This window comes from Anguilla rostrata, chromosome 3 (assembly GCF_018555375.3).
Source record: "Anguilla rostrata isolate EN2019 chromosome 3, ASM1855537v3, whole genome shotgun sequence".
NCBI classification, from domain to species: Eukaryota; Metazoa; Chordata; class Actinopteri; order Anguilliformes; family Anguillidae; genus Anguilla; species Anguilla rostrata.
In genome coordinates, this window is record NC_057935.1 from 53,625,758 (window position 1) to 53,679,756 (window position 53,999).

At 45.5% G+C, this 53,999-nt stretch overlaps 2 protein-coding genes across 5 annotated transcripts; both read left to right on the forward strand.

Annotated features, from left to right (window-relative positions):
• The first annotated feature begins 11,243 nt into the window (after nt 1–11,243).
• Nucleotides 11,244–28,033, forward strand: fhdc2 (FH2 domain containing 2). Of its 4 annotated transcripts, none has more exons than XM_064328271.1 (12): nt 11,244–11,450; nt 14,060–14,608; nt 15,540–15,604; nt 18,703–18,805; nt 19,153–19,238; nt 22,316–22,416; nt 22,791–22,861; nt 23,095–23,202; nt 23,610–23,680; nt 23,910–24,027; nt 24,316–24,480; nt 24,956–28,033. In XM_064328271.1, exons 2-12 carry the CDS (start codon nt 14,186–14,188, stop codon nt 26,663–26,665), a joined length of 3,021 nt encoding a protein of 1,006 aa, XP_064184341.1. In that variant the 5' UTR covers nt 11,244–11,450; nt 14,060–14,185; the 3' UTR covers nt 26,666–28,033. The 4 variants fall into 4 exon arrangements, with proteins under 4 accessions (XP_064184341.1, XP_064184344.1, XP_064184342.1 ...); XM_064328274.1 differs by having other exon boundaries at nt 11,245–11,450; nt 15,543–15,604; XM_064328272.1 differs by lacking the exon at nt 11,244–11,450 and adding an exon at nt 13,220–13,499.
• Nucleotides 28,034–30,033: 2,000 nt separating this feature from the next.
• rhogd (ras homolog gene family, member Gd) lies at nt 30,034–37,389 on the forward strand. Its single transcript, XM_064328275.1, has 2 exons — nt 30,034–30,161; nt 32,209–37,389. Exon 2 carries the CDS (start codon nt 32,238–32,240, stop codon nt 32,811–32,813), a length of 576 nt encoding a protein of 191 aa, XP_064184345.1. The 5' UTR covers nt 30,034–30,161; nt 32,209–32,237; the 3' UTR covers nt 32,814–37,389.
• The last annotated feature ends 16,610 nt before the right edge of the window (nt 37,390–53,999 follow it).

The following is a 53,999-nucleotide window of genomic DNA, read 5'->3' on the forward strand; positions in this document are numbered from 1 at the left end:
ACCGGGACAGCCCGGAGGGGTTTATTCCACTTATATACAACGGGTTACCAACAATGACTATATATGGTTACTTTTGTATTTATTGATTTTCATATATCCTCTCAAACACATTCATTAACAGCAGAAAACATGCACACGTTGTAAACAATTAGCTGTTTTATTACTTTCTCGTCGTCAATTCCATATAGGCTAATCGCAAAATGACAAGAATAGAACGAAAACTCGGACTTGCGTGAAAATGTAAATTAGTAGTGGTACAGCCACCGTTTGCTTTCCTTCGAAGTTACTGCTAGCCGAGCAGCGACGTGTGCCCTCCAGATGCGAACCATGCACCATAAATGAGTCCATAGTCTTCCTGGTCTTTTCGTGGAATTGAAAAATGGCAGTAAAATTGAGTAAAATTACGGCAGTCTGAAAAAGCTAAAGCGAAGATTACTAGAATTAACCTGTTATTTTACCCGGATAAAAAGTGCGGCATGTGATTTCCAGTTTGCTTGTACTGTATCACCAATGTTAATCGTGCAGAACTACCGCATACTTCACATAACTGTATCAAACGTTTTGAGTCAATTACAACGGGCTAACAAAGAAAATCCGGAAGAAAATATTCAGCAACCGAATTAATCCGTTTGAATGTTTTGGTAGCCTACGTAATATGCTGTCCCAGCACGAATGCTTAGCATTTTATAAAACGAATACTAAAGCAAGAAAAGAACAGAAGAGCACACGTTATAATTCCAAGACGTTGACAGGTTATAACCAAAAGTAGGCTACTGCGCCGCATAACATACAAGTTTGATTTGAAGTTATTATGAAAATAAATTGGTTTGCGCTGCATATTTTCAAACATGGCGGGTAATGGCGGAAAATAAATACAACACAAACGCTACGAGTACTCGACCAATCAGAAATGTTCAGCGCTGCAAGCTCCACCCAAAAGGTTCCTGTACTTTCGGAAAGTACTACCCCCCGAGCAGGAACGTTTTGGGGGGTAAAACAAAGCCCCCAGAACTAAATTTAGACCCTAGTTCCTGCGGTGGAAACGCACTGAGTTCCTCAAAAGGTTCCTAGTTCCGGGGTATAGTTCCTGCGGTGGAAACGCGGCTTCAGTTGCCCCTACCCAGGCTGATACACCTACACAGGCTGAACTAATTAGATTACTTTTCAATGCTGGATATTTACTGAAGCAATCTTTGTGAAGTTTCTCATCCAAGTGTGCAACAGCAGCTTTGCACTAGGATTTGCCCAAGAAACCATTTGATTCCAAGGACAGCTCCATTTGTTATAACACCAATCCATTGCATTGTTTCATTTTCCTGTTTATATTCAAAACTATGCTATTACATCACTGGCCCTTTTAAATGTGATGTAGATACTTTGCTCATTACTTTCTCCATGGCCCTTGTTGTGTGACAGTGGCCCAGGCTGTGTGTATAATAGCCCTAATTGGTGGTGACTGCGATCTGCGCTGAATGCAGGTTTTTCAGTGGGCAAACAGGGCCTCTCCTCTTCACTGCCTCTCCGTTGCGCTCTTTGTCCCTTATGGGGCAGCCTAGCAACACCCCCCCCCCCCCACCCTTCCACACCAGTTTACTTACCATTGACAAAATAACTCCACCGTTCATCATGTTCCCGAATCGGTTGCCCTTCCCACGTGCTTTATCCTCTGCTATCTGTGCCAAAAACGCCTGTATATTTCTGAGTGACAGAATGGAAGCAAGGGAGCGTAGGCGTTTCCCAATAACAGACTCACAAAGACACACCTGCACACAAGTATGGCGGACTCAACCTACTAGTCTTGCCAGTCCAATGTCAGTTAAATCTTACATCCCTTCAAAATAACAGAACAGGAACAAAAGGTGCTGATTGCAATAATGGCACCCAAGAAGAGCTTTTGGTCAGTTGCCCGTGGGGACATCACATAGCCTTGTATTACTGACAGTGTGTGGCCCAAGCATTCTCTGACACCCCACCAGGGCCCCCAGACACTACCAGCTGTCCATTGGTGCCTTCCTCACCACACGGCCACACCAGTGACGCAAGCTGCTTGTGTTCAGTGTGTCACGTAGCGGCCTGGTACTCAAAAGGGGAGCAGGGAGGAACTGGACCACAGTGCCAAGGCAGGGGCAAGGGGGCGGAGATTGTTTAACCACCGTTTATGAAAGCCTGGGTGAAAGACAGGCCACACTTGTTATGTAATGGCTCCGGGGCCACTGGCAATGTGAAGGAGCCACAAAATGGGCTGTAAATGTGGGCCAAGGATAGGTTGGGGAGATGGAGTTTGGGGTTAATCCCAGGAGTGGGGGGTTAGTCCCCAACATCACCGCTGTGATTTCCTCTCCCTCTGAATGGGCTGCGATGGGGCAGCGTCTGAATCGGACGCAGAGTGAATAAACAGGGAGTCTTTTCAGCCTGGCGGACCCTGGGAGCCATACGCTCGCTAACAGGAGCGCTAATCCCCATGGCCCCAAACACAAGGGCCAGCCAGGACCAGGCCTGCCCCCCCCCCCCCCAGAATTTCCCCCAGAACCCCCAACGCCCCACCCCCCAACACACGGCCCCTTGCCAACCTCTCCATGGTCTCTGGGATGACATCATCACCTAGCACAAAAAAGCAGGGGGAGGGGGGAAATGAGCTGGAAATGGTCAGAGAAGAGGAATGTGTGAGTGTGTGTTTGTTTGGGTTCATCTTTTTATGTCACACACTAGAGGCATTTGAGTACTGTTTCGGGGTTTGAGAAGGGTCAGGGTTTATCTATAATGGATAATGCACTGTCTTGTTGGGTAATGTATACTTTCCTGTTAGGGCTGCACATAATAGCATGATCCCAAATGAAAGTGGTGACACATAGTAATATTACAATAATTCCAGCATGTGTGCTTCTGAATAATTCAATGCAGTTGACAATAATAAATATGAAAAAAAAGTTCTTAATTGTGTGCCATTTACTGCAACAATACCTGTTAATACAGTCGTCAGCATGTGTTTAAATGCAATGTAATATTGTGTGTGTATGTGTGCGTGTGTGTGAGTGTGTGTGTGTGAGAGTATGTGTCTGTGTGTGTTTGTGCGTCTGTTTTTCAGGAAACAGCAGAGCCATAAAATGTATACAGTGAGTGATTTGGGACAAAGTCTTTTTTTCTTGATTTATACCCCACAATTTTAGATTTATAATCCACAATTCACATGCGGTTAAAGTGCAGATTGTCCACTTTTATTTAAGGGTATTTTTATACACTTTGGCTTCACCAGGTAGAAATTATAGCACTTTTTATTCATTTATATACTATCTGCACTTTAACCACACGTGAACGGTTTGATTACAAATCTAAAATTGTAGCGAAAAGAGCAAAATCAAGAAAGAAAATATGTCTTTGTCCCAAACATTACGGAGCTCACTGTATAAGTGAGTTATTTGAGGATGAATCATTTTCCAATTTGTAATTTGCCTATGATTTTCAGTTTGTAGTTTTGTATATCACAGTGTAATGTGATCTTGAACTTTTACAGGTGTGAAAGTAAAACTATGAGATTGTGAAAGCTCTTCTTGGAACTGAAATAATGATGCTTTGGCTATTGATTTCATTTTTTGGTTATAAGCATAGCAGCATCTGTAATATACCCCCGAAGACATGGAGAAAATAAGCTGCTTGGAAAGTGAAAGAGCATCGGCAGACTAAACAGAAGGAAAAGAATATGACAGAGGAGAAAAAAAGTAAAGAATAAGTAGGAGGGATGAAAGCAGAGTGAGGGGTGTAGAAAATGAACATTAAGGGAAAAAAAAAGGAAAAATAGCGACAGAAAGACTGTGATCCACATTAGGACAAGGAGGGGTAAGGGCTTCCTTTGACAGCAAATGGAGGGGGTGGTGGTGATTTAGGCTGATGGCTCGCTGTGGACGTCGCTGCCCTCTCAAAGCCCGGCCTTCCTCCCTCTCAGCTCTGCTTGCGCGATGGCCCATTGTGGGCCGGACGTGCTTTGTCAACTCTCTTTCACGCGGACCCTTTACAAGGTGCGGGCCTGTGAATATTAACTGAGCAATCACTCCCACCGCACAAGAAGCCTCCTTTAGGCCCCGTTCCAGAAAGCCTCCGCCAAAAAAAAAAAAAAAAAAGAGAGAAAGCTCTGCCCCGGCTGAGCTCTCAGCTCTGCCCATTGTCTGCAGAGTGGAGGGTGGAGGTGAGATGTTTGGGTGCAGCGTTGGCGGATGGTGAACTGCAGCGAGGGGGGAAATAGGGCACAGGAAGCCGAGGTGAGCTTGCTGCAGGTCGGATTTTTTCGAGCAGGAGTTGAGGATGAACAGGAAATGGAAAGGACTGAGAGTTTGTTTTTTATTTGATAACCATCCAGGGTACTGAGAAGGACCCCAGTTCTTCTTGTTTTTGCTATCAATTTGTCATAATTAAAGCAAGAGAAAAGATCACAAAGGAATTGTGATGCCCTAATATTAAGTTCTCTGCTTCTCCCTGTTTCTTGCTCACAGGCTGAAACAGGTATGTAGCATGAAACCCCTCACCAGCCAACATCATATCCCATTCAGGCACCATCTGCAATAAGTATGCTTAAACTGCAGCCCTGTGCTGTACAGACCTGCTTTGAAAAAAGACTGTAAATTGGAAATGGAGCCATGTGGTGTTTCCACGTGACTGCAAAGGGTCGAGGAGTGTGAGACCACAGCACTGCTTGGCTGATGAGATCGCTGTGGCAGCGGGAGCAGGAAGGAGAGTCTGGGTGGGGGGAGTCTGGGACAATGTTTGCACAGGCTGATAATCCCTTTTATTAAGTCTCAGGATATCCTAATTGGAGTCGGAAGCCTTGTACAACCAGATGTGTCACAGCAAAGCTGAAGCTGCCAATAACACGGAAAAACAAATGCACCACCCACCGCACTCTCAAAGGTGTCGATAGTACACACAGAAACACACGAACGCGTACGTGACAGCATGAACACACACACAGACAACTGTTCACTCACACACTCACTCCACAAACATATGTTGGTATATGTGAATATATACTCAAATGTACACACATATGCTTCTAGAAAATTATGAATTCCTTTTACTCATTTGAAGTTTTCTCAAAATCATTTATCACTGATTGGGTCCTGATCACAGAAGCAGATGTTTTCACTGCTTGACTGAATGGTCCACATACTTTAAAATGGAATACCACCGCAGTTTAAAATACCAAAGCATTATAATGCCTTATCATGCGTACTTCAATTCAAATACGGAAGCTTTTATTTTGCTTGTTGCAAGAGTACTGGTAATGACTTCTAGCACTGTCAGATTTTCTCTTAAATTACCTTTATTACTTCTGCCATGGCACAGCAGCATTTGAGGTGACAGGTATTAGCTTGCTTCAGTTATGTCCCGAGGGCGGACCACCAAACACGGAAACGCAGACGAGTGAATCAGGAGTCGTCTATGAAAGCTCACAGTCTTCAGACAACAGAAATCGGATAAACTGAGGAATCTTTTCGCCCTCCCACAGACGTCGCCACTGCAGGGCTTGCAGCCAAGACCGGGCCACTAAAATAACAACGAGCGTAAAAGGCTAACAGACACGTCTCATGCTTCAGAGGACCTACAGAGACGGGGAGGCCTGGTTTCGTTTGTGCCGCTGAGCTCCTGTCTTTGCTCTACTGCTGGTTTGTTTGACTTTCCATCTCGCTGCCTGTGTTCCTCTGCTTCTCCTGGTCCCTCTGTCTGTTTGGATCTGTCTGTGACATCCTCTTGGAGATTCTCTATCAGTGTGCTTATATCAGTGTGCAACAGCCTGTCTCACGACCTTTCTGTTTGATTCTCCGTGTGCTAGCAGAGTTTGTGTCCATACGTCTGTTTGTAACAGTCTTCCTACCTGGCTGTCTGCCTGCCAACTCCTTTGCCTTTTTAAGTGTTATTTCTCTTTGCGGTGTCTTGTCTTGTTTTTATATGTGAGGTGACAGAAAATGTTAAGCTGTTCAACAGCTCACCTGTATCTGCTCCCTGGTTGATTCAGCTGTGCTAAGAAACCCACTACTGGCTGACTGGACAATTTACACAATTCACATTTATTCTGGGGGGTACTGTTCGCTGACACAATTAATCTAATTATGTTAATTCCCGAGAAAGGAAAGTCCCATCTTTGTTTCAATATGGAAAAGCAAGGTACATGATGTTTATATAGGGTATCTTGAAACTACCTCAATTAAATTGGGTTTTTGTGTGTTTCCAAGTATTTTTATTTGTTCTGAAATTAAAAAATTAATTTTATATATTTATATTTTTTATTTTCAGTTATTAGGCACATATTAGTCAAGTGTTAGGCACAACTAATCTTAGTTATTCACTAATATGTCCCCTTATTTCACCGGACAAACAGGTTCAGTAAGCTCACAGTAAGATCAGGAATACAAGGTTTTTCCAGCTGTGGCTTTTAGGTGCTTTTTGGATAAAAATTCCCCTAACGTATTTTAAAAAGAGAAACAGATTGTTTGAGGCGGTGGGAAACCGCGAGACTGGTGCTCCTGCACAGCGGGAATGGGGTCGTCTGTGTCTACTGTACCGTGATAACACGCCGTGCTGGCGAGGAACAACAGGTCGTACGGGAAGGATGAGCAGACCCCTCTCTCTCTCTCTTTACGTAACCCCCGCGGGCTCATCAAAGGCTGGAGATTAAGATTTCAAAAGAGTGTCCTAATCCACTGGCAAGGCCCCCGTCAAGGAGCCACTCAACGCACAGACCCTGACGGGCTGATCCCCAAGAAAGGGCAGGGACTCCTCTCACAAGAACATTCTCACAGCAGTACAGGTTCCCACTGTCACACCCAGTCTCTATCTCACACATGTATTCTCTCACTCAATTACTCACACAATCACACATTCACTTACTCAGCCACTAACCAACTCACTTATTCACCAGCCAACCAGCCCCTTCACTAACTCAGTCACTCCCAATCTCACACACTCAGTTGTCCACTAACTCACTCATTCACACACTACATTCACATCATTTTGGTGAGCAACTAAAGTGAGGAAATTATTTTTGTAAGTGCAAATGTCTAACACTTGTTTTTATTCAGAGAAACTTACAAAAGTGCTTTAACTTTAGTATGATAGGACTATCTTGCATCTATATATTTAACAAGTAAAAACTCTCAAGACAAAGTTTTTTTTGCCCAACCGCTTACTCACTTTTCCACTAACCAACTCCCTCACTGACTCATTTGCTTACACAAGATCATACTCACTACACAACTCAGTCACTCACTCATTCATTTACTCATACATGTCCACATGCCCATACATGTTCACATGCCCCCTTACCAGTTCAGTTTCCCACTGACACAATCCCATTCACAAACTCATGTATTCATAAACTCTCTCACTCCCCAACACATTAACTCACACATTTGCACTCAAAACATTCTTAACCGTTTCTCTGTTTCTTCTCTAATCAATTCACACCCACACAAGAACGCCTGTGATATGATGCAAAACAGTGTCCTAAATCTGCACAACAGAACAGATAGTCCGGGCAAACAACCACAGCAGCCGTGTCCAAACACAACAGATATCCAGACTGGCAGGCTGGGAGTATTTAGATAATATCCCTGTATAAAGCATGGATTACTGTGCTCCTCTCAAAATAAACAGAAAAAATATTTCATTTCAGTACATCAGCCTGTAATGTAATTACACCATAGAGCTTTTGTATTACATGTAGTGAATATAATCAAGTACTGTATATTGACATACATTATCATATGAATTATCCTTCATATCGAATAATGATTAAAGGTCCAGGAAGCTGGATTCAAATAGTGGTTATATTCCCCAATGAAGTGACAATCCATTGCCTTCTTAATATTTCTTTCAAGTTTTAAACCCAATTATTACCATTAGATTGTTATAAATATGATTAGATTATTATGACCTGTTCTGCAGATATGGACAGGATGAGCTTGTTTCCTCAGCTCATTAATATTCATATCATTAAGACACCTCATATGTAAGACATTCCTCATCCCTAGGTTGGAACAGGTAGTCCAGTAGGTAGGCAGTAACATTAGACTACCCGACAATACGACAGAAAGCAACATAAGCTAGGCATTACCGTTGTACAGTTAAACATGCACAGCATTCAATGCATAATAACATTGTAGCACTGAGTTATTGTACACTAGCATCACTCAATAACAGTCTCAAACTCTGGACATTACAACCAAATAAAGAAAGTTTTTTTTTTTAATTCCACATATCTAAGACCGAAAGTTATTAAATTATTGATAGCTTGTGGTAGGTCAAATTGCCAATCCATCATGTCTGTTCTGTTGCATCATTTACATATTACAAGTAGAAAGGATTTCATCAGTTGTAGCGTTTTAATGACGTACATTGTACCCAGTTAAGCTCATCCACTGAAAACCTGGCGTTCAGCCAAGGGGAAAAACAAGCCTATCTCAGCATAGGCTTTTTTTTTTTTTTTTTTTTTTGCAAGAATCATTTAAAAATATTTTTTGGTCATTTGTCAACAGAAAAATGTATTAAAACAACACATTAACAAAGGACTAACAGATTTCCTTGACATTTATGACAGATAAAGATATTCACAAGATGACAGAGATGTGATGTCCCTAATATTGAAGTTTCATGGTTGAGTTCATGAACTCAGATTGCAAGATTACTCAACCCCTTTTCACATTCTTTCAGGAAAGGTTATGATCAAACCTGGGATGTTACAGATTAATAAGGGTTCCATAAGGTTAGCATCACACAGTAACTGTTTCCTATCATAATGCTGTAATAACACACAAAGATGATTATGAACAATAAGTTTGCATAGTCACATTAAATCACAGCTCCCCTGTAAAATCCATCCTGATGGGGTTTGGGCCTCTAAAATGTACATCTTGCTCTTGATGCTGATTTGCTTTGACCTCACTCTGGCAAAACAACATGTTTCTCTGTACTGTGGCATTTCCTTGAATTCTGAACTGTGCATGGGGAGGGCTCCTTTCCTGAGAAGGTTTACTCTGGTGTGGTGATGCTGTATGACCCAAGCATTCTGCATAAAACCAACACGGCTACACTCTCGGATCCTTATGTTGAGAGTTCAGAAAATGTCTCCTTCAGCTTGACCAGGAAGGTGTGCACAACACTTGTCAGTTTCCTAGTTACACATTTGTAGTAGCATTGTAACACCTATACAATGCACTTACATTTGCATTTATGGCGTTATACGGCTCAGCACCTAAATATTCTGCTGAACTGAAAGCCAGCTATGCCCTACAGGTTTCTCAACATTTGCCAAAAACCTGGTAAAAGGATAATGGTGACACAGCTTATGCCGCACTGGCCCCAAAACTGTGGAATACTAGAAAATATTAGGTTCTGGGCCTAGATTGATGTCACTTTTTTGTTTTTTTATTGTTTTTAATGCTCTGTGATGCAATGTTCAGTATTGTCCTACTTTTGTATAATGTTTTTTTCATTTTCTGTATTGTGTTTTCTCATTTATACTCTATCTGTGTGAGCACAGTTTGAAAAACATAGATAAAGATAACTGTTATTCTGAAAGTTAGAGGAACCAGCAATCCCAACTAGGCAGGTGTATGTACGTGTACTGGTTGTAAACTTTCAGAAGGTAAAGTGACAAAACTCACTATGAATACAGGAAGGTCCCAAATCCAAAGAGCAGTCCTCGATGCAAGAAAGTTTTAGAGGTCTGCCAAAAATGTCAACAAGTTCCCTGTTATTATAGCCCTCTTTTCTTTCAAATATCTCTCCTTCCTCCTGTCATCTCATTGGTCAAAAAAGGTATTTTCCCATCATCCTACATGGTTTCCCAAACCCTGATACCCACCATCTGTCTGTGGCAGCTTGTATCACTACCCCCAGTGTCTGATCAAGGCCATCTGCGCCAGGCAGGGAGATCACAGCCTCACATCCCCAGTGAAGACAGCCCAGTGCTGGGGTAGTCATCACTTCACCAAGGCCCCCTTGTTCCAGTGGCTGTCCTGCATCTTCATGTTAGTCTTCCTTCGGGAACCTTGCCACAGAGGCAAAGAGCTACACCTCACCAGCTTGTCACTGGGTCTATAGCACTAGGCCTCATTATTAGTTTCATTGTTATTAATTTGCTTAGCAGAAGTCCTTACACTTAATTCATTGATGAGACATTGATAACGCTTACCTCCTTACTGCTGCCACTAATGTTCCTCATTATTATCCACTGATATATTATATTATTCTAATTACCAAGCCTTGTATCAGATCGAGGATGAAAGCTATTGAAATACTTTAACTCATTAGATGCCAGTAAAGTCTGAAAACACTTCAGCGGATTCCTGTGAATTTTCAACCAAAAAAACAAACAAACAAAAAAGATTACAAATCAAATGTACAACTGAATGAAAAAAGAATGTTCTTCTTAATATTAGTGAAAATAATCTGTATAAATTTACTGGTGTTGAAAAGGGTATAGTCAGTACAGAAAATTTAAAGTATATCAATTGTCAAGTATTTGAGACCCTCTAATTCAGTCTCCATCTATGGCTCCCTTTTTATTTTCACCTCATCACCACATTTTTGCACAAGTAATTATTATAGGATTGTATAGCATGCTTTGTGGCTTAATATCGGTAATAGCTATATGAATCTGATTGGATTTATGTTTCAAGGCTGGCATAAGTTTACTTACATTGAGTGTTTCATTGATATTGTAGTTTGACTCAATGATTTGGGAATGTTTGTAGCCAACCAGATCTGGCACTGTTGCTCTCATAAGAAACTAGATGTTCCATCTCATTGTATGTCATTCTGCTAAATGCATGTAATGTACTACGTAATATAATTTATCACAGACCTTTGCCATTAACAAAAGTGTAAGAATTCAGTAATCAGAGTCTCTGAATTTACATTGCTTGTTGAGTTCCATGTATGTCAAGGCATACCATTCAATCCATTGCAAAATAAATGATTCTTAGCATAACACGTCTAAATTAATAGACAATTTGTTATAAATTATTATAAGTTAATATTATTTGGATTGATCGATCTCCAATTGAGGAGACGTGTTTTAATTCATACAATTTAGCCATGTGCACAAGCAATGTCAGAAACTTTTTTTTTAATAAAACGAAATCATAGTTTCACCGACTAAAGTGCTGTTTCTTCTATGAGACAAAGCATTGGCAACAACGATATTGTCAAGATCCAGTTTGGCCGCAACAGTGAACACCCCCACTTTCATTGAGGCGTGTATGCGCGCAAGCGCGCTTCTAGGTGGCGTTGCTGAAGTTCGAAACTAACTACACTGAGCGGCAGAATGCGTCTGGAAGTGTGAGAGAAGCAACCTGGAGCAAGGACTGCATGAACGTAAAGGGATGGTAAATAATGGTATGTTGCCAGCAAGATAGTGGAATAACATTGCGGGAATCGTGTACATCGCTCAGGAACGCATTGTAAGTATGGATTTGTTTTAATTAAAACATGATTGTTGAAAATAAGGTCTGACCAAGGTCTGTACAAGCATTTACCAAACTTTTAACTGGAGTAGGTAAACGTTGAACTGAGATGCGCTGTTAACATATTTGAGCACTTACAGCTGACATGGACCACAATGAAGAGTTAGTGAGTGGCCAGCTGTGAGTTCTCGTTTGTTTTGTTCACTTTTTTGTTTTGTTATATAGATAGCCAAGGCTTCGTTCTTTATTTGACTACTATGAAGCATATTGTGATTAATAACCTGAATGCATTTTGATTTGTACTGCATTATACTGGAGCGATATTGACTACGGACGCTTGCACTAACACAACAGATTTACTCACGTTCGGCTATAGCCTACCAAGGTGAAGGGTTTGATTTGAATCAGAATTACAGCAATATGAGTACCCATCTCGTCCTTGACCAGTAAATGACCTGAAAAATACGTCAGCGAAACCGTCTAAGTTAAATATAGCAGTGAGTGCACATTGTATTTTACAGCTGAGATAAAACTTAAATTCAATTACCGTTCTGTTTTTAACTTTAATCTTAATTTATGTGCCGCTCGGTTTAGCAAACTGTGAGTGTTTGTAGCGCCCCTGTGTGGTGCCCGAGGGAATCGTTTATCTGAGACTGATAAAACAGCCCAGATACGGATTGAAGTAGCCTACCTCGCAGGTACATCGCTGCCAAGAGTAGCTATAGCCTAAATATTTGAAGTCAGTGGCCCCTGGTCAGGCTGCCTTTTGAGTTTATTAGATTCTTATTATATTTTCACTATCGTATAAGTTTTCCTATGTTCTGCGTTTAACACATGATTGTTCTGCAATGTAGGACCACACAAAAGATGAACTGTAGAAAGATCTGTCGGTAAAAAAGACAGCATTGTTTCTTGACACTCAGTCTTTAATGGGCAACGGTCTAATGGGAATTGTGAAAATCTCCGTGATTGCCCTGACTTGCAAAGTTAATCGACGTTTTGAAATAAGTTCGGGATGTTCATGAGTCACGGCTTCTAATGAAATAATAGTAGCCTAATAATAATAATAATAAAGTACAGTCCGCCCACTGCACGTCCACAGAATTGGCTTTATGTGCAGGCATTACTCATTGCCTCTTGTCCCGAGCGTTTTCCGTCGTGTTACTGTAGGATTACGTTTCTATCATTTGTCGGGAAATAGTTCCATTGTACGGTCTTGACCAGATTCAGGTGTTATTGACCTGTCAATGAAGTCCCCACCATCCATCGGTTCGCACATAAACACCACAGGGTATAACCGTCTTACTATGACTGTCCTGTGGGGAATTTTGCATGTGTACTTATTTTGATATGCTATCTTATCGTTTTATGAATTGGGTTTATGCGCCATCCTTACACGTAAAGAGCAATAAAACAAACTGAATGAGTCAGGTGAATTCTGGCGAACGTTAAAAAGAGAAACATTATCCGTAAATTGCAGAATTTCGGCGTGTTTGGGCCGAGAACACGCGTAGAACCCATAGCACAGATAAGTAAACTACATCTCTGCTGTTTCTGTCCCAACGTGCCCGAAACGCCCTATTTAACGCGGTGTGGGTACTGGAGAGTTCAGCAGGAGAGGCGATTGATCTACGTTTTTATTCCTTGGAATCAGAGTGGAAAGTTTCACTCCAGAGGCGTGAGGCGGTGGTGACTGATTGCTTTAAAGGCCAGATAAACTTAAATACGGGGCAGTTTATGCATTCCCGAACTCTCATGCAGCTATATTCCCAGCTGTTTTAAAGCAGTGCCCGACAATTTAAGATAGTAAAACCATGGGAAGTTTGCTCGAAACGTATTTTCCCTGCTGTTTTCTCTCATTGCGAAGTTCATTGTATATAATTAAAAGGCAAGCAAGAAAGAGGGGAGTGGACGTTCGGTTGTGCCGTGGAGCTGGAGTGAAACGTAGAGTGTAATGTAATGTAAACGGGGTGGGACCAAACAAGCCGTTCATAAAGGAGGGCAGGAGAGGACCGCGCCGAAGTGCGCGCTTGCTGTCGTATATGCGTAAATCCACCGCCTCTCTCGGCATCATGAGCAGCTTCTGAGAGTTAAATCAAGGGTTTAACTTTGAGAATTTGAACTTTAAACGGTTTTTGAATTAGCTGCGAGGGATACACACACGGGACAGGCATTCTAACGTGAGGGACTAATTACAGGCCAAGAGCTGCCAGCTGTTGGAGCGTGTGTGCCTTCTGTGGCGCTGTCTGCTTGTTAATTAACGTGTGTGTGCTAGAGGTATTGGTAAACCACAAAAGGGTTCACTGACCTTTACTTTAAAGGACACAGAGGATTTGAATTTAACGTTGACTTTGATAATAAAAAAATCATGTTTGTTTGAAATCTTCATACAATGATTTTGCATCAGGGGTCTGGAAGAATGCAAATAATTTTAGTACTTTACTGGTATCACTGAGACTGTCACAACAGGAGACATGTACAGGATCATTTCTGAATCACACGCATTGATATTTATGTATTAACAATGAAATGTGATTACCCAAAAATATTTTCTCATAAAAATACCATTTGCTAGGTGTTGAAATCCCTGTTGCCTTCCTGTGCAGAGTTCATAGTGGCTGTCAGAGGGCTGTGCCTGTGTGAGGACTGTGCTGAACACGGAGTGGAAGAGGCTGTGCAGGAAGCTGTGCAGTAAGCAGGAGGGCGGGGAGTAGCCACGCCCGTCGGCCTCCATGCTGATTACTCTCAGTGTGGCCACCAAGGAGCCTCAGGCCTTTCATGGAGCACCGCCGGGCAACTCCTTCAGCTCCACGGCGGAAGTGACCTCCATGGACACCCTCCCCGTCCCACCGCCTCCGCTCCCCCCTCCCCCACCGCCCCCGCCGCCTCCACCGGCTTTCACCCCCCTGAACCGCCGGGATTCCGCCCGCCGCTCCCGGCTGCGCAACCTCAACTGGGAGCGGATCCCCAAAGAGCGCGTGGAGGGGCGGAGGAGCGTGTGGAGCGGGGTGGCCATCGCCGAAGACTTCGCCATCGACCTGCGCTCGCTGGACGAGCTCTTCAGCCAGAAGGAGACGCAGCCTGCGGACAAAGTGCCCAGCTTCAGACGCAGCCTCATACGCTGCGGGTCGCCCCAGGACCCCAGTGCCGACAAGGTGAGCAGGCTGGCCAATGTCACATTTCAGAGGATGTGGCTTTAAGCAGGTGTGCCTTTGTGGTACTCCTGGAGTCTGAAATTTTAAGTTAGTTTGTCCTTTGACTGCTTGGAGAGCATAAATAAGGTGCTTCTTTAGGGGTTTCTTCAGGACTTGAGGAGAAGGAACATGGTTTGGGGAGGGATGGGAGTTGGCCAAATGTTTGGCACAGTAGTCTGAAGCTTTTCTGCTTGGAAATTAAGGGCCTTGGGACCCTCCATGTACAACAGGGAAAAGGGAGTCCACTGGAGTACAGAAATCCATACACCAAGCGCAGCATAGATGGGATAGAAATGGTACTCCTAGTGTACACTGCTTCAGCCATTCCAAGATTTACAAGAAGCAAGTTAGGATCCCATCAACAGGCAGGTTCCCCTCAGGGCACTGACCTGCTTCTAGAAAGGTCTGGAAGGTCTCAAACTGCCATGTTTTGGCAGTGTTATTTCCTCCTCGGGAAAAGACTGAGATCATTGCATGATGATATATATGCATACTGGTGCATGTATAGCAAGTAGACTCCATTAAGAGTTTATTGGCCTAAAACCACCCCTTAACAGGGAGTTATGCAGAAACAACTCTGTCTGCCTGATAATAAAACTTTTGGCATATTTTGGCCGTTTAGAGAAAGGTTTGGTTATGCGCTTTATTTTATTAGCTTACATGGGGCATTTTTGTGATGAGAACTCATGTTAATGAATGAAGTGTTATTATACTACCCTAGAATATGGTTGTGTGATTGCCACTACATTTCTTTCCTTTGTGGAATATCATTAGCTTTTTGTGTGTTTCTCTCTGTTTCTGATCAATATCTGAATGTTATCCTTACTGGTGCCTTGCCTGTAAAACTAGTCTTGGCTTTTGACTAGTCTGACACATCTCGTCTGTCTGTCAGCAGGTGTCCCTTTTGGATGCCAAACGAAGCATGAATGTGGGGATATTTCTGCGACAGTTCAAGAGGTAAGAGCCAGTTTCTCATGTCCACCATCTTCAGTTCTTTGGCAGAGTTAAAACTTGGAGTAAAGACTTGCATGGACTAAAGCTGGTCCTCCTTTTGGCAGCTAAAATGGCAGTTTATTATTGAATTTATCCCTCATAGTCTCGAAGAGAAAACATTCATGCGTCGGGTCATGGCCCTCTAATAGTGCTTGAGTTGTAAACATTTGAAATGGGGGGTAAGGGCGGGGATTGGGGGAGGGGCGTTGCTGGTGGCAGGGTGGCCCAAGCGGGGGTCGGCGGTAGGTGTGAAGACAGGGAAAGGGGCAGACGGTTTTGAATAGTCCCGACATCCTGTGTGAGCAGCTGGGTCAGAGGGGTTGATGGCCATCGAGGAGGTCGGAGGTGACACCTGCTTTGAACCTTAAACCCTTTTTTAGTACTGAGTGGCCCCCCGTGGAGAAGGCCACAGGAAGCGCCTCTCCTTTTGTCTGGGTCTTAAGTAAGTCGGAGGGCTTCATTAAAATTTTGCGCTTTTTTCAAAGGTGTCTTAGAATCCTGTACAGGGGGTGAAAAGCTTTCTATTATATCTTACAATCTGTGTGTATCGTACAATTTCCTGTGTCATTCTGGCAAAAAACAAATTTTCCTTGCATTTCTGACAAGTAAACATGTGCGTTTTGCCTGTGAATGTTGCTAATTAAGTGTGCAAACATCAGTGTTTGTTTTTGTGTTTTAGAAGGTGTTTGGTAATTAGCTAAACCTCTTTGCAAAGCTGGTTTGCTGTTGTGCCCGCACATGCACCGTGTGTGTGTTTGTGTGCACATGCACTTCAGCTGAAGAGCACTTTCCCCCAAAATTACCATGACTGTCTGTCAGAACTTGTACTGTATTTCCTCTTGTGGTGGAAATTCAGAATTGCTACTGTACACCAAAACAAATCTTGTTGTTGTTCTACTGCATTGCTTCCTTCATTGCTCTGCATGTTAGAGAGAAAACTAAATGTGTGACAGAGTACTTCAAAACATGCCAAGGCTCTGAGAAAAATTTTGTGGTCAGATGCACAGTATACTGCCACTTCAGCATCTTTCATGAATACTTCTCATGTACAGGAGCACTATTAGAGGTGGGGGAGGAGAGTTAGGATGATTCCAAGGGCCCTGACTGGGAGGGGCCCTGAAAAAATATGAATGCATGAGATTTTCTGGAGTGTTGGGGCCCAATGTGAGATCTTTTCATGGAACCTGGTGGAGCTCATGTGGACCAGATTCTACCAGCTACTTTTCTGTACTAAACAGTGCTTATTGTCATACACAAGTGATGGTGGATAAAACTACTAGAAGGTGACCAGTCATCCTGTGTTCCCCAGGACAGCCCATATTTCAGCCCCTTTTCACATAGCCAAACTTATTCTGAAAAATGTCAGTGGTGCCATATTTCAGTGGGTTTTCTGATTGCCATTGTTGTAGTTTCTCACTGCAGTATGTGCACAGTCCTCCAGGGAATCCGGTCACCTTTAATTTAATCCTTCCGTGACCCTTAGTGTGTGGCGTTGTGCGGCTTCATTTATGTGAAGATAAAAATAGGATACTGACATAAAAACCGCGGCACCTGTGTTTGTTCACGCTTGCCCCTTGTTTTCTTTACCTGGAGAGCCAGACTGTCTGTCTAAGGGAGAGAAGTGCATCGTGGGTAGATTGAGGGCAATGGAAGGACAGAAGCTGAATAGAGGAGTGGAGATCAAATGGCTCACAGAATGGAAAGGGGGGGTGTAAACGGAGACTGCGCGTGTAGGAGGAGAGACTGATTGAGTAGGTGTTTGGCATTTGGCGCGGCCGCCGCATTCTCACTTTCTCTCCCAGAAAGCCCTTCTGCGGCTATACGGGTCATACGATACATTATATTCGTGAGCTGCGTACGTCCGGACTTGCAGCCAGCCGGGAGACTGGCGTGTTTGCGCAGTGTCCTTCCGTCCCTCCGCGTCGCCAGCATGGCGCCCCGGGCCTGCCCTGTGGCAGATAAGGGGGCTGGGGTGGGGTGATAAAGGCTGCAGTTTGTCCGTGCTCTGACCGCTGTGACCAGAGAGAGGCACACAGTGTGAGCACACACCCCTGCTCACTACCCTCCACTGGCTGCCTGTTATAGCTCGCATCAAATTTAAAACATTGGTCCTAGCATACCAGGCAGTCAAGGGATCAGCCCCAGCACACCTCCACAAGATATTCAAACCCTACTTGCCCTACCTCCGTTCTGCTACCTCAGGACGCCTGGCACCTCCCCCTCTTCGCACCTGCACTTCCAGAACACGTCTCCTGTCTGTTCTGGGCCCACAATGGTGGAATGACCTCCCCGTGGAGGTCAGAACAGCTGAGACACTGACCCATTTCAGATTGAAGACTCACCTCTTCAAGCTGCACCTCTCCCCATCCCTCCTTACCCCATGTAAATGACTGTAAGCTTAGGGTTGTAACTAGGCAGCTGTTTCGTAGATGACTTAGGTGCATTAACTGTCTTAACTACTACTTGTATTTTTTCCATAGACTGCGTTGTTGCCGTTCTCATTGTGTTAGTGTTAATCAGTTTAACCTTCAGGGTCCAAGTTGAACTATGCGGTTGTTCCCTGCACTTGGACCGGTACTTCTCTCTAGGGTTTTTGTCATACTTGTTCCTGGTTATGGTTATACACTTTGTTGTACGTCGCTCTGGATAAGAGCGTCTGCCAAATGCCTGTAATGTAATATGTAATGTAATGAGAGAGACAGGCCCTCAGATGTGACCAAAATGGAGGAAACTAAGGAGTTACCCATGAGAGGCCATAGTCATGTTGAATAGTTCATATGCTGTGCCTTCTGAAGCTTTGCAGCACTGCTTGCTTTGTTAGTGAGGAACAGAGTGCATTAAACAGACAGCACACAACCATATGAAAAAATCAGAAATTTGTATAGGGGTGTAAATATCCCAATTGCAGAAATCCCAATATTCAGTGGGTCTGTATTGCTGTACTTGTTGGGTTGTGGTTTAAATCCGGGCTGTGAGACGGCACCAGAGACCGCGTGAAGCCTTGGTTGCGCTGAATGAAGGATGATGTCATGCAAGTGTGGGGTGTTGTCTTGTTTCCGCAGCGCGGCCAGCGAGATTGTGCAGGACATCAGGCAGGGGGCCGGGGAGAGGTACGGGGCCGAGAAACTGAGCGAGCTCTGCAAACTTCTGCCCGACAGCGAAGAGGTACTCCCCCCGCTCTTTCTGTCCCATCTGGCCATCTGTAGCCCCGGTCGGTGCAAACCGCAGAGCTGTGATCAGACGTTACCAATCCGTCCCCCCGAGGGGAAAGTCTGTTGCACATTAGTCTGGCCAAAGATAAGTCATCGTGTTTTAAACAGGAAACTCCCATTTATGGTCCATTACGGCATACACATGCAATGCACATTTTACGAATTATGAAGAAAATAACCTTGTGATGGATATTGGGATTATTAACTTCAAATGTGCGGTAAAACCTCTATGTTTGTCTGCATGTTGGATATAGGTTTGACATCTCTGTTTGTTTGTCTGCACGCGTATGTTCTGTGCAGGAGAAGAAGCTGCGGTTGTTCAGTGGGGACCGCAGCCGCCTTGGAGAGCCTGATCTCTTCATGGTTCTGCTGGTGGAAGTACCCAGGTGAGTCCTACACTGAACCCCAGTCCTTCATGCGTCTCGCACCACTGACACACCAGTCAAAACCGCCGCACTACACCATCACCATGTAAATGCACCACTCTACTCAAACACTTATGCAGTTTGCCTTTTCCCTCAAAGTGGGAACACTAGCCTATGGTTCCTGTGAAGAGTGGTTCCTGGCATGTATAGCCGCGTTTCCACCAAAATTACCCGGAACTTTCAGTCCCAGGAACTACTTTACCAGGAACTAAAAGGTTCCTTCAGCCAATGGTTGTCTGCGTTTCCACCGGGGTCTAAAGTACCGCGAAGATTAGGCAAATTAGCCCACTGACGTTGTCGTCGGTCCATCTGTCATATGATTTCTTCTGTAACTCCATACTACCACCGAAGTAGCCTACATTATTTTCTAATAACCGGGACAGCCCGGAGGGGTTTATTCCACTTATATACAACGGGTTACCAACAATAACTATATATGGTTACTTTTGTATTTATTGATTTTCATATATCCTCTCAAACACATTCATTAACAGCAGAAAACATGAACACGTTGTAAACAATTTGCTGTTTTATAACTTTCTCGTCGTCAATTCCATGTAGGCTAATCGCAAAATGACAAAAATAGAACGAAAACTCGGACTTGCGTGAAAATGTAAATTAGTAGTGGTACAGCCACCGTTTGCTTTCCTTCGAAGTTACTGCTAGCCGAGCAGCGAAGTGTGCCCTCCAGATGCGAACCATGCACCATAAATTAGTCCATAGTCTTCCTGGTCTTTTCGTGGAATTGAAAAATGGCAGTAAAATTGAGTAAAATTACGGCAGTCTGAAAAAGATAAAGGGAAGATTACTAGAATTAACCTCTTATTTTACCCGGATAAAAAGTGCGGAAGGTGATTTCCAGTTTGCTTGTACTGTATCACCAATGTTAATTATGCAGAACTACCGCATACCTCACATAACTGTATCAAACGTTTTGAGTCAATTACAACGGGCTAACAAAGAAAATCCGGAAGAAAATATTCAGCAACCGAATTAATCCGTTTGAATGTTTTGGTAGCCTACGTAATATGCTGTCCCAGCACGAATGCTTGGCATTTTATAAAACGAATACTAAAGCAAGAAAAGAACAGAAGAGCACACGTTATAATTCCAAGACGTTGACAGGCTATAACCAAAAGTAGGCTACTGCGCCGCATAACATACAAGTTTGATTTGAAGTTATTATGAAAATAAATTGGTTTGCCGCTGCATATTTTCAAACATGGCGGGTAATGGCGGAAAATAAATACAACACAAATGCTACGAGTACTCGACCAATCAGAAATGTTCAGCGCTGCAAGCTCCACCCAAAAGGTTCCTGTACTTTCGGAAAGTACTACCCCCTGAGCAGGAACGTTTTGGGGGGTAAAACAAAGCCCCCAGAACTAAATTTAGACCCTAGTTCCTGCGGTGGAAACGCACTGAGTTCCTCAAAAGGTTCCTAGTTCCGGGGTATAGTTCCTGCGGTGGAAACGCGGCTTATGTCAGATGTGCTCAGCCTGTACTGATAGGGTGCGATGATTGAATGCATGAGAAAGGATGGTGCTAATGCCTACAGTGAGTCTGTATTCAGCAGCTGTGCTAAAGCATCCCGTATTCTCCAGCTTTACACACACAAGCCTCTCGGGCTTGTGGCTGGAGGTTGTGACACAGGGACAGCAGTGTCCTTTATGTTACGTTGTGTGATGTAGTCAGGGTGGCCAGGAAACAGCAAGGTTTTTGTGTTGAAGTGGCATAGGAGCTGTTTATGCTTCCAGTCAAATTTCAAGCCTGTATCAAACCTGTAGGTGGCAGTGTAGTAAAATGGTTACAGAACTAGGTTTGCAACTCAAACGTTTAGTTCCCAGTTGAAATGTACCCTGGAGCAAGGTGTTTAACCTGGTTTCCTTCAGTAAATATTTGGCTGTTTAATTGGATTGTATGGAACAAAATCTGTAATCTGTTATTCACTCTGGATAAGTGTGTCTGATGGATGCAAAAACGTAAATGCAACCTTTCTTAGCTGACCATAACCTTGTTGGTGACGTGTTTGGGTTTTTTTTTTTTCTTTTATCAGTGACTGAGTTATCAGTAACCCCGCCCTCTGCGGTCTAACCGGGTCTGACTCGCTCTGACCTCATTACCATTTCCCACTCATAAATCCTGTGCTCAGAAGATGCCCCCGGTGACCACTGTACTGAGCAGCACTACTGAGCTGGCCAGGCACAGAGACGGAAGCTCGTCACACCTAGTCTTTTGTTCTCTCATAGAAAACAATGATTTCCTGTTCCCTTTGGCATGTATGAAGTCCCTTATGAGTTTTGGCCACTTTGTTCTCCTCTCTCTTTCCTTCTCTGCTTCGCTGAGTTAATCAGCACCTCCTCCTTGCTGACATCAATGTAACATCTCCTCTTTCAATCACGCGTTTCTCCCCATCTCCCCTCCTTGCTTCCAGCTTTGTCTTATGGGCCTTCCATACCAATGGGCCATTTTTACAGGGTTTAAAAAAGTAGTGGCTTTGCATTGTCGTCATCGGTCTTTTATAAACCGCCCAGCTACGCATGCTTCCTTTCGGTGTCACCCAGCTTGGTGTGGTTTCTGGCTCGTCACTGGGAGACGTCTATGCTACCATGGTAGAATCCATTCACTGGCCGAGCAGGCCAGCCCATAGACTCACCACATAATCGTGTGAGCTGTGCGACTCTGGCTGGAGGGATGAATGCACCCATCCAGAAAGGAGTGGTGTTGCACTTCCCCCTCCCTCTGGAAAAACCCCGTCTTTTGTCTCTCCTCTGCCGTCTTCCTCTTTTTAGGCCTTTGTTTTTCTGGAATTGTTGGCCGCACCAATAAAATCTGTTGCCAAAGCACTGACGACACTCAACAACCCTTTCAGCCGATTGGAGTAATATATTGACCTTAATTTACTTTTAATTGCTTTTCCCCACACTTGGGCACATTCGAACAGCATCATTTAAGCTGAAGTGCCCCACTCAAATGTCTGGCACCCCTTTGCTCTCTTGGGAATATGAACTGTGCTGTTGTCTGCTCCTTTCCTTTAGTTTTCGGCTGCGCCTGGATGCCATGATCTTGCAGCAGGAGTTTGACCCTGCCGTGACCTCTCTGTGTGTGGCGGCCCGATGTCTGGGGGAGGCGGCCAGAGGTGAGTTTCAGTAGGGGGGGTAGGGTGTTTGGTGGGGAGGAGCTACAGCAGGTCGCCAACCTGGCTTCCAGCAAGTCGTTTGGAAGAAGATAAAAGCATATATCCACACTAATTTTACTTCGTTTTGACAGCTCTGTCTGAGATTTATATACATGAAATGTATACGCAGTCATGGGAGGTGTAAGATGTACCGTCAGTGTAATTGGTGCCGGGGGGAAAAGAACCAGTGTTATCTCTATTTTTCCACCTCGCTCTCTTCCTCTCGCTCCCGGCTGTCACCTACAATAGAAATTATTTCAGGTGTAGGAAAACTTTCCATGCAGTCACAAACGCATAATTGATTGGTCTCTCTCCTTCTCCCTCTCCCTCCTCAGAGCTGCTGAACTGTCAAGAGCTGCACTCCATCCTCCACCTGGTTCTGAGGGCCGGGAACTACATGAACGCTGTGAGTGTCCCACAGCGGCGCTAGCTCAGTCTGGGGTTTCACTGCAAGAGGCAGTAGGCCTCTACAGACTGGAGAATGAAGATGGAGAGCCATCATTTCTGTGTGTGTGCACATGCACAAACGTGCATGTATGTGTGTGTATATGTGTGAATATGAATGTGTGCACATGTACTGTACATGCCTGTGTGCGCACCTGTATATACACTATCTGACCTGTACCTGGTGACCCGCAGGGAGGATATGCTGGGAATGCAGCTGGCTTCCGCATTGCCTCACTGCTCAAACTTGCTGACACCAAAGCCAACAAGCCAGGCATGAATCTGCTACACTTTGTGGCCATGGTAAGAGCTGCTACATTTGTACATCTGTAGGAACTGTGGGGGTACAAAATTGTCATGCTAATACATGATGTAATGTGCTTTTTGCTGATTATCAAGAAACATGTATGCAATTTTAGCATAGTGAATATTAAGTTGATTTAAAAAATACATTTTAAATAAATGAAATTTTTTATTTTAGGATTGTTGTTTTTGTCTCTGTAAACGAATAAAGCAGAGACATTGTATCATTTGACAAGAGGAAAAAACTAGTCTTGACAAGCAAAGTGGCCTGGAGCAGAACATAGACTGAAAGAAATTAAGCCAGACATGCACCTTTCCATGTAATTTGATACAAGCGCGATCACAGTAACCCGACAGGATAAATGTTAGTTGCAAAACCAATTCTCCCGGTTTGTGTCTGTCCCTAGGAGGCAGTGAAGAAGAACCCAAGCTTATTATCTTTCTCCAGTCAACTGAGCCACGTGGGTCCAGCCTCCAGGTCAGTACTGCCCTGATACATTAAAACAAGTTCAGTCCTGCTCTGATAGTCAGCGTGAGCGCCACCTTGCTCACGGGCAGTGTAACTGCCATGGGGGGGACAGTGTGTGGTGAAAGGAGTGCAGATATGAAAAAGCAGTTTGATATTATACTGATCCCAGTGTCATACAGTATGGATTCCAGTACAGTGTAAAAACCTCAGTTCTTCGCATCCCCCTACATCTGTGCAGGCAGTCTGAAGAATCTGTGCAGGAGGATCTCTCACGGTTACGGATCAGGGTTGAGGCGCTGCGTGCCAACGTTCAGACAGAAGTTGAGATCCAGCAGCAGATGCGGACTTTCCTGGAGGTTTGTGTCCCTATCTGCACCACCTCATGGGGGCAGCACTGAGTCGGGGAGGAGACGTATCCCTCTCCAGCACCACTGGTGCTGTGTCTGAGGGAGAAACTGATAAATGGGACTCTTTCAAATTGTTCCTTTTAAATGAAAAGCAGTCCTGGTTTTTTATGAATTGATGAATGTATTTGAGGTGTTTGAAATGCTAAAGCCAGACCATTGCAGGATTACCCTTTGAGATTTTAGACAGATTGCAGGTTTCACTGCATCATGGAACCATCTGTTTCCATCTGTCTGCAGTGTGCAGAGGGGAGGTTGGGGGAGGTGGAGGCCGAGGTGGAGGCTTTGCAGAAGGCCAGCCAGGCCCTGGTGGAGTTCTTCTGTGAGGATGAAACTATGTTTAAGCTCGAGGAGGCCTGCCGCATCTTCTACTCTTTCTGTCATCGCTTTCAGAGAGCTGTCCAGGTGGGAATAGTGTGTGTGTGCGTGTGTGTGTGTGCGTACAGTACATGTGCAGTACATATGTGCATTCATATGTCATGCATGTCATGTTTGTCCTTATCTATCACTGACTACATTTATAAAAGTATCTTATACTAAAATAGCATTTTTCTGTCATAACAGCATCAGTGCATTCTGTCTGTATTGAGTGCATTCTATACATTTAATGTGTTTAAGGTTTAAGGTTTTATACATCAGTTCTTTGACTGTTGACTTGCAAGTACTGTTTTCCTTCAAATGAACTTGCATAAAATTGCACAACAAAATCATTGCTGCTGTATCAATCCTAATAGGTTCACAATTAGATTTACCATTCAAGTAATGAGGATTTCTAAATAAACATGTGGTGCTCATTCAGTAATGCAGTAGTTTGTGTGACCTGCTGTGTGGCTCGCCAGTGACCTTTCACCCTTGACCTCTTTCTGTCTCTGCCCCTCAGGAGAACGCAGAACGTGAGCTGCAGGAGCAGCGGCGGGCGGAGCGACAGAGGGAGAGCGCAGAGAGGCGCCGTTCCATCGCGGCCTGCGCAGAGCTGGGGCTCGGGCAGGGCCAGGACGACCTGGAGCGCACCCTGGAGAAGAGCCTCAGCTATACCTGGCAGCGCCGCAGCCTGCGCCACCATGAGGCCCGGAGGACCTCGCACCAGTTCAGCGCCCCCGGGCGGCTCAACTCCGACACCTCCCCCAGCCAGCTGGGACTAGCTGAGACTGCGTGCATTAAGCAGGAGCTGAACAGGGACACTGCACACGGCACGCAAGGACTGGATGCTAATGTTGCACACAGCAGACAAGGCGTTAACACTGATACCGTGGACAGCAAACAAGGACTGAACACTGATTCTCTACACAGCAGACAGGAACTGAGCACTAACGCAATGCAGAGCCAACAGGAGCTGACCACTGTTGCCCTTCCGAGCTTACCGAACCTCAGTACAAACGCCACACCCAGCCGACAAGACCCACCCAGCGACTCTACGCACCGGATGCATGGGCTGAGAAGTGAGGAGCTCCCTGTAAACACCAGGCTTGAGAAAGAGGAGCGTTCTGCTGATACTGCACCGGAGCTGCCATTTGATAGCGCACACAGAGCCTGGGGCCCTGCTCCCAGCCCGTCAGAGAGCATGTCAGTGATGGTCGCCCAGGGCGGCGATCCGACGGCCGACGAGCCGTCCGTGGAGAGCGCCCGGCTGCTGCGCCTGGTGTCTGAGAGGGTGCTGAGGCAGCAGGGGAGCCTGGGAGGGGCCTGCCCAGCCGAGGTGGACATGCAGCCCGAATCGATGGTACCGGAGCCCGTCCCGCTGCTGGCGCAGGACGCAGACCCGCCCAGCCGGGGGGGCGATCAGATGTACCCCCGCGTGGGCGAGACTCTGGAGTGCCACACCCTGGTGCGGGGCCTGCGCTCCTACGAGAGCATGACCACGCCCATCCCCCGGCCCGCGCCCAGCCACTGCTCCAAGTGGAGGAAGGAGAGGGAGGCGGACGAGCGAGACGGAGCGAAGTCCCCCCAGAACAGGGACGACGGCCGCAACGGCAAGGACCCGGCCCGGGGACCGCGAAGGGGCCTGGCGCCACGACTGGGGTCTCCTGGCAACCCTGGCGTGCCCAGGGTTCGCAGCAAGGCGGAGTCCGCGCTCGCTGACGACGGGCCTCCCGCGCGCCTGTCTCGGCTGCCCCCCCCTCGCAGCGCCTCCGTGCGCTCAGCCGCGCCCGTCCGGCCGTCCGCCGTCCAGCCCGAACTCAAACGGGCCGCCAGCGCGCGGGACAAAGTGCGGGTCGCGGCCGATCCGGTGGGAAAGCCTGGCCGGGGCCTTCCGGAGAGGACCAAGCCCGAGAAGGACAAGGCGGGGGGGGCCGTCCCGGGTGGGTTCGTCAGGGGCTCCCCCCTGCGTGTGACCAAGCGTCTTGCCCCTAACTCCGAGTCCCACACCCCCTCCCCGCTCCGCTCAGTTCAGAGCCCCTCCTCCAGCACCGCTAAGACCATTCGCAAAGCCGTTATCACTGCTGCAGCTATGAAAACTGCCAAGAACTGTGAGTCCAGCAAGCCCAAGAGCCCAGGGACAAGACTGCCTGGGCCCAAGGTGTCCCGTCCTGCCTCTCAGCCTGCCTCTCAGCCTGCCTCCCAGTCTGCCTCTCAGCCTATGTGGAGGTGAACCGTGAACACCAATATATATATATGTAAAAGTACATGTATATATATCATGTATATATATTTATGTGCATACATCCACAGGAAACTATATGTATCTGGGTATGCATGCAGTCTTTTAAACTGAGCTTGAAGAGATGGGCAATGCATTTCCTTGAGGTCTGCACTTCTTCTGTGCCTCCCCCAGTGCCATCTCCAGAAACCTTCACCTGATATTGAACTCCTGCATCCGTCATTGTTGGGAACTATGAGCGCCCCCCTCTCTGTATTCCCAAGTGAAAGTGAGGAACACCAGAATCACAGGGGCAGAGGGGGCAACTGACTTTATTGTTAGCCCTATCTACTGCCATCTGCTTAGATTTGTGAATAGAGTCACTGTACTTTCTCATGCCAAGTGCCTCTGTTATGTATATGGGAAAAATGTGACTGTTGGGATACTGCACTATCTTGTCCAGCTACTACTACCTCCAGCCACTAGGGGGCCCTGTGCAGGTAATGGGGCACCTCTGGGGGAATCCCTCAGTATACCTCCAGGCATATACCTGAAATGCATTACCCCCACTGTGTATCGGACCTTATTCATTTGCTTTTGGTGTCTCAAAGAAGTACAACACTTAAAAGCTAGCATGTGTATTGACATCATTCTCCTCTGCCTATACGTGTTTGCTAGTCTTCCAAAGTACTTGATTTTCATCAGATTATGTTCTGAAGTCTAAGGGCAGATAGTACAATGTGACCTCACATGTTCAGGTGGCTGTTGGTTTAGCTCTTGCTGCATGTGTAAGTTATGGGGAGCAGTTCTAATTTTTCCAAGTTCCTGCTTTAGCCCCAGTCTTATCTTTGCCTCTTCCTGTCTTGCCATATACTCTAGGACTGTTCCATTCCATCTACATCTTCAGGTTCATGCCCTAGATTTTCCTGCATGAAGAAAGGCTAAAAAGTCTTTAGCCCTAACCCATTCAACTCATGAGAATTTTGACAGAACAGAAAATTAATTGCATTTATTCAGCACAATTGGTTTGATGTGAATGTCATTTCAAAGGTCAGAACATTAAACTTCATGTATTATTATTATTTTTTGCAAACACACACACACGTTCTTTAATGGTCCAGCCCAGCACTAGGTACAGAACTGACCACACTCAGACTCTCTCAGCGGGACCTTCTCTTCCTGGTGCACTTTAGAAACTGAAGAGGGATTGGTGCTGGGTGTATGTATTGCATTATTATATGTGGGATATGTTTTGTTATTGTTTTTGCTGAAAAAAGAAAAAATAATTTAACAGAATAAATGATTATTACCTGGTGTAATTTTTGTATTACAGACATTTGTACATAAGAGAAAGTAAAATAAAGATGGTCATCGCAATCATTCTGCTAATGTGGCATGTTCCCTTTGTTACACCAAGATATTTCATTTAACACTTGAATCTGACGTTGACAAAAGTGCCTTGTAAAATGATCATAACTGTTGACATTCAACTGTGGTAACAGCATTGCAGAGAATTTGAATTTGATTATATACTTACGGGTTGTAGGCTGTAGTATTAGCATAAATCCAGCTAATATGCAAGTAGTGTAAATATACAGCATTTTAAGGTCAAAGAGCTTTCATATTGCATATGGATTTCTTGTTGGTAAGTAATGCAGTGATAGCATTTACTCAGAGTAAATGGAGGTGGTACGCAGAGAAACTACATTTGTTTCACATGACCCAGGCCCCCTTAATGCTCCTTAAGGGAGTGGGAAACCCAAATTAGCTTTTTCCTTTGGCCCTAGAAGAAAATCTATAATGTGCCATTGGTAGCTTTCATAAGTAAATTGCCCCATTAAATACTGGAGAAAACGTATCCACTAAATGGCACGTGGTACATGTAAGGGTAAAACGCTATGTCACAATGCTCAACTGGCATACTTCTGTCAATGACTGCTGGTGCACTCTACTATTGAACAAGCCCATGACCTACACAATTGCTTCCCAACTGGGCTGGCAGCACACACACACACACATACATCAACTGCAGCATGACAACTTTTCAAAGTGTTTGTTTAGAGAGGGAACTCAGCTGGCTCGTTTTCAAGACCCTGAGACTTCCTCCCTGGGCCATTTCCTCCTCTGACTACCCACAACCCCCTGTTCCTCAACTCCACTCAAAGGTCTCTCTCTTTCTTCTATCTTCTGACAGTGGCACCCCTAGGCCGCAGAGGTTGTCATGGAGACACTAGAAGCATCCCAGAGAATCCCTTCACAGAATAGAGGGAGGGGGAGGGGGTGGTAGGGTCTCAGTGGGAAAGTTTTCTTTATGGGCCGGAGTGACGCCAGAACTCTTGGGAAAAGCAATAAACTGGAGCCTCTTTGTTTTCAAGTGTCTTTGGTTATAGGTCGCTGGGTGCGTATGTACAAGCATCTGCATGTGTGTGGGTGACGCTGGAAAGTTTCTGGCTGTGTGTTAAGTATGCAAATCACTTTTCACGCCTCGATAACAAAAGCCACCATTTCCTTTTATGTGAACACTGATTGAAAGCTTCTGTGTGGGAAGGGGCTATCAGTTTCAGCTCACCTGCAAAAGGAGCGGCAGAGTGGAATGTGAGGAAATCACCACCTTCAGGATGGAACATGCCCATCTGTCTGTGGTCCTGAGAATCAGATGAACTCTCACAGCAGTTAACTGAACCCTGGAGACTGGTATTCTGTATAATCTCAGCAGAAGGGCAGTGGCACAGCATAGCAATTAATGTTCAGAAACTGTTGCGTGGAGGTCATGCATATCTCCATTGTTTAATCACGCAGTATCTTCTTTGCTACACAAAAACCAATCTCAGATACTCCCATTTTGACTGTCTCAACCACCTTTATGTCTTGTACAGTTAGGTTACCTGACCTTTCTTATATGTTATCCTCTGTATCAATCACAATTTAGTTATAAAGCACAGAAAGTGAAAACATTGTAAGTTTTTAAGTATCTCTTTCCAAACGAACTTCTTTTTGCTTCTCAGTTCTCAGTCTCAAAAGTAGTAAAACTGGTCATTTTTGGATTGTTTGACGAACTTCAGTCTTTACTTTATGGTCAACAATGACACCTGGCGGTACCATGCAGAACGCGCGACTGAAATCGGAAATATGGCCATCCTAGCGATAAAGAACTTATAGAAACTTAAAAAATGCAATTTACCTCTACTGGTAGACTATATTTCTGTACACCACTTCCTTATTGCGTTATCATACCTTTTTAAATCGTCGTTATAATCATGTTATCCGCGGTTGTCAGAAGTTAAATCACGCAGAGTGCAACAAATTCCGTCAACAATTCATTTTCTTCTTGCACATAGTTTTTTGACTGTGTCCTTTCCAGTCGCTCTGCTTAAAAAAATACTACATTTTCCAGAGTTCTCTGCGTCACATCAAGTCATGCGTAGTCACTATTTGGGACAGCTCCCCGGATGCGGTTCTGTCTGGTCTGACTGAACGAAGCTAGAGAGCGCGAGTCCCAAGTGAGGCGGTGAGACAGTTAAACTTTACTTTATTTGCTAATATTATATGTTTTATGTAGCAATGTGTTTTTACTTCTGTCGATTTCTGAAGTTTGTATTATGTGCTGTTTTACTTCTCTCTGAGTTATACATTCAAAAAAGAAACTTTTAAAATCACAAATCACTTCACCTAGCTTGCTAGCCAACGTAACGTTAGCTATTTTCCTATGAGATCGCTAGCTAGGCAACGTTACTTAGCGCTTGCCAGCTTCTAAGCTTACTAGCTAGCTATCTTGGCTAACTAGTCTCCAAAATATTAGCTTGCTAGCTATCTAGCGCTAGCTATCAGGTCCGGTTACCCAGCTATTTCGCTTTGGTTACAGTGATACTAGTTAATTGAACAACTTGCTACAGTTAATCGACAATCGGTAACCGTTAGCTAACGTTTGCTAGCTAAGGCGTTTCCAGATTGTTAGATAGCAACTTTCGGTTTATTCAAAGAAGCTGGTGAACCCGCCGAGCCTCTAATGCTGTGATTAGCTCGCTAACGTTAGCCAAATAGGCAGTAACACCGCTACAACTGTTTCATACGAAATATTATCTAGCTAGTCAGCTGATGTTACTTGGCCGAAAATCTCATTAATTTAGCTGTCTTAACACACCGACAGTAAAAACAACTCTGATGGCATTTTCTTGTGTTGTTGAAGTCCATATTTTCTGAAATGTTCTGGCTAGACAGCCAGCTAACGTTAGCTAATATAAATCCTCGGTCTTAACGAACGTTAGCTAACCAGCGTTATTGCTTCAGTAATTTATCACAAATTTTAATCTTAGGGTCGTTTAACTAAAGGTAGCTCTAAACCCTGCAGTGTAGATTGCCGTTATCAAAATCATTTAGAAATCCATTGTTACATTGTTAGACTTTCCCGGGACTTGTAATATTGTAGCGTTAACACAAGGGAACGCTGAGGCGTAAACTTTGTGTGAAAGAGCAAGACTCAACTAGTAAGTAAACTAACAACTTGTCAAAAGCTTACTGACAGTGGCGGCTTGAAAAAATGGTAGTAGCATTGCTTAAGGTGACTGGCTGAAACGACTGAAATTTTGCACGTATAAATATTAAACTTTTCTACGTTGTAGTCCTGTTATGATTAACCTGGTAACAAACACAAGTTGTTATTTGGTTGTTGCAAGGTTTAATTGGTAAACTTTATATCCAAATATAATATTTGTGTATTGGGAATAGCACAACTTGGTTAAGAAAACAATAAGTCAAAGGGGTTTATTGCGGGGTTTAGTGGTTCCCTAATTTATGTGCCCCGTTTAAGATTTCTGTAAATTATAGATGATGTGTCAGACATGACTGCTGTTTTCCATGAATAATTGACTCTGTTTTGGAGAAATTGCATGTGCATTAGAATGGTGATAGTCAACTCTGGCCCCTGGAGATTCTTCTCTGTATACTGCCAGTTGAAGTGATTTCCTTAAAAAAAACCAAGTCCGTCTAGAAAGTTCTCTTAAAAATAGCTTTAGCACCTAGTGGCCCATTGAGGAGAGCTGTGAAGGATTGGAAATCATTCTGCTCATTTGTAGCAGAAGTTTTACTAAGGCTAGTCGAGGTCTCTCCCATGATCCATGTTCCCCTGAGCAACTTGGGCAACTTTTTAAATAGTTTTTATTATTTATTTATTATTATTATTATTTTTTTTTACAAAGTAATTATTTTATACAGCAATGCAGGTTAAGTACCTGCATCAAAGGTTCAACGGCAGTGTCCTACCTGGGAATCGAACATGCAGCCGTTGGGTTACGAGGTCAGGTCCTTAAACATCATATGCCAGGTCATTGCACATGACACTCGTCCCTTCCAATGAAACGGTGCCGGTCCATTGAAGTGCACTGCGCTGGTCTATTAAAGAGCGCTGTGCTGGTTCATTAAAGACTGATGTGCTGGCCTATTGAAGAGCACTGTGCTGGCCTGTTGAAGAGCACTGTGCCGGCCTGTTTGCAGGCATTTTGTTTGCTGTTGGCTTCCACAGGCTGACCCCCCCCCCCCCCCCTCTCTGTCCTCCCCAGGTGCTGCTGTCTGTGTGGATGCAGGAAGGATGCAGACAATAAAGTGTGTGGTGGTGGGGGACGGGGCGGTGGGCAAGACCTGCCTGCTCATCTCCTACACGACCAACGCCTTCCCCGAAGAGTACATCCCCACCGTCTTCGACAACTACAGCGCGCAGATGAGCGTGGACGGGCGCACGGTCAGCCTCAACCTGTGGGACACGGCGGGCCAGGAGGAGTACGACCGGCTGCGCACGCTCTCCTACCCGCAGACCAACGTCTTCATCATCTGCTTCAGCATCGGGAGCCCCTCCTCGCACGCCAACGTGCGGCACAAGTGGCACCCCGAGGTGTCGCACCACTGCCCCAGCGTGCCCGTCCTGCTGGTGGGCACCAAGCGGGACCTGCGGTCCGACGGCGAGACGGTGAAGAAGCTGAAGGAGCAGGGCCTGGCCCCCACCACGCCGCAGCAGGGCAGCTCGCTGGCCAAGCAGATCGGCGCCGTCAAGTACATGGAGTGCTCGGCGCTGCTGCAGGAGAACGTGCGGGAGGTGTTCGCCGAGGCCGTGCGCGCCGTGCTCTACCCCGCCGCCAAGAAGAACCCCAAGAAGTGCGTGCTCTTATAGTGCGGGGACGGGGGGAGGACGGGGAGCGCGCTCACCCGCGGGGACACGGACACCGGGCCGGAGGCGCCGTTCCCGCGGCTACCGGCGCCTCCGCGCTGCCGCCGCCATATACGCTTTCGTTTAGCTCTTCTCTCGCTCGCTTTTTTTCTGCCCCTTCGAACACCCCCCCCCCCCGATTGTCCTTCATTTCTTTTCTTCTGGGGTTTTTTTTTCCAAACTGAAAGCCAAAGTAAAGATGCCACAACGGAGGGGCTTCTCCTTATGCACCACCCTGCTATGTTCAAGTCCTTTATATTGCCCCACCCCCCCCCCCCCCACCATTACAGCCTCCCTGCCCTGTCCTCCTTTCCTTCAGCCTTATCTTTTAGGGTTGTTGCATTGTATCGCTGTGGACTGAACCAGGTGAAAGGGAGGTGGCATTTAAGAAATGCAAGAAAATGGCCCTGCATGCAAAATGAGATGAACAGCTTATGATTTGCCAAAAAAATCTAAATAACCCACCTGACAGAAATCACTTCCTGTATTTCCTGTGGAGCCTACCAGGTGTTAAGTGCCGAATGGGAGTGATGATCTGTCGCTCCTCTCTCTCTCTCACCTTTGACCCCCCCCACCCACCTCCTCCTGCCGTCTTGCTCCACGCCTCTCCTTTGGAGACGGGGAGACGGAAGGGACACAAGGGACCGGGTCTGTGGCCTTAGCTCCGCGACGGGGCTCATCTTAAGACGTCTGCGTCCGAGAGCCCCTTCAGGGAGCGGCCTAAAGTCCCGCGCGCCTCCTGTGCGCTCCGGCCGCAGTAAGGCCCGGGGTCACCGAGGAGCCGCTGGACCCCGAAAAAGTGTCCAAAGTTGTGAATCGGCCCTCTGGTCACGTCGATTTCAAAAAAGCCTGACCGCCTCAATGGGGGAGTCAGCCCATCCCGTGGAGCGAATCCTTTTCTCCTGTCAAAACGACGCCTCGCTGACCAGATCATGGAACAGGACTTCCTGTGTGTCCCTCAGCCAAACGGGACAGTGCCAGGATTACATCAGCCTGACTCCACCCCCCCCCCCCCCTCCCCATCACCACCGAGCCAGCCAATAAGCCACAAGCTCCTCTTCACTTTTTTTTAACTCTCCCAGCAGAAGGCCGGGTTTGCCATAACGTGTCCGGTAGCCGCAGAGCAAACAAGCGTCTGCACCGCCCTGGATAAACGACTGACCCGGCCCTGAGGTGCTGCAGCCACGTGTTCCGCAGTTAAGCAACTTAACTTATGTTAAGTGTCACGTCACATGTCTTGACTTTTAAAATTCCTTCATGTCAAAGCTTCCCCCCCCTTGTATCCAAAGTGACCTATAACAACAAAGAATAGTAATTATGACTGGAATGGGTGTCCCAGTGTGGTTCTGTTGAACTGCATCGAGGGGAATCTTAAGAGCGCCTCGGCCAGAATCTTTCCCTTTAAACCGCCATGATTGTGCTGCAGATTTTTATCTTTCGGGCCGATGAACCACGGGCGAAAATCCATTCTGTTTTCCGTGCTCCTTGAGGTTCCCGGTTGATGACTGTTCTTCGCACATCGGGACTCTCTGTGCCTTCGCGCCCGCTTACCGTATTGATGTTTGTGTCGGAGGGACTCTGCCGTACAGTGAATTTTAAACATTAAGTGGCTCTGTTGATTCCTGTTCACCTTCAGTGCCTGTTTTTAATAGGTTCTTGGTTTACTTTCCTCACACACTATGTAGCTCCATAAAATTTATGGTCCTTTTTAACCCCCATTCCGTTTTTTTTCCCCCCCCCCGAGGATCGGCGAATGTTGAAGTGCGTGAGTCTGCTAAATGGACCCTGACTGGCGATTGGTCGCCAGGCGGTTGCTGCGTGAGGGCAGTTGGCTGGCAGGCATCGCCTGCGTGAAAGTGATTCGCTGTGTCAAAAATGATAGAGCTTTTGAGTCCTGTTGGCTGTGGTATGGCGTTGATACCTTTTGCGTATGTGTGAGTGTGGGTGTGTGAGGTGGGGGAGGGGGTGTTTATGTGGCGGACTTGCATTGGTCTGGTTATTATCCATAACTGCAGGGGGTGAACGGCCGTACAGCCACTCTGACTGCACCGTAAGCAGGATTTGAGAGAGAGAGGTCCAGGAACCTCCTTGGCTGAGAATGGCCCCGGGCTCTGAAACCGCCCAGCTAAAAGACACCCAGCTGCAAAGGGCGGCTGCGCGTCCTCTCAGGTGTTGACAGAAAGTCTTAACGACTACCCTCCCCGCGGCCCGGCCACCTGAGTCAGGACGCCGAGCGCCAGCCGGCCGCCGCCGCCGCCACCGCTAGCGCGACGCCGGCTTTGGGCGGCTCAGACGGATTAGCGGGCGCGCGGAGCGGCGCTCTGTTTACTCCCCGGAGCGCCTCTGCGTGTCACCCCCTCCGCCGCGCGGTCCGACGACGCCACGCCCTCTAGTGGTCAACTTTTACGGCAGACCGAGGCCAGATACTTTCTACTTTTTTTTTTCTTTTTTCTTCTCGTGTTTTATTTGTGTCTTGCCGGTTCGACTGTTTTAATATCGAATGTATGTATCTACAAATTTATAAAGCCAAAAGAAAGGAAAGAAAGAAAAGCTAATAAAAAAAATGAACGGGAGAGTTAATACGTAAAGATATGTCTTCCCTTCGATCCGTAAGCCGTTCACACCTAAGCACCAGCCACGTTTGCATCATACTCGCCAGGACAGATGCGTCGGACGCGTCTGTGAACCACTTCATGTGCAAGTACCGGATCGATGGCCGTCCGGCGCGACAGGCCGCGACTGCCTGATTTGGAACGCGGCGCTCGGATCGCCCCCGGGAAGGTTTCGCTGTCCCGATGCCAGGCTGCACGGAAGCCAGAGCCTCCCTGCCTCTGCTCCTGCCAGCCTGCTGATTGGCCAGTTAGCGTTTGTTTTTTTTTTTATACGGTCCCTAATCGATATGCGTGCTGCACACCTGAATCCCATTAAGACTGTGTTCTTATGACCTGTTATTGCTTTTAGTCCGGTTCTTCTTTAAGCAGGCGCATGTGATCGATGTGATGTTATTTACAGATTCAAATCATGGCAGCGGTTGTAGTATTTTATGTATTTTCCTTTAGTTTAAGTGGCCACCGCGTGAGTGTTTTAAAATGTTCAGGTTGTCAGACGATTGTTACTCCATTGAGGGTGGCTTGTATTAAACAAAATGCAGGTTCCTGCTATCAGGCAGTTCAGGGCAGCCCCTTACAGACAGTTGTAATCAGCAGACCTGCGGCACCATTTTAAGAGGTCTGCTTTCATCAGTGCCTGCCATTTTGGAAGTGCCTTTATATCTTTTCATATTTTTTCTGCTTGTTTTTATTTTCAGACCTTATTTGTCAAGGCACAGCCAAAGAGTAACCTGAGGTGCTCATTTCTCCTTTAACTGCGCCTCACCTGCGCGTTACGTCTGTCGATCTCTCCGAACGCCGCGCTTGCTGATGTTTTCGCGGCGTGGGCTTGAGCCGCGTGCTGACCGCAGCGCGACCGTGACCGTGACCGATCTGCGGCGACCCCTCGGCGCCCGCCACCCGACGACGAGGCGTCTGAGCACGCGAGCCTCGTCGGCGCCCCCTACAGTTTCCTCTGTCGCAACATTCTTTTTTTCTGCCCGCATTCGCCTTAAGACCATAGGAGCTGCTCATATGACTCTCCCGTTATAACTGACAAATATTGACAACACATAAACACGCTTTACTGAGATTTAAAATTGTCGGGTTTTTTTTATTTTTTATTACGTTGCCCGTCACATGGATTGCAGATGACTGACAGCTCGCCTTTACAGACCTGTTTAAGGTCGTGCACTCGCATCTCGAATTTGAAAGGTGGTTTGGTTTGCTTTGCTTTTTTTTCAGTCATGTTACAGAAACCATAGCCACAGGCGGAAGTGCACGAGTGTGCTAAGTCAGCCTGTCGGTTAGGGAAATGTTTCAAAGGCCACGGTTGTTGACTGAATGAAGCCGCGTCCGCTTCCCGAAAACAAGGAAGCAGGAACTGATCGAGTGTAAACTTGCGCCTAATGGTATTTTATCAGCTGTTCCGGATCTGTGCTTTTTAATCTTCACAGGCATTTGAGACGGTGCTGGGGATGTATCGTAAATCACGTAATGCAAAGGGACAGAGTGGGGGGGACATTACATGCATTTCTGCTAGGGAGCCGGTAAGCAGGGCTTCTCTGTGTTTTTGGTACATTTGGATTAAGGGTGCTGAAATATGTGGACGTGCCTGCCCTGCCACAAAATAGCATATTATCTGCATGTGCCGGTGTGCAAAGTCAACTCTGTTCCAATGTTGGTTAACCAAACTGGTGGTTTGTTTCTCTGTTTTTCCCTGATGTCACTGTGGTATGCTGTCAGAACTCAGCAGAGGACTGGGAGCCGCAGCCAGCAGTGCCCGTCTCGCAATGGTGTGTGGTACTAAATTTATACACTGGGAACTTGATTTGTAGGAATTGTTTTGTCTTTTTTTTTTTATTTTTTATATATAACAAACATATTTGTATAAAAGAACTAACAGTGGAAATGATTTTTAAATTATGCTAAATAAAATTGTGACAAATGAAGCGTGGGCTGGCCTCCGGGTTTGTCCTAGGTTCGCGTCGCGGTCGAGAGCGGGTGTTTCTGAGAATGTGAACGTGCGTGCGTCATCCTCCACAGTTTCAGAGCTGAGCGTTCACTGGGCTGTTTGAGCAGCTCAGATCGGACGGAAACTGTGAGAACGCTTAGCCTAGCCGGCGTAGGACGCTGACACCGCTTGACTGGCGTCCTGGCTGGGTCGGGGCTAAGCGTTGATTTAGCCCGCTCATAACACCGCTCTGCGGGCCTGACGAGCACGAGCCCACTCAGCGGGGATTCAAAATGATTCATCCAAAACCGTTTCTTCTCTTTAACAGACGCGGGTTGCATAACCTGCCGGCACGTTGTTGCGGTGGGCGGGGGTAGAGCAAACGCCCTAACCCCCCAGCGAGCAGCTGCGAGAACGTGCTTCCGCTCCGCCCGCGCGCAAGCCACTACAAAGGGCCCGGGAGCCTGCGCGGCCCGACCTGCAGGCCCCGCCGCGCTCGGTGCTCACTGAGCTGACGCACCGCGGAAAGGTTAGCGGTTAGCGCCCGCGCACTGGGCCGGAGCGTTTTGCCCCAAAAGGAGAATGACGTGTGTTACGTTCTACATTCAGGGTGCGGTCTCAGTCTGATGGCTGTGCTCCAGAAGTTTGTTGAACGGTCCTGTTTCATCCTTTCCGAAGCCCTGCGTTTTAACATTGGAGTAACTCTGGTCATCGTAGCACTTTCAATAAGCTTAAGGTGTACTAATAATGATACTTATATTAAATCCAGTCCTCAAGAGAAATCTGACCTGCCATTTTTAGACAGCAAAGACGGCCTGGAGGAGTTACGCTCACAGACGTCCTCATTAATAGCTTAGCGGGTGCTGTGCGGACTTGTCCAGCCCCGCCGGTTAGCATCTGGCACAAGAAGTCACCGTTCCCTTTGGACTGACGTTCACACCTTCGGTGTTTCGTATGACCTTTTGACCTTTGGAGTAAAACAATATTTATTTCTACAGAATCTTGTTATTGTTTCTCTGCTTGTTTAAATGTTTGAATCTCTTCAAAGCAGTTGTTTTAAAGTTCAGGTCTAACTGCCCTCAAAAAAAACATGGGGTATTTAAATTTTAATTGTGTGTGCGCGTTTACAATTGCAATGAATAAGTAACTTGTCCATTTCACACTTCAAATGCTTCTTTATCACTTTGAACCACCAGGTGGCGATAAAAGATCACCTTTTTATATTTTTGTGTACAAAAGAGAGACTGTTGCATGCAATTAGGATGAAGCTGCAGCATGTTTGCCCTTGCTAATCATGATTCTGCGTTAGTCCAAGAGTCATTGCTCACAGTGATGGCTCCAGATGACTTTCATCAATCCAGAAAGTTTAAAAAAAAATCGATGGACACCTAATGCTGAAAAATATGTATGACCTTTGAATGCTGTTTCGATTGCGGATGAGAGATTCTCTGCTTTAATTTTAATATCAGTCTTGTTTTCATTAGAGCTGCGGTAAAAGAAGCCCTGCTTTGATTATATTGAGGGGGTTCTTGAAACAGACACACACAGATGTTAAGTTCGTTTTGACCCCTCATTTATTACAAGGCTCCTGCTCCGATTCAGTGCTGCGTGAGGATGTGCACAAAGTGTCGGCGTGCGGCTACGTGTTCTGATAAACACGAGGGGGGGTGCGCCTTGCACGGGGTCAATCAGGGTAGCACGTAGACCCACAGAAGCCTGCGAAGAAGACCCCCCCCCCCCTCCTGAAATACGGGTCTCTCCTCTGTAAGCCTGCTGCGCTGGAGTCTGATGTGAAAGCAAACATCCGTTGCAGTGCCGACGGTTTACTGAAGGGAAATTGCACGTAACAGCCACTGCAGATGTTATCCAGGCTGACGCGCTTCGCCGAGCCGACGACCCCAGCCTCCCAGCTCAGCGCGAGGGCGAGGGCGCTCTCTGGTTTGCCGCGCCGTCGAGGGTAAACACAGGTTTATCACGCATGGGAGGGTGTCTGTACACAAGTCAGACCGTCCTTTTAGGTGAGTTGTGTGTTTGGATTCAAAAGACCTCCTGCCAGTATTGCCATCAGGCTGTGAATCATTCACAGACACCAAAAAAATCTTTGGATTCATGGTAACAATTCTCCCACTCGCGCTCATTACTGTATCACCGTACTCCACCGAGCAGGAGCGGACGGTAAAGAGTCATATCAGGTCATGGGTTTCATGCAAGCTTCTGCTCTTAAATATTTAAGAAGCCCAATCATTTACGCGATCGAACAATGGAACTGAACGCCCTTACGAGCTGTTGAACGAGAGGTGAGATTCAAAGTGTTCTTGCATGAAAGGCAGTGCGGTGATCTGTCTGTGAGTGAACCGGTGTTGGTGCACTCTGCCAGTGACCTGGCTGAGTGAGGCTGAACGGAAAGCCCGGCTGCACCCTGGCCCTGCAGGGGCAGAGCTTGCTGCTCGCGAAACAGAGTGCGCCCGTCCCCGGAGGCGCGTCTACGCGCACGGCGCGGGACACGCGCGGGTCCCAGCTCCCCTTCCACGTGGGGCTGCTTCTGCCTCTCATCCCCTGGCTCGTTGTCCCTCCTGCATCCAACAGAGAGCGGAGCAGAGCGGAGGGAGGGAGCAAGGGAGAGAGAGAGAGAGAGAGAGAGAGGGCGCTTCTCCACGAAGCTGCCCTGAGCGAGGATCCTCTGAAATAAGGGGACGAGATAAAGAGGGGCCTTGAATTAAAAGTTGGCCCGCAGCTAAAATCAAAAAGAGAATTTTCCTCTCCGCTTTCAAATCTTTCTGTTTTTTTTTTTTTTTTCTCCACTGGATTACAAAGAGGACGCCTCTCGCGCAGCGAAGGGAGAGTGTGCCAATGTCCTGAGGCCAAGTTTGTTCTGTCAACCTGCTTTATTCAGAGAGAGAGAGGGAGAATGGGAAGAGGAGGGAATGAGAGGAGCAATGCAGAGAGAAGAGAAGATGGTGGGTGAAAGAAGGGAGGTGGAAGGAGGAGTGGGAAGGGATTATGACAGTGAGAGGGGGATGCGAGAATGGGGAAAGTGGGGAGAGGGAAGGAAAACGGAAGGAAGGAGGGGAGAAATGGAAGGAGTGTGCGGTGGCAGAAGGAGCGGGGCGAGAGTAGGAGAGGGTGAAGGAGCCGCCTTGCTTATTCAGCAGAGTTGGGGGTATAATCAACAGGTCAGCGGTATAAATTAGCAGCGCATTAATATTCCAGTCAGCCCCGGGCCTGGCCCCCTGAGCCTCAGTCATTAATAGCGCAGGTGGAGAAGCGGAGGTGATGGAGAGAGAGGTGCACTCTGGTTAATCATGAAGAGGCACTGAGTGGCAGGACTGGGTGCTGTCCTCAGCATGCTGATGAAACAAAAGAGAGGGAGAGAGGGTCTGTGCAGGGTGCGCAGTTTCCCAAATTCAGCAAGCTTTTATGGAAAACAGGCTGTTGTGGGTCTCGTTGCTTCATGCTGTGTTGATGGAGTGGTTTCATATTGAAGGGTGATGTCTCTGGATGGAATACACTTATGTTATCAGTCCATAAAGGTGTTATGTGTCTGGTTTTTAACAAAGAAAAATGTGTTGCGAGTGTGTGCCCAGGGAAGTGTTCTGTAAATATGTATAGTGTGCTCTGGATGAGTGTATGGTCATGTGATGTGAGTGCGTATAGAAGAAACGTGTTGTGGCTGTGTAAAAAAAATGTGTTGAGAGTGAATAGAAAAGTGTGCTGTGAGTGTGTGTGTGTGTATACAGTAGTGTGTTGAGAGTATGTAGAAGAATGTGCTGCAAGTGTGCTCAGTGTGTGTAGTAAAGTGTTCTATGAGTGTGTGTGTAAAATGTTGAGAGTGTATATAATAAAATGTACGGTGAGTATGTGTAATAAGGTGTGTTGTATATCTAGTTACGACAGAGGAGAGTGTTTTCTGCTTAATTCTCCTTCCAAGAACAGCAACTATGGATAGAGCACCACACACAGTCTGATGAACTCTGCTGCCTGACGAATGTGACGATGACGGCGCAGTTGACCAATGACAGGTTAACAAGAGCGGCGAGCGGGCTGTGGGAACGCCGCAGCGGAGCTGGCAGAGACGCGGGCAGCCCCGGGCTCCCGGGCTCCCGGCTCCTCCCCCGACCCGCCCTGCGGGGTCCACGGCGCGACTCCTGCCTGGGATCCGACAAGCCCGGGCAGCTCGGACCCCGCCCCGCTCCCTCTTCCGCCTCGGCCCAATTAGCGGCTCCGCTCGACGCCTCGGAGCTCGCTCTCTCCCCAGCCGTCAGATCGCGGGCGGGGCGCTCGAAAAGCCGAACGCCATCTCCCTCTCCCTCTCCCTCTCTGTTTGGCTTCTCCGCCTGCGTCAATCAAAAGTTTGCAGCGGCTGACAGCGAATGGCGGGGCGCTCTTTTGTGAGCTGTCAGCTTGCCGGAGCAGGAAAGGTTACGAGGCAATTTGGCGCTACTTGTAGCTCACTGACCCGTCAATCTTTCCAGAGATGTTGTGTCCTTTATGTCCGGTCCTCGTAGCAAAGCAAGAGTCGTCTGCTCGCATAACTGTTGGCTTTTTGAATGAACCTGTTCTAGAACCAGGGGCCTCATTTATAAAAATATGCTTGGATTTAAACTCAAGACCGATTCCTAAGTTGTACTTACACTTGATTTATTAAAATATCCGAGACTGAAAAAGTTGCTTATGTTGGTTTAAATCTGCATCTCACTCACCTGTGATATGCAAATCTCAAATGAACTTTCATTTGAACTCCAATAATGTGAGCACAGCCATTGATTGTACAATGGAAGTCTTGCACTTTTCATGCATAAAATTGACTATCAATTAAATGTTGTTCTTGAAGCAGACACAGCCCTCAAACATGCAGTACCTCCTGATAACCAGCAGGTGAAAAACTTAGGTCTTGTGTAGACTTTACACAGAGGTGCAATCTTATCCAAGTCACACCGGGATTTTATAAATAACTACTTAATCATGTTTTTCTGTGTAAGCCACTATTCAAGATTTAATTTCATCGTAAGACCAATTTTTAATGAGGCCCCAGCAGCATATCAATTTTTTTTTTTTTCTAGTCTCAGAATCTGGCAATGCCAGTCCCAGCACCCAGCATTGTTTAGAAGGCTCTAGGTTTAATCCAGAGTGTAAAGTGAATGAGTATTTGGCATCCTCATAAGCATAAGCATAAACACAAATCCCTCTGTCCTCTTTATGAGCGTTTATTTTGTACGGTGTGATATAAGGTATTTTACCATTATATGATTTTGTTTTTCTCCCGAAATCTCAAACAAGTGGCTGTTTTTGTTAAGAAAATGTACAGGAAAAAGTTGTCTAAAGCCTGAAGGTAAGCCTTTAAGTAATCAAGGATAAAATTCACATTTTATTTATTTATTTATTTTTATTTGTAGGTCTTTTATGCTGTGAAGGCTTGAATGAATGCAATTTCCCTGTTATTCACAATAATTCAAACAGAAGAAAAAACATATGAACACCTAGTGCTAGTTTTGCTTCGAGGTCAAAAAACAAAAAACAACCAAGCTGATAAACAGACCTGCTCTCAAAAGTGTACTCTGCGAGAACACCTGCATTTCTCACAGGCTGACATGCGCAGAGTTCATCCGAGGCGTTTGCGTTGCATGCCAAGACTAACACACCAGGCTGCAGAATTCCGCAGATTGTGGTTGGCTGCTTTCACTTCACGCCCAACTCCCTCCCCCATCTCTCTCCCCCTCCCTCTCCCTCCCCTTCTCTCCCCTGGCTGAACGCCCTCCAGCCTGGTATGGTGTCATGATAACTTGCTCTCAGGTGTGTGATGCTGTGAGGGGCGGTGCCATGGGAAGCTCAGTTGAGTAATCTTGTTTTAGGGAACGCCGTGTGCTGTGTAGAATGGGACCTGCTGCTGGCTTTTTATTTGTGCCTGAGCTTTTTTGTGGATTAGCGCGGATCTCTCAAACTGATTTTCTTGTGAATTAAAGGCTTGGGAAGCCATTGTTGCTCTTGATTTCTCAGTTATTGTTCTCTCAGCTGAGTCCCCATTGCAAATTATCATTAGTCTTCACGTTCTTTTTTTATTATTTTATTTTATGCTCAAACACACCTCAATTTATCAACAACATTTATAATGTTAGTGTATTTGTCTGAGTGACAAGAATGTATTTATTTATTTTTTATAAAATGCAAAAATATAGATTTTGTTCAGGGTTTACTATTTTTTATTTGATTATGCTGAGGAAGACATCACATTGCCTTACAGTCATGTGGGTTTCTCATTGTACCTCCAGTAAACTGGAGAAGATACAGAGCTGTACAACATTATGGATACAGTCTTAGCTGCTAGCCAGGCTGAGCTGCTTAAGATAAACCCCTTACAGAAGTGTAGTGGGGGAGGAGGTGGTGGGGGTTGCTGCAAGCAAATGTGCAAGAATATCTTTCTTTCTGCGGTGATTAACTTTCTTCCTTATATAAACAGGCTACTGGATTTACTACAGAATATGACTGCTGCTATAAAACCATTTAAGGACCGCTCACATTTTCCTTAGGGCTGCAGAATATTCTGAGGGAGCTCTATAGAGATAAACTACCTCACAGGCTCGGGGGTCCCATATACTTGTATGTGATTTATTCTTGTTTATAACAAATAAATGAATGAAGAAAAATAAATTAATATGAACTGATATGTTATAATTGCATAAGTGTTGGTTCACACCAAATGTGATTTTATAGATGAGGTAAAGATATTGAGAAGCTGCTAAGGGAGAATAAAGGTTATGATCTGGGTGAGGAGAATGTAGGATATACTGGAGGATCAGGAAGAGGCTGGAGGAAGAGGAGGAGGAGAAAAGTGGTACAGGACGGTTTTAGCTGCTTCATGAAGGCGCTGCTCAGCTGGTGGGAGGGGCCACTGCAACATGGAGTGATTAATGCTCCAATCCCAACATTGAAAAACAGAATTCCATAAAAATGATAAAATTTTGAGAGGAGAATTCACACGCCATAAATGTATTAAGATTTGCTGAACTAATTCCCCAAAATGAAAATGCTCAGTATTATTACGCAACCACTTAAATTAAAATAAGGCATTACGCGTTAATAACTTTGAAATTAAAAATTGCCATATAAACTTGTTACACTGGAGGATACATTGCATTTAGTCTCTTTTATATTTCAGACAATGTAATACTAATTTCACACCGCAATTATTTCAGAGTGGTTTTCTATATTAACTGTCGCATTTTATTTCCTTCCACTGACCGGTGTTACATAAAGCACGATTTTAAGGATTCTAATATAGGCTATTCTCTGCGTCTGATGCACACTGAGCCAAACGAAAGCAGGGACTGATCCGCGAACGAGGTCTTGGAGGCCTTGCAAGGTGCAGAAGTGCCGGAGAGACCCCTGCCACTGCTCCTGACTGGCCGAATCTTGATGCGTAACGAGTATTTTGCTTGGTTACGAGAGACCGGGCGCCTGGAAATTGCTGCCCAAAAATAATTTAAGCAGTTTCTCTGGGACGGTACCGACTGGGATTAGCATCGTTTTGTTAGAGATGAAATAACTGTCAATCCCAGAGCCAGACGAGTTTTTCTGTTATTGGCTTTAATTTGATGCTTCCAGGTTTGTGATTAGAATGCATAACGCGGTCTGATAAAATGTTGAGGAGACCTTGAAAAAGGAACACGTTGCGTGCATATTTAACTGTCATTCAGCAGGCTCAGGCCTTAAATATGGCTCACGAGTAGGCGGGTGGCAGGTAATGGCAGGTGCCATTGCTGCTGTTTTTACGCATCAGGGAAAAGAGAAATTCGTGGTTAAAATGCATAATGCCTCACACTGATAAAGATGCTAGGTTCACTCCGTGAGTCGATTTATTGTAGCAATAGCAACTCAGCCCAGCACTGCAGAGATTTTCCAAGACAGCATTTGTAGACTTTGCGCTACCAGCTGCTACAAGGGTAACTAGCAATTGTTAATGGATTGATGTGTTGGGAATATCTATATAATCACTGTAATAATATTCCCCACCTACAAAGTAAACTATTTAATCTCCATATTTCAAATGTGAATGAGTCGTTGAGATATCAACCTGTTCAATGTTCTTCAGAAGAACCCCTCAAGAGTAGGAGGATTCTCAACAATAAATTTGAAGCATTTCAAAGCGTGATTGGAAAGAAAGAGAGCAGCTACACACGCATTTATTTAAGAAAATGTCATACATCTATGAATCATTCAGTTATTCAATTGAGAAATATGTTTTTGAGAATTTCTGGCAGTGTCACATTTTTGGAATTAAATATGATTTGTATAGCATGTAATGCATTACAGTATTTTGTGGAACATATATGTGTCATTTCAGAGAGATTTTCAAGTGGCTTTAAAAAAAATTGACTCTCAGTAATTGCAATGTCAAAATGGGTTGTGTATAGAATTATTTGAATGGTCAAGCTGTCAAAGGATGCAAAACAGTTCTTGCTTAACTGAAGCAGAAACATATATATATTTTTTTAAGCCATGCACACTTGAAATAAAATCAGTAGCTCACCCCTACAGCTAATTAAGCCTCTAATCTACATTCAGGCACAAACATTGGATATGTAACAGTATTGTTTGATCCAATTTTAACAACCCCAAACTCTTAAAAGCCCATGGCACTTTGCAATCAACAGACACGACAGCCTTCTCTTGCATCCACATAAGAACGAAGGTACCTTTAGTCCTTTTTAATGGGTTTACTAGTAGTGCTCACCGGTAATACTTGATCAGAGAAAACCAGCAAATTTGTAGAAAGCATGAAGCATTTATTGCAAATGGAATAATTTACTATTGAGATATTTTAATTAATTACCAGTGTGTGGAATACCCATAACCCTTAACAGAAGCATAGCCCTCAACAGAAGCATTCTGTAAGTGTAAGTGGTCATTGTTCTCTACAAAATCATTATATTTGTAAAAAATAATCATGATGCTCTTGTGGTGAAAAGGGCTTGTGCACCAAATAATTCCTGCTGCTTTGTGCAGCAAACTGATTTAATCAGATGATTTGACAGATTCTACAACATGGTAGCCACCCCCTGTATACTGTTTTCCAGAAATACAGAGTCAGCACTGGAAGGCTTCGACAGCCTTGGATACGAATGGCAGTATACTGCAACTTGTTTGTTCCAACTGCTAGTAACATACTCCATCAAAGTCTGCAGGACGAACTGTAATTTCTGCAATGCCCAACAGTTTTTGGTATGTTTATTACATAACTTTGCTTTAACTTACATAACATTATTTTAAATAATTTTATTGGTTTACCTCTATCTTAATTATATACCAATAGGCTTTGCAGGATGTGTGTGTTTGTGATTATGTTGCATGTGTAACACTGAAATTTATTGGTTCATCTGCTGCATACCAGATTCCAGACCATTATTGTATTAAGGCAATTGACAATGCAGGTTGGACTGGGCCCCATATGCGTTGCCCTCTCACTGTTATTATCCCAGTCAGCATTTTAACATCCAGTGAGGTTTTACTCCCAAGGGCTTCTGGGAATGTGAGTTCACACACCCTGACACTGACATTCATCTCACTGAGACACATGGCATAAAGAACCTCATTTTCTCCATCAATTTGGATTTGTCAGAAGCTGCATGAGAAATTTGCTAAAAGCATTTGACATGAGTTCTGTAATAATTAATGCTAGATCAATAAAAAAAAAAGTTTTTTTTTTTTTAATTGTATAATTTTTATTTTACCTGTATTAGATTCAGCTTTATGACAGAAGCTCCCTGTGAGAAAGCCTGAAGCTGTGAGGTGCTTCATCTACTAAAACATCTTCCTTTCTCCAATATGTTTATGTCTATACTCACTGAATACTGTCTGCCATAATTTTGAAATTTTCATGCAATGTTGCTCTTTCATTTAAAAAATGACAACTTTAATTTTAAATTGGTGCCAAACAACAATTCACATTTTTATCAATTCGATTTTCATTTGTCGTTTGCTATTCAGACCCTCGTTTTTTGTAGAATCTGTGTCTGCCTATTGATGATTACCATGACATTGATGATGAATGATGATGGTGATGCTTCAGTGTGCTCACATACAGTGTGCCTTTGTGCACATGTGTGTGTGTGTGTGTGTGCTCATTTGTTTAGGGGGTGGGGGAACTGAACTGTACAAAATTACAGGGCTCACAGCTCTCCCTCCCTCCCTCCTTCTGTGTGACTATGGAGAGCAATATAGCCTACAGGCTAGGGTGGCCATATATAGGATTCATAAAAAAGGAGGGGAGGGCACTGGTATAAATATAATGCTAGGCTATTTGTTTGTTTATATACCGTCTATGGAACTAGCAAAACCTAACCGGACATTTTTAGGAAGCTAGAAATCTCACCTGAATGGATATTCTCAGTCCCAAAAACTGAGAAATTTCCAGGAAATAGAGGACACCTAGTCAGCCTACTAGCAAAAGGCAAGGCCTTTTATGGGCAATGGAGAACTCCAAAGCTTGTGCTCAAACACATACGTTCAATCAATCACAGGAGCAGAGTGCACTGGATACGAGTGGAAATGTTTGGATGGAGCAGCCTGGACTGTGCTGGATGTGAACTGCACTTGGACCCCTACCCAGAGCACTAACCTTTTTATGATCCATCCACCTGAACACCTGTCCTGAACACATGAGGTGGGACCAATGTCCTAGGATTAATGTAGGATCAATCCACATAAGGCCAGAATCATTCCGTTCACCCCTCCTTATAACAGTCATCACTTGAGTTCAGGGACTCTACCTGCTCAAAATGCACTTGCACTCTTGTCTAGTTAAAAGACATTATTCCAATATCCGCTGTCCTATGTTGAAAATGATGCAGGGGGAACTGACTTCAGATATAATTATTATGTGCAAGTGTGAATATATCAGGGGAGAACAGATGCTCACAAAGAACAGCCTCTTTAGAATGTTCGGTGTCATCAGATGAGAAACAGCAATGAAATGATGATATAGGGAGATGATAAGGTGCACATTTTATATTATCGTTTTATCTCTTCCCCCCAAGTCCCTCAGCCATCAATCTGACATTCCCCTCCCAACCTTACTGCCAAGTGTCAACCTGCTTATTTCTCTTGCTAACTGTGTGTTATTTAAGGACGCCTGGTTCTGGACCAGGAAGTGTCCAGATGTTAGTGTCCCATTGCTGCGTGCCTGGCAGGCTTCCTCTGACTGACTGCGCGGTGCGATCTGTCGCTCAAGTTCACCCCCTCAAGGACAGCACGCTAACAGGTAATAAAGGCACCTCCCCACACGTTCACACTCACACTCTCTGCATCAGTGTAACCCTGCTCACCCCTCCCATTGACCGCACACGTTGTCATTTCCTCCGTGACCGAGGTCATTTCTGGAGTTTACAGGGTTCTCCCGTCCCTCTCCTCCTCTCTCCGACAGCCCTGCTGCCAATGTCGCTATCAATGCTGTCCCTGTGTGTGTGCGTGTGTGTGTGTGTGTGCCTGCGTGTGTGTCTGCGTGTGAGGCCGTCCCTGTGGTGATTGGGTGTCACTGTGAGCTTCAGTGCTAAGGGAGTCACCATCGCCAGCACAGATGACAATAATTATACAGCAGGCAGTACTCTTCGTTCTCCAACATGAATTTTTCCACCCACACAGTAGCAGTTATGAGGCACTTGCAATGAACAAATCCAGCCTTCAAGCAATTAATTCACAAAACTTGCTGAGCACGAAGCCTCAGTTCAGCTGTGGCTTCAGAGAGTGAAAAGTAAAAGCCGTCTCACTCAGTGTGAGGAACCAATGCAGGAATATTTCTGCCCATGTTGACTAATGTATATTAGGTTCAGAGGTAAATCCTGTTTGGACTGATGGTGTGATGAGAGCTGAAGAAATTTAAGAAATGTTTTTTTGTCTGTGGAGTGCATGATGGAATGCAAATATTCAGCAGGTAAAGCTTCTGCTAGCTTTTAATGCTTGGAAATATCTGCAAGGCAGTTTTAGTTTTTTTTGGGGTGGGGGGTGGGGGGGGGGGTATAAACTGTATACTCCAGAGTTGCATGTGGAGCACGGCATTGTTTACAACTTATAGACGGGATGGGATAGGATTGGTTATTGGGTCACGTGTTAGCATCCATGCTGTAGCTAACCTAGAAAGGTGGGTAGGAAGAGAAAGCATGAGGGAGAACTGGGGGTAGAACAGGACTCCCCTGGGCAGAATGGCTCTGCTGCAAAAGAAGGAAAACACAGGAGCAATCACCATTGTTGACAGGAGCAATGGGACTCCCAAAGCAATAAGAGATGGAGGGGATAAAAACACATAAACTCCAATGACTCATAATGACATTTAAACAGATTTAATATGAATTATACCCTTAGGGCCTTTCAGGGTGCTGTACAGATGTTGTGACAGTTTCTGAAGGGAAAGTTATTGGTACAATCCAGAGTTATATTTTCTCTGTTTATAAATGTCAATTTATAGCAGATGGCTTGAAGACAACTGGGCCAGTGACTTGCAGAACTGGACCAATTACAGTATTTGGACGTATGCCATTATCACGTTCAGCTTCCATGTTTCCGACAGAGCCGGACAGCTAGCAGAGCCAGATAACCCGTCCATAGATCTGCATCTTCTCTCTGAAGCCTCATTTTGGATCATATGAGGATGTTAAATTTGAAGCCTTAATATTAGCTCTCCCTTAATGATTCACACATAGCCAGAAGGACTTCATGATTCCTCGCAACCATGAAATAAAAACAGGCATACAACTGTGCGGCTGACCTCACTACTTTGACATCGGGCAGAGCTAGCTCTGTGCCAATCAGATTTAAATACCCGTGTGTGCGTGCACGTGTGCGCGCGAGTGAGTGTGTACAGTGCATACGTGCCTCTGAACTTCAGTACGTGCCCGCCTCCCTTTCGTATGAATAGCAGCGAAAAGTCAGAGCAGCAGGATGGAGGCTCGCTGTGTCAGGCCGACAGTGTGAGCTGGAGGAGGGAGGCAGGGGGTGGGCTGTAAATGTGCCAGAGTCGGGACTCACCGCTGGGCATGGAAGGGTAATGAATTCAGCCTCTGCTGGGGGAAGGCATTACCGGAGGGGCAGAGCGGAGCATTTTAATGAATACCAGCGGAAGAACCCCGCGAGGCCTGCCCTTCTGTTCAAAGCCGAGGAGCAACGCGAGCGTCGTGGCTGCCAGAGCGGACGCGCGGTTCAGCGCGCGTGTGAGTGTGTATTTGTGTGTGTTTGTTTGTGTGTGTGTGTGTGTGTGCGGGTATAGGTGTGTGTGTGTGTGTGTGTGTGTGTGTGTGAGTGTGTGTGTGTTTGTTTGTGTGTGTGTGTGTGTGTGAGTGTGAATGTGTGTGTGTGTGAGTTTGTTTGTGTGTGTGTGTGTGTGTGTGTGTGTGTGTGTGAGTGTGCGTGTGTGTGTGAGTGTGAATGTGTGTGTGTGTGAGTTTGTTTGTGTGTGTGTGTGTGTGTGTGTTGGGATCGCTGAACGCTGATTTCTGATTTCCGCCTTGTAGTCGGGATCGAGGCTCCTCAGGAAATGGGAAGCGTTGGACAATGAGTGGGGAGGATCTTAATGCAGAACCCTGGGGCCTTGTCCTATGTCTCTATTAACAGTCCGGACACACACACACGCACACACACAGATGTACATAACATTAAATTCAGTGTGGCTGTAAACACAGCGCACTGGTGGAAACGGAGAGGTGCAGCCACTGGAAAGCATTGTTTTTCTTCCTGCAGTGGAAAGGCCAGCTGGTCCACAGACTCTTAAATCAGACCAATATTTTTACAGTTCGCTCAGCATTGCTTCTACAGCTGCTACTCTCTCGCAGGAAACAGATGGTCAGATAGTCTGACTGGACTGGAAGAGAGGCTGAAAGTGTGTACTGCAGAAAGTTCATCTAAATACAGACATACAGACACATGCACACATGTGTGCACACACACATGCAGACACCATAGACTGTAGAAAAAATATGGACCAAGTCACTGTGACATCACCCATTGATTTCCATGGGCTCGATGAAAAGCGTTTTGAAACCGCATAAGTGCAGTTTTTGGGCATCGCCATGTTGTAGAATTTGGAGCCAGAGACTGCACAGTATGGAAAAGGGGGACCTTCATGGGCATGGGCATGAAGTCCAAATCCGAGTCGTCCACTAAGCACATAATATACTGTGACTCGGCAGTGACGCAATCTGTCCCTGATTCATCCACAAAATATTACAATCTTGTCCAAATGACGCAATAACTTAACCAATCAGCACAAGGGGAGACATTAGATAAAGAAAAAACGCCTATTGCGACTACATTTTCTTGTGGGAAGAAATTAATGACTTTATCATATTGTGACCGTTGACTTACACTGAAGTGAGTGCTAGTGAGCAACAACTCTCCTGAAAGTGAGCTTTGAAAGACCCAGTTTTTTGGCACTTGGCACACACACACACACACACGCACACACACGCACACACACGCACACAGTGGCTAATTCACCAAAATGCCAAAACGTGTGCCATGGATGTAGTTTCGTGGAATACAATTCTGATAGCTTTGTAAATGCATTTTCATTTTATTATAAATTGTGTTGATGATCAGTGTTCTCCCTGTCAATTGATTTTCACTGATCACCTGATTTGACCTTTCCCAGTTTCAAATGCCATGGCCACAAATGTCAATCAAAGTGGATTAAACCGCTTTCTCTTGATTCTTTGTTCATTTAAATTAAAATTATACACCACTCAGAGGCAATAGAAATGTTTTACTGTGAGAACGAGGAGCGGAAAAGAAAATTAAAAAAAGAAGAAAATCTGTCGAAGGATGATGACCTGAGAGGGGCGGGAGGGAGTGCAAAAGGAAAAGCTGGACTTGAAACAAAGATGAAGGCGACAGAAAACGGACATTTTCAAATGCAAAAACAGGACAAGAGAGCACTCAGAGAAACACAGAAGAAGCGAGAAAGAGAGAGGACAAGCAGAGGGGCGGAGCCACATGCGCCTGCCTGGGATAAATACGATGGATGACCGGCAAAATGAGAATGGCCAAGCCTACGAGCACGAATAGCCCACCGCTCAATTTAATATGCCGTTAGAAACAAACGCTTCAATGTGAAATGGCAAGAGTGAGCCGTAGAGGAATCCACAGTCTAATTCATGGCAGGTATTTAATAGGCTGGGCAGGGGTTGGGATCGGAGAGTGAAGATGGGAATTATGGGATAATTCTGAGTAACAGCACTGCAGTCCAGCTGTGATTGTGATTCCTCGTTCCGACATGTGATACAAACTTGACTGATATAGCAATCCGGAGCACCATATCCATGCTTAACAGAGCAGGGTGGGAAGATCACCATGAGGCAGTGACATGTATAAAACAGTGATCTTCATTCCTGGTCCTGGCAGGCAGCAGGGTCTGCTGGTATTGGTTGTTGCTCGGCACTTAATTGATTGATTAAAGCCATCGATTACACTGTTTACTCACCTCACTTGCTTTCTTGGGTCTGGATTGGCTGCTCATATTGTGTTGAAAACAAAAACCAGCAGACCCTGCGACCCTGCAGGAATGAAGATCACCGTAATAAAGAGTTTAAAAGAAGCACACGATTGCCACCACACTGGGATAATGAGACGGAACTGTTTTGAAGAAAGAGGATTCCTTAAAGAGAGAACGCAGGAATCTTGCTAAAATCCGACTGTTGGGTGCAATTGATTTCAGCATCTATATGTCTTTCTTACTCTTTCTTACAGTATTTGAGCCCTTTGGTATATCTGGCTCTATAGAAATGACAAAAAAAAGAAAGGCCAGCCCCCACACTGCCCTCTTCTCATTTGCTACCACATATCCCACCCCAAGCTATCACAAATCAGGTAACTGTGGATTTTTCCCTGTGGAGCCATTTCTCACTTGGCTCTCTCTCGTTAGTTGTTCCTCGAATACAAAGCAAAAGTAACTTTTGTAATTTTGGTCTCTTCTGTTCTTTATGTCTCCCCACCCTCTCATCCACAACTCCCTCACTTAACATTCTTTTTCTTTTTTGGATCTTTTCCACCATCTGTTGTTTTTTGTGTTTTTTATTTGTTTATTTGTTTTTTTTTTTTTTTGTTTTTTCGGTTGGAGCTGAATCATTAATGTTTGGAATCTAGTGGGAATGCAAGAAAAAAAAACATAAGAAATCTGTTGTTTTTTTTATTAAAAAAGAAATGTTCCATCATCAGCTACTGTCTGTAGAGGGGGCTGGGAAGGGTGGGGGGTTGAAAGAGAGGAGATAAAGTTACTGCCTCATCACTTACATCAGCAAGAACACCTTACAGAACACCATAAAGAAGGACAAAATGGCCTCTGAAAAAGCTGTGTGTAGCTTTATTTCTTCATCATTATGGCCCTGCTGATTGAGCGCTATCCCTCTGGACTGTTGTGTGTGTGGCGTAAGGCCCTGTGCTATGCTGTGCTATGCTGTGCTCTATGTTTATCACCCTCGCTTGAGTTATTGGCCCCCGCGCTGTGCAGATTGACACTGAGAGATACTGCGAGGCTCTGGAGAGAACCCTGCATTCTGCACTCAGCGCTCTCTGGCTGCTCTCTCTGCCTCAGTTAAATCTGTATCTGGGCCCTCCCTATAGCCATTTACC

Coding starts and splice junctions, on each gene's coding strand:
- fhdc2 (XM_064328271.1), top strand. CDS start 14,186: ATGCTGATTACTCTCAGTGTGGCCACCAAGGAGCCTCAGGCCTTTCAT. Junction 15,605..18,702: donor TTTCTGCGACAGTTCAAGAG/GTAAGAGCCAGT, acceptor TTGTTTCCGCAG/CGCGGCCAGCGAGATTGTGC. Junction 23,203..23,609: donor TGCTACACTTTGTGGCCATG/GTAAGAGCTGCT, acceptor GTCTGTCCCTAG/GAGGCAGTGAAGAAGAACCC.
- rhogd (XM_064328275.1), top strand. CDS start 32,238: ATGCAGACAATAAAGTGTGTGGTGGTGGGGGACGGGGCGGTGGGCAAG.